Raw genomic sequence first — 72089 nt, 5'->3', positions numbered from 1 at the left:
CCTGCCCAAGGGGAAGGTATCTGATAACATTTATAAAGAATTTATTTTTAACTGGATTTTATATTACAAGTCTTCTTGATAAACCTCAAATATTTTATAGTTACAACTTTGAGTAGCAGTGAGAATGTTAATACGTTGGCAGCCCAGATTGTAATCCCGGTTGTAAGTCCTAACAAGGCAGTGAATCCGTTGGTTAACGAGGGTGGTCCCGTAGCTCGCAAAGTTTTAACCATAAAATGGCTAGTTATTGAGAACGATGAGTAGTTTAAATCTAGGAAAAAATAATTCTTTAGTGATAAAAACAGACAATGATGAAGCATCCACCTCTGGAACTAAAAACGAGTTAGAAATAGCTAAATTAGAAGAAAGTTTCATAATTGGAGTATACCTATAGTAGATAAAGATAAATATATAAAAGAGAAACTTCTGGGAAGGAAAAAATTATGAAATCCACATGTTAGAATATTGTAAACCCGGAACAAGTAGTAATAAAATTATCACCATTAGAAGAAGATAAATTGAGAACATAGCAGAAAAGGATATAACTTTATTCATATAGGATTAATACAAGTAGCCATAAAGCCTAATTTAGAATAGGAATCAATCTGCCTATATTATTAACCTTAAGAGATACCAGGTTAAAAAATTTTAGTGATTCATTAATAGGAATATTAGAAAGTAATTGTCATGATGGACCAGTGTTTTTAATTGTTATCCAAATTATGCTATGAATAAAAAATGAATACACCTGGCAAGCTTTAAAATTGCAAGTGACATCTGATGAGACTATTATAAATGGAAAATATGATCCATTGAAATAATCTATAGGATATATTATAAAATTACTAAAGTTGATTATGACTTTAGAGCATTAAGACAATCATCAAAGAAGAAACAATAATTATGCATGCAAACCTAAAAAGATCTAATATACAAACACCTAGAAGATTAAGACATGAAGAATTAAAAAGTCGTATGCCTGAAGAATGGATAATACCTGATGGTATTGAAGAACCACAAATACAAAATACTAGAATAAGAGAAATAATAAGAGAAGGGCCTGATATTAGGATCAGGATGAATAGATCTCAATCATTAAGAATTCCTGATAATGTTGAAACTATTAGCCATAGAAATTCTATAGATAATTCGTCCATAGGAAATATCGATGATATTGTAGGAATGACAACAGAAGGCCGCATATAGCCACTGCTGTATATAAATCACCTTCAGAATTTGATCCAAGAGAATCACAAATTATGTCCGTAATTATAAAGGAAGAACCATTTGAGATTGATAAAGAATGGATAAGAAAAGATTTTAATGCTGATTACAATAAATCACTAAGAGATTGGTATTTTACCAACCACTCAGAGAAAGAGGTTATTAGAATAAGAGAACTATTCTATGATTTTATGAAAGAAAATAGGATTAGCTTATTCTTCTTTGATTGGTACGTAAATTATTACTCCAAACCCGATAAGAAATTATGTCCTTTAACAAAACCAACTGTTGTTTGGAAAACAAGCTCAGGATCAGTAATAGAATCTGAATATCCTCCTAAAGAAACTATTAAAATACCAATTGGAAAGGACCTAGAAGTTGAAGCAACACCCTATAAAGATAGCAATACAGATGGAAATATAGAGAAAAGAGATATTAAAAAACTACATCAGCAATTAAACTTTACTAATACCATGTTAGATATAATGAAAAACAGTTAGGAAGAATGGAAAACATGGAAAAGGTTGTTAGGGTAGAAAAACCCATAGAAAAACCTATATATAATTACAAAGTTTAGATAATATTAGCTTAAAATCTAAAGTAGAAACAGAAGTTGAAGAACTAAAAGAAAAACTTAGAAATATTAGTCTAGGAAAATTAACGATTAATACATTACAAAAGGAAGAAGAATTAGAATTAAATAAATATCATATAAAAGAGATTATCCTAAAGCCAGAAATTATTATTCTAGACCATCACCAGTAGAGTAGGTCTAGAAGAGCGAACACAATTAGTACAAAATAGTTTTCAGGATCAGACTTAGTAGAATGGAATATAGACGGATTAAGTGAACAAGCCATTTTAGATCAAATGTGTAATATGACTATGGCTGCCACTGCCTATAAGATGAGAAAAGATGAGAAATAGCTTCTGATAATCCAAGAAAAAGAATTAATTATTAATAGTATTAAACAAGAAGATCAGTCATCAGATGCTACATCCACATTAATATATACTATTATTAAAAATTTTGTAGGAGATCCCAGTATTTTTAAAGATAGGATACATACTCAATTAATGAATTTAAGATGTCCAACTATGTCTGATTATAGATGGTACAAAGATGTTTTTATGTCAAAAGTTATGATAAGAGATGATGCGCATGCACCTTTCTGGAAAGAAAGGTTCGTAGCAGCTTTACCAAAATTATTCTCTGAAAAAGTATTACAAAAATTACAAACACAGTATGGGACCCAGATCCCCTATAACTCATTAACTTTTGGACAATTACATAATATAATAGTACAAACAGGTATAGAAATATGCACAGATACCAAGATACAACAGAAAGTAAAACAAGAAAGTATCACGGGAAAGAGAGAGCTTGGTACTTTTGTTATCAATATGGAATAACTCCTGAAAAAGCACCTAGTGGACAACATAAAGTTAAAAAGAAGAAATTTTATAAAAAACCTAATATAATATAGACAAACCCCTTTATTATGAACAGAAATATCATAAAAATTCCATAAAACCCCTAAAGGAAAACCTAAATTTCTAATAAGAAAAAACCAATAACATGTTGGAAATGTAAAAAACAAGGACATTATGCTAATAAATGTACAACAGAACAAAAAATAAATAAAATAGAAAATAAAGAAATTAAACATGCTTTAACAGCCATACTAATCAATTCAGAATCAGAAGAAGAATCAAGTTATGAGGATTCTTCTGAAACTGAGGACTATTTTATACAACAATTAGACTTTATGTCAGAAGAAGAAAGCTCAGGAAGAAATAGTGGAAAAGAGGAACAGGATAATAATAACTGTTTAGGAATAGGATTATGTAACTGTAGAAACTGTGAAAAAACTGTAAATGTTTAACTAAAGAACAAACTTCTACACTAGTCAAAATAATTGACAAATTAGAAGATACACCATTAAGGGATGAATTTATAAGACAATTAGCTGAATTAGTTAAAAAGAAGAAGAAAGTAAGCAAGAAATAAGACCAATCCTGCCCAAGGGGAAGGTATCTGATAACATTTATAAAGAATTTATTTTTAACTGGATTTTTATTGCAACTCTTCTTAATAAACCTCAAATATTTATAGTTACAACTTTGAAGTAGCAGTGAGAACTGTTAATACGTTGGTCAGCCCAGATTGTAATCCCGGTTGTAAGTCCTAACAAGGCAGTGAATCCGTTGGTTAACGAGGGTGGTCCCGTACTCGCAAAGTTTTAACCATAAAATGGCTAGTTATATGAGACGATGAGTAGTTTAAATCTAGGGAAAAATATTCTTTAGTGATAAAAACAGATAAATGATGAAGCATCCACTTCTGGAACTAAAATGAGCTAGAAATAGCTAAATTAGAAGAAAGTTTTCATAATTGGAGTATACCTATAGTAGATAAAGATAAAATATATAAAAAGAGAAACTTCTGGGAAGGAAAAATTATGAAATCCACATGTTAGAATATTGTAAACCAGGAACGAGTAGTAATAAATTATCACCATCTTAGAAGAAGATAAATTGAAAGAACATAGCAGAAAAGGATATAACTTTATCCATATAGGATTAATACAAGTAGCCATAAAGCCTAATTTTAGAATAGGAATTAATCTGCCTATATTATTAACCTTAAGAGATACCAGGTTAAAATTTTAATGATTCATTAATAGGAATATTAGAAAGTAACTGTCATGAGACCAGTGTTTTTTAATTGTTATCCAAATTATGCTATGAATCTAAAAAATGAATACACCTGGCAAGCTTTAAAATTGCAAGTGACATCTGATGAGACTATTATAATGGAAAATATGATCCATTTGAAATAATCTATATATATTATAAAATTACTAAAGTTGATTATGACTTTAGAGCATTAAGACAATCATCAAAAGAAGAACCATAATTATGCATGCAAACCTAAAAAGATCTAATATACAAACACCTAGAAGATTAAGACATGAAGAATTAAAGAGTCGTATGCCTGAAGAATGGATAATACCTGATGGTATTGAAGAACCACAAATACAAAATACTAGTATAAGAGAAATCATTAGAGAAGGACCTGATATTAGAATCAGGATGAATAGATCCCAATCATTAAGAGTTCCTGATAATATTGAAACTATTAGCCATAGAAATTCTATAGATAATTCGTCATAGGAAATATCGATGATTGTAGGAATTGACAACAGAAGGCCACATATAGCCACTGCTGTATAAAATCACCTTCAGAATTTGATCCAAGAGATCACAAATTATGTCCGTAATTATAAAGGAAGAACCATTTGAGATTGATAAAGAATGGATAAGACAAGATTTTAATGCCGATTACAATAAATCACTAAGAGATTGGTATTTTACCAACCATCAGAAAAAGAGGTTATTAGAATAAGAGAACTATTTTATGATTTTATGAAAGAAATAGGATTAGTTTATTCTTCTTTGATTGGTACGTAAATTATTACTCCCAACCCGATAAGAAATTATGTCCTTTAATAAAACCAACTGTTGTTTGGAAAACAAGCTCAGGATCAGTAATAGAATCTGAATATCCTCCTAAAGAAACTATTAAAATACCAATTGGGAAAGACCTAGAAGTTGAAGCAACACCCTATAAAGATAGCAATACAGATGGAAATAGAGAAAAGAGATATTAAAAAACTACATCAGCAATTAAACTTTACTAATACCATGTTAGATATAATGAAAAATCAATTAGGAGAATGGAAAATATGGGAAAAGGTTATTAAAGTAGAAAAACCCATAGAAAAACCTATATATAAATTACAAAGTTTAGATAATATTAGCTTAAAATCCAAAGTAAAACAGAGGTTGAAGAACTAAAAGAAAAACTTAGAAGTATTAGTCTAGGAAAATTAACAATTAATACATTACAAAAGGAAGAAGAATTAGAATTAAATAAAATATCCTATAAAAGAGATTATCCTAAAACCAGAAATTATTATTCTAGACCATCACCAGTAGATGTAGGCCTAGAAGAGCGAACACATTAGTACAAAATAGTTTTTCAGGATCAGACTTAGTAGAATGGAATATAGATGGATTAAGTGAACAAGCCATTTTAGATCAAATGTGTAATATGACTATGGCTGCCACTGCCTATAAGATGAGAAAAGCTTCTGATAAAGAGGCAGCAATTATGATAACCCAAGGTTTTACAGGACAATTAAAAGGTTGGTGGGATAATTTTCTCAGCATCCAAGAAAAAGAATTAATTATTAATAGTATTAAACAAGAAGATCAGTCATCAGATGCTACATCCACATTAATATATACTATATTAAAAATTTTGTAGGAGATCCAGTATTTTTAAAGATAGGATACATACTCAATTAATGAATTTAAGATGTCCAACTATGTCTGATTATAGATGGTACAAAGATGTTTTTTGTCAAAAGTTATGATAAGAGATGATGCGCATGCACCTTTCTGGAAAGAAAGGTTCGTAGCAGCTTTACCAAAATTATTCTCTGAAAAAGTATTACAAAAATTACAAACACAGTATGGGACCCAGATTCCCTATAACTCATTAACTTTTGGACAATTACATAATAATAGTACATACAGGTATAGAAATATGCACAGATACCAAAATACAACAGAAAGTAAAACAAGAAAGTACGGAAAGAGAGAGCTTGGTACTTTCTGCTATCAATATGGAATAACTCCTGAAAAAGCACCTAGTGGACAGCATAAAGTTAAAAAGAAAAATTTTATAAAAAAAACAAATATAATATAAACCCCTTTATTATGAACAGAAATATCATAAAAAATTCCATAAAACCCCTAAAGGAAAACCTAAATTTTCTAATAAGAAAAAAAACCAATAACATGTTGGAAATGTAAAAACAGGGACATTATGCTAATAAGTGTACAACAGAACAAAAAATAAATAAAATAGAAAATAAAGAAATTAAGCATGCCTTGACAGCTATATTAATCAATTCAGAATCAGAAGAAGAATCAAGTTATGAGGGTTCTTCTGAAACTGAAGACTATTTATACAACAATTAGACTTTATGTCAGAAGAAGAAAGCTCAGGAGGAAATAGTGGAAAAGAGGAACAGGATAATAATAACTGTTTAGGAATAGGATTATGTAACTGTAGAAACTGTGAAAAAACTGTAAATGTTTTAACTAAAGAACAAACTTCTACACTAGTCAAAATAATTGACAAATTAGAAGATACACCATTAAGGGATGAATTTATAAGACAATTAGCTGAATTAGTTAAAAAAGAAGAAAAAAGTAAGCAAGAAATAAGACCAATAGAAATAAAAGAAATTTATAATCGTTTTAAAAATCCACAAGAAGAAGTTTCCCTTAATTCTCTCAAAGAAGAGATAAAAAAGCTAAAAAGAGAAGTTTCAGAATTAAAACAACAAAACATCAATATGGACTACAGATTGCTAAAAATAGAAGGAGAAAACATAATAAAAATCCAAGAACAATCTTTGCAAAATAATGAAGGGACTAGTAATATAACAATCCCCGAGAATTATATTAACCTAGGTACAGAAAATTATATAAATATATTAACATTATTAGTAAGTCAAAAATGGTTCACTACGATAACTTTAATAGTAGGAGAAGAAAATTTGATTTAATAGCTATGGTAGATTCAGGAGCTGATGTTAATTGTATACAAGAAGGATTAATACCCACAAAATATTATGAGAAACTACAGAAAGAGTCTTAATGGCAGAAAATGACAAAATGACTATAGACTATAAGTTATCTAAAGCAAAATTTGTAAAAATAAGGTATGCTTTGCCACTACATTCTTTCTAGCAAGAAATATATCTCATCAAGTTATATTAGGAAATCCTTTTACTTTATTATTATATCCTTTTAATGTTGACATCGACGGAATAACTTGTACAAGAATTCCTAATCATCCTGTCCATTTTGAATTCCTCACAAGACCAAAACAACATGAACTCAATATGTTACAATACCTATCTACACAGGTTAGTGTAATGGAAACAGAAGTAAAACAAATTAATTGTTTAAGTCTAGAAAAAATTGTACATCACTTACCGCGTCAAGTTAATATCATAGAAAGAAAGACAAGACAAATTAATTACTTAAACCAAGAGGTTATACATAAAAGAATAGAAGAGCAATTACAGACTCCAGAAATACAAGATAAAATAAAACAATTGAAGAAAAATTAAAAAGAATTATGTAGTTTAAATCCCACAGCTTTTCAATATAGAAATTACATGAAATATCTTTACCATATGAAGATGGATTTAATGAAAAAGATATACCAACAAAGGCAAAACCAATACATATGAATAAAGAGTATCTAGAATATTGTAGAAAAGAAATACAAGAATATCTTGATAAGGGACTAATAAGGCCTTCAAATCCCCCTGGAGTTGTACAGGCTTCTATGTGATGAAAGCATCTGAAATAGAAAGAGGTGCTCCAAGGTTAGTTATCAATTATAAACCTCTAAATAAGGTATTAAAATGGATTAGGTATCCTTTACCAAATAAAAGTGATTTAATTAAAAGATTAAACAAAGCAAATATCTTTTCAAAATTTGATCTAAAATCAGGATATTATCAAATTGCAGTAAAAGAGGAAGATAGATATAAAACAGCCTTTATAGTACCTTTTGGACATTATGAATGGAATGTAATGCCTCAAGGGTTAAAAAACGCTCCAAGCGAATTTCAAGAAATAATGAATAATATCTTTTACCCACATATAGAATTTGCTATAGTATCTTGATGACGTATTAATATACTCAAAAGGAATAAAGCAGCACATATATCATCTAGAGAAATTTATGGATATTATAAAAGAACAGGGATTAGTTTTATCAGAAAAGAAAATGAAAATTTTTACAACTAAAGTAAGGTTCTTAGGATATGAAATTTATCAAGGAACCATAGTTCCTATTAAAAGAGCTATTGAATTTGCAGATAAGTTTCCAAATGAAATAACTGACAAAAAACAATTACAAAGATTTTTAGGATGTTTAAATTATGTAGCAGAATTCTTACCTGGTATAAGAGTTACTTGCGAACCTCTTTATAAGAGGTTAAGAAAAAAACCCACCTCCATGGACAAAAGAAATGACTTCTATAATAATAAAAATAAAAATGCAGTAAAAGAATACCTTGCATAAGTATATTAGACCCTTCGGCCAACTAATTGTAGAAACAGATGCATCAGAATTAGGATATGGAGGAATTCTTAAACAAATACCTCCTAACAGTTCAAAGAACAAATAGTAATATCATTCAGGAATCTGGAATCAAGCTCAAAAGATTATCCAACAGTTAAAAAAGAAATCCTGGCCATAGTATTATGTGTTTCTAAATTCCAAGAAGAATTATTCAATAAAACCTTCTTAATAAGAACTGATTGTAAAGTTGCACCAAATGTTTTAGAAAATGATGTCAAAAATTTGGTTTCAAAACAAATATTTGCAAGATGGCAAGCTATTTTATCATGTTTTGATTTTACTATTGAACATATAAAAGGAGAACTAAATTCACTCCCTGACTTTCTTACTAGAGAATTTTTGCAGGGAAAGAATGGAGCAAAAAGCAGCCTCCAGTGAAGATTATGGTCAACCTTTTGACCAAATAAAAACCAAAATTACCTATTACTGTTGTACCAGCAAAACAATTATCATTAAGACCTATGACAATGTCACAGGTTGTAAAAGCATCATCATCATCATTACCTTCTAAGAGCTCTTCAATTACTACTAATAATAAATTCACATTATTACAACCATCAGATCTCTACAATACTCAGCCCTCAAAAGAACAGTTCCCTTACTATGAAAAACCCAATCCTATTAAAATATTAACCATTGAAAAAGAATGGTTCAAAAAGACAGAAAAACCCTATACAAGACTATTTTTCCAAACACTTTCCATTACATTCCTATTAACCCACAAAAAACCCAGAAATTCTATGAATTCATATTAGTAGACACTGGGTCTATTGAATTAACACATTATAGAGACTCCAATACCAAACAACCTATTTATTCAAAAATAAAAATTATAAAAATTATCCCTACAAGATTGGGAAATACCCCCATATCAGTCTAAAAGCTTCTCATTAAAATTTGAACCACAAAACTATACCTACTATGACTACCAAGAAGCTTGGAATCATATTTTATTTCTATCACCAAATCCCCATTCCTGGTTCATTTGGTTCAGAAAGGGGATATCACTTCAATTTCCCAAATGGTTTCAAGCATGGTTCCAGAACTTTGGACCAATAGAAGCCTTCTTTCCAAAAGAAGCCAGCATGGCATATGAATATTTTAAAAGCAAGTCATCATTTCTACAAGAATATAAATTTATTTCATTCATAGCAGCCATGGGAATAAGCTGGATTATGACCTGGGAATATGATTCAGCAGCATATGAAGAATCTCCAAGCATACAATATCTAGTAAGAGTAATAAAAATTAAATGGTGGAATAAATACGATATAAATTTGCTAAGAAGAGCAGCTATTGATCAATGGTTAACAGCATCACAAAAGCGCCCAGCAACAACAGCCTCAAGCACCACCAAAGAACAGACAGAGTAAAAAAGAAACTCAATTTTTAGCACAAAGAGACAAATTATGGCAGCTTTAGCTGCAGCAACTTCAGAAGAAGATATTCAAAACTCTTTACAAGCAATACAGACCGTGCCTCTTGGAGAAGATGAAGAGGTCCAGTCCAGTCCAGCTCATTACTATCAAGACTCACAAGACCCATTTGAGATGTAACAAAGTACTGTACATGTAATCAATGTAAAAGCCCAATCATGAAAAAAAAAAAAAAAAAAAAAACAAAAGAGAGTAAAAAGTAAAAAGTAAAAAAGTAAAAAGTAAAAAAGCAAACAGTGAATGTCGGCAAATAGTAAATGTCGGCAAACAGTAAAAGCAAACAGTGAATGTCGGCAAACAGTAAAAGCAAACAGTACTGTCGGCAAACAGTACTCAAATAGTCATCATTTGGGGTCTATAAATACCAAAGGCCTCACTCATTCAAAATCATCAAATATTTGAAAGCTCAAGAAACCTCTCCACTCTCATATCTTCTTACTTCATATTTCCTCTAAACCTTTATAATTATCTTCAAGAATCTTCAAGAATTGTATCAACTTTGCAAGCAATAATAGTACAAGTCCATTTCTGTAAGCTTTATTCATTCTCTTAATCTCTTTATTATTCTATTCTGTTCTTTTAAACACAATGAATATATCCATGATAAAAAATTTCATCATAATTACAATAATTTATGAAATATATCATCATTATAATAGATATTATTCAGAAAAACTATATGAACACAACAAGTTATATAAAAACTACGAAGAAATTCCGCAAGAAGAAATCTCTGAAAATTTTGATATATAAACTCTAGTAGATAAGAATGCCCGGTATAGCAATTCAAACATTACAAGAATTAAAAAATGATTTAGAGCTTCAGAATAATCAAAGAAGATATTATGAAGTACGATTACAAAACAGTAACATGTACAAAAGAAATAAAGAAGAAGTAGAACGTTTCTGTAAAAATTGTATAAGAAGTATAACAAAAGAAATAGAAAAATTACTAGAAGAAATAGAAAATTTTAATAATACTAACCCAACCAAAGAAAGATATTTTAAAAATTTATCCGAGCAAACAATTATCTTACAAGTGGTATCAGAGCCTGCCCAAGGGGAAGGTATCTGATAACATTTATAAAGAATTTATTTTTAACTGGATTTTTATTGCAACTCTTCTTAATAAACCTCAAATATTTTATAGTTACAACTTTGAAGTAGCAGTGAGAACTGTTAATACGTTGGTCAGCCCAGATTGTAATCCCGGTTGTAAGTCCTAACAAGGCAGTGAATCCGTTGGTTAACGAGGGTGGTCCCGTAGCTCGCAAAGTTTTAACCATAAAATGGCTAGTTTATTGAGAACGATGAGTAGTTTAAATCTAGGGAAAAATAATTCTTTAGTGATAAAAACAGATAATGATGAAGCATCCACTTCTGGAACTAAAAATGAGTTAGAAATAGCTAAATTAGAAGAAAGTTTCATAATTGGAGTATACCTATAGTAGATAAAGATAAAATATATAAAGAGAAACTTCTGGGAAGGAAAAAATTATGAAATCCACATGTTAGAATATTGTAAACCAGGAACGAGTAGTAATAAAATTATCACCATCTTAGAAGAAGATAAATTGAAAGAACATAGCAGAAAAGGATATAACTTTATCCATATAGGATTAATACAAGTAGCCATAAAGCCTAATTTTAGAATAGGAATTAATCTGCCTATATTATTAACCTTAAGAGATACCAGGTTAAAAAATTTTAATGATTCATTAATAGGAATATTAGAAAGTAACTGTCATGATGGACCAGTGTTTTTTAATTGTTATCCAAATTATGCTATGAATCTAAAAAATGAATACACCTGGCAAGCTTTAAAATTGCAAGTGACATCTGATGAGACTATTATAAATGGAAAATATGATCCATTTGAAATAATCTATAGGATATATTATAAAATTACTAAAGTTGATTATGACTTTAGAGCATTAAGACAATCATCAAAAGAAGAAACCATAATTATGCATGCAACCTAAAAGATCTAATATACAAACACCTAGAAGATTAAGACATGAAGAATTAAAGAGTCGTATGCCGAAGAATGGATAATACCTGATGGTATTGAAGAACCACAAATACAAAATACTAGTATAAGAGAAATCATTAGAGAAGGACCTGATATTAGAATCAGGATGAATAGATCCCAATCATTAAGAGTTCCTGATAATATTGAAACTATTAGCCATAGAAATTCTATAGATAATTCGTCCATAGGAAATATCGATGATATTGTAGGAATTGACAACAGAAGGCCACATATAGCCACTGCTGTATATAAATCACCTTCAGAATTTGATCCAAGAGAATCACAAATTATGTCCGTAATTATAAAGGAAGAACCATTTGAGATTGATAAAGAATGGATAAGACAAGATTTTAATGCCGATTACAATAAATCACTAAGAGATTGGTATTTTACCAACCATTCAGAAAAAGAGGTTATTAGATAAGAGAACTATTTTATGATTTTATGAAAGAAATAGGATTAGTTTATTCTTCTTTGATTGGTACGTAAATTATTACTCCCAACCCGATAAGAAATTTATGTCCTTTAATAAAACCAACTGTTGTTTGGAAAACAAGCTCAGGATCAGTAATAAATCTGAATATCCCCTAAAGAAACTATTAAAATACCAATTGGGAAAGACCTAGAAGTTGAAGCAACACCTATAAAGATAGCATACAGATGGAAATATAGAAAAGAGATATTAAAAAACTACATCAGTATTAACTTTACTAATACCATGTTAGATATAATGAAAAATCAATTAGGAAGAATGGAAAATATGGAAAAGGTTATAAAGTAGAAAAACCCATAGAAAAACCTATATATAAATTACAAAGTTAGATAATATTAGCTTAAAATCCAAAGTAGAAACAGAGGTTGAAGAACTAAAAGAAAACTTAGAAGTATTAGTCTAGGAAAATTAACAATTAATACATTACAAAAGGAAGAAGAATTAGAATTAAATAAAATATCCTATAAAAGAGATTATCCTAAAACCAGAAATTATTATTCTAGACCATCACCAGTAGATGTAGGCCTAGAAGAGCGAACACAATTAGTACAAAATAGTTTTTCAGGATCAGACTTAGTAGAATGGAATATAGATGGGATTAAGTGAACAAGCCATTTTAGATCAAATGTGTAATATGACTATGGCTGCCACTGCCTATAAGATGAGAAAAGCTTCTGATAAAGAGGCAGCAATTATGATAACCCAAGGTTTTACAGGACAATTAAAGGTTGGTGGGATAATTTTCTCAGCATCCAAGAAAAAGAATTAATTATTAATAGTATTAAACAAGAAGATCAGTCATCAGATGCTACATCCACATTAATATATACTATTATTAAAAATTTTGTAGGAGATCCCAGTATTTTTAAAGATAGGATACATACTCAATTAATGAATTTAAGATGTCCAACTATGTCTGTTATAGATGGTACAAAGATGTTTTTATGTCAAAAGTTATGATAAGAGATGATGCGCATGCACCTTTCTGGAAAGAAAGGTTCGTAGCAGCTTTACCAAAATTATTCTCTGAAAAAGTATTACAAAATTACAAACAGTATGGGACCCAGATTCCCTATAACTCATTAACTTTTGGACAATTACATAATATAATAGTACAAACAGGTATAGAAATATGCACAGATACCAAAATACACAGAAAGTAAACAAGAAAGTATCACGGGAAAGAGAGAGCTTGGTACTTTCTGCTATCAATATGGAATAACTCCTGAAAAAGCACCTAGTGGACAGCATAAAGTTAAAAAGAGAAAATTTTATAAAAAAATAAATATAATATAGATAAACCCCTTTATTAGAACAGAAATATCATAAAAAATTCCATAAAACCCCTAAAGGAAAACCTAAATTTTCTAATAAGAAAAAACCAATAACATGTTGGAAATGTAAAAAACAGGGACATTATGCTAATAAGTGTACAACAGAACAAAAAATAAATAAAATAGAAAATAAAGAAATTAAGCATGCCTTGACAGCTATATTAATCAATTCAGAATCAGAAGAAGAATCAAGTTATGAGGGTTCTTCTGAAACTGAAGACTATTTTATACAACAATTAGACTTTATGTCAGAAGAAGAAAGCTCAGGAGGAAATAGTGGAAAAGAGGAACAGGATAATAATAACTGTTTAGGAATAGGATTATGTAACTGTAGAAACTGTGAAAAACTGTAAATGTTTTAACTAAAGAACAAACTTCTACACTAGTCAAAATAATTGACAAATTAGAAGATACACCATTAAGGGATGAATTTATAAGACAATTAGCTGAATTAGTTAAAAAGAAGAAGAAAGTAAGCAAGAAATAAGACCAATAGAAATAAAAGAAATTTATAATCGTTTTAAAAATCCACAAGAAGAAGTTTCCCTTAATTCTCTCAAAGAAGAGATAAAAAAGCTAAAAAGAGAAGTTTCAGAATTAAAACAACAAAACATCAATATGGACTACAGATTGCTAAAAATAGAAGGAGAAAACATAATAAAAATCCAAGAACAATCTTTGCAAAATAATGAAGGGACTAGTAATATAACAATCCCCGAGAATTATATTAACCTAGGTACAGAAAATTATATAATATATTAACATTATTAGTAAGTCAAAAATGGTTCACTACGATAACTTTAATAGTAGGAGAAGAAAATTTGATTTAATAGCTATGGTAGATTCAGGAGCTGATGTTAATTGTATACAAGAAGGATTAATACCCACAAATATTATGAGAAAACTACAGAAAGAGTCTTAATGGCAGAAAATGACAAAATGACTATAGACTATAAGTTATCTAAAGCAAAAATTTGTAAAAATAAGGTATGCTTTGCCACTACATTCTTTCTAGCAAGAAATATATCTCATCAAGTTATATTAGGAAATCCTTTACTTTATTATTATATCCTTTTAATGTTGACATCGACGGAATAACTTGTACAAGAATTCCTAATCATCCTGTCCATTTTGAATTCCTCACAAGACCAAAACAACATGAACTCAATATGTTACAATACCTATCTACACAGGTTAGTGTAATGGAAACAGAAGTAAAACAAATTAATTGTTTAAGTCTAGAAAAAATTGTACATCACTTACCGCGTCAAGTTAATATCATAGAAAGAAAGACAAGACAAATTAATTACTTAAACCAAGAGGTTATACATAAAAGAATAGAAGAGCAATTACAGACTCCAGAAATACAAGATAAAATAAAACAATTGAAGAAAAATTAAAAAGAATTATGTAGTTTAAATCCCACAGCTTTTCAATATAGAAAATTACATGAAATATCTTTACCATATGAAGATGGATTTAATGAAAAGATATACCAACAAAGGCAAAACCAATACATATGAATAAAGAGTATCTAGAATATTGTAGAAAAGAAATACAAGAATATCTTGATAAGGGACTAATAAGGCCTTCAAAATCCCCCTGGAGCTGTACAGGCTTCTATGTGATGAAAGCATCTGAAATAGAAAGAGGTGCTCCAAGGTTAGTTATCAATTATAAACCTCTAAATAAGGTATTAAAATGGATTAGGTATCCTTTACCAAATAAAAGTGATTTAATTAAAAGATTAAACAAAGCAAATATCTTTTCAAAATTTGATCTAAAATCAGGATATTATCAAATTGCAGTAAAAGAGGAAGATAGATATAAACAGCCTTTATAGTACCTTTTGGACATTATGAATGGAATGTAATGCCTCAAGGGTTAAAAACGCTCCAAGCGAATTTCAAGAAATAATGAATAATATCTTTTACCCACATATAGAATTTGCTATAGTATATCTTGATGACGTATTAATATACTCAAAAGGAATAAGCAGCACATATATCATCTAGAGAAATTTATGGATATTATAAAAGAACAGGGGTTAGTTTTATCAGAAAAGAAAATGAAAATTTTTACAACTAAAGTAAGGTTCTTAGGATATGAAATTTATCAAGGAACCATAGTTCCTATTAAAAGAGCTATTGAATTTGCAGATAAGTTTCCAAATGAAATAACTGAAAAAACAATTACAAAGATTTTTAGGATGTTTAAATTATGTAGCAGAATTCTTACCTGGTATAAGAGTTACTTGCGAACCTCTTTATAAGAGGTTAAGAAAAACCCACCTCCATGGACAAAAGAAATGACTTCTATAATAATAAAAATAAAAAATGCAGTAAAAGAAATACCTTGCATAAGTATATTAGACCCTTCGGCCAAACTAATTGTAGAAACAGATGCATCAGAATTAGGATATGGAGGAATTCTTAAACAAATACCTCCTAACAGTTCAAAAGAACAAATAGTAAAATATCATTCAGGAATCTGGAATCAAGCTCAAAAGAATTATCCAACAGTTAAAAAGAAATCCTGGCCATAGTATTATGTGTTTCTAAATTCCAAGAAGAATTATTCAATAAAACCTTCTTAATAAGAACTGATTGTAAAGTTGCACCAAATGTTTTAGAAAATGATGTCAAAAATTTGGTTTCAAAACAAATATTTGCAAGATGGCAAGCTATTTTATCATGTTTTGATTTTACTATTGAACATATAAAAGGAGAACTAAATTCACTCCCTGACTTTCTTACTAGAGAATTTTTGCAGGGAAAGAATGGAGCAAAAAGCAGCCTCCAGTGAAGATTATGGTCAACCTTTTGACCAAATAAAAGAACCAAAATTACCTATTACTGTTGTACCAGCAAAACAATTATCATTAAGACCTATGACAATGTCACAGGTTGTAAAAGCATCATCATCATCATTACCTTCTAAGAGCTCTTCAATTACTACTAATAATAAATTCACATTATTACAACCATCAGATCTCTACAATACTCAGCCCTCAAAGAACAGTTCCCTTACTATGAAAAACCCAATCCTATTAAAATATTAACCATTGAAAAAGAATGGTTCAAAAAGACAGAAAAACCCTATACAAGACTATTTTTCCAAACACTTTCCATTACATTCCTATTAACCCACAAAAACCCAGAAATTCTATGAATTCATATTAGTAGACACTGGGTCTATTGAATTAACACATTATAGAGACTCCAATACCAAACAACCTATTTATTCAAAAAAAAATTATAAAAATATTATCCCTACAAGATTGGGAAATACCCCCATATCAGTCTAAAAGCTTCTCATTAAAATTTGAACCACAAAACTATACCTACTATGACTACCAAGAAGCTTGGAATCATATTTTATTTCTATCACCAAATCCCCATTCCTGGTTCATTTGGTTCAGAAAGGGGATATCACTTCAATTTCCCAAATGGTTTCAAGCATGGTTCCAGAACTTTGGACCAATAGAAGCCTTCTTTCCAAAAGAAGCCAGCATGGCATATGAATATTTTAAAAGCAAGTCATCATTTCTACAAGAATATAAATTTATTTCATTCATAGCAGCCATGGGAATAAGCTGGATTATGACCTGGGAATATGATTCAGCAGCATATGAAGAATCTCCAAGCATACAATATCTAGTAAGAGTAATAAAAATTAAATGGTGGAATAAATACGATATAAATTTGCTAAGAAGAGCAGCTATTGATCAATGGTTAACAGCATCACAAAAGCGCCCAGCAACAACAGCCTCAAGCACCACCAAAGAACAGACAGAGTATAAAAAAGAAACTCAATTTTTAGCACAAAAGAGACAAATTATGGCAGCTTTAGCTGCAGCAACTTCAGAAGAAGATATTCAAAACTCTTTACAAGCAATACAGACCGTGCCTCTTGGAGAAGATGAAGAGGTCCAGTCCAGTCCAGCTCATTACTATCAAGACTCACAAGACCCATTTGAGATGTAACAAAGTACTGTACATGTAATCAATGTAAAAGCCCAATCATGAAAAAAAAAAAAAAAAAACAAAAACAAAAGAGAGTAAAAAGTAAAAAGTAAAAAAGTAAAAAGTAAAAAAGCAAACAGTGAATGTCGGCAAATAGTAAATGTCGGCAAACAGTAAAAGCAAACAGTGAATGTCGGCAAACAGTAAAAGCAAACAGTACTGTCGGCAAACAGTACTCAAATAGTCATCATTTGGGGTCTATAAATACCAAAGGCCTCACTCATTCAAAATCATCAAATATTTGAAAGCTCAAGAAACCTCTCCACTCTCATATCTTCTTACTTCATATTTCCTCTAAACCTTTATAATTATCTTCAAGAATCTTCAAGAATTGTATCAACTTTGCAAGCAATAATAGTACAAGTCCATTTCTGTAAGCTTTATTCATTCTCTTAATCTCTTTATTATTCTATTCTGTTCTTTTAAACACAATGAATATATCCATGATAAAAAATTTCATCATAATTACAATAATTTATGAAATATATCATCATTATAATAGATATTATTCAGAAAAACTATATGAACACAACAACAAGTTATATAAAAACTACGAAGAAATTCCGCAAGAAGAAATCTCTGAAAATTTTGATATATAAACTCTAGTAGATAAGAATGCCCGGTATAGCAATTCAAACATTACAAGAATTAAAAAATGATTTAGAGCTTCAGAATAATCAAAGAAGATATTATGAAGTACGATTACAAAACAGTAACATGTACACAAGAAATAAAGAAGAAGTAGAACGTTTCTGTAAAAATTGTATAAGAAGTATAACAAAAGAAATAGAAAAATTACTAGAAGAAATAGAAAATTTTAATAATACTAACCCAACCAAAGAAAGATATTTTAAAAATTTATCTAAACTTTGTAATTTATATATAGGTTTTTCTATGGGTTTTTCTACCCTAACAACCTTTTCCATGTTTTCCATTCTTCCTAACTGGTTTTTCATTATATCTAACATGGTATTAGTAAAGTTTAATTGCTGATGTAGTTTTTTAATATCTCTTTTCTCTATATTTCCATCTGTATTGCTATCTTTATAGGGTGTTGCTTCAACTTCTAGGTCCTTTCCAATTGGTATTTTAATAGTTTCTTTAGGAGGATATTCAGATTCTATTACTGATCCTGAGTTGTTTTTTCCAAACAACAGTTGGTTTTGTTAAAGGACATAATTTCTTATCGGGTTTGGAGTAATAATTTACGTACCAATCAAAGAAGAATAAGCTAATCCTATTTTCTTTCATAAAATCATAGAATAGTTCTCTTATTCTAATAACCTCTTTCTCTGAGTGGTTGGTAAAATACCAATCTCTTAGTAATTTATTGTAATCAGCATTAAAATCTTTTCTTATCCATTCTTTATCAATCTCAAATGGTTCTTCCTTTATAATTACGGACATAATTTGTGCAAAATAGTTTTTCAGGATCAGACTTAGTAGAATGGAATATAGACGGATTAAGTGAACAAGCCATTTTAGATCAAATGTGTAATATGACTATGGCTGCCACTGCCTATAAGATGAGAAAAGCTTCTGATAAAGAGGCAGCAATTATGATAACCCAAGGTTTTACAGGACAATTAAAAGGTTGGTGGGATAATTTTCTCAGCATCCAAGAAAAAGAATTAATTATTAATAGTATTAAACAAGAAGATCAGTCATCAGATGCTACATCCACATTAATATATACTATTATTAAAAATTTTGTAGGAGATCCCAGTATTTTTAAAGATAGGATACATACTCAATTAATGAATTTAAGATGTCCAACTATGTCTGATTATAGATGGTACAAAGATGTTTTTATGTCAAAAGTTATGATAAGAGATGATGCGCATGCACCTTTCTGGAAAGAAAGGTTCGTAGCAGCTTTACCAAAATTATTCTCTGAAAAAGTATTACAAAAATTACAAACACAGTATGGGACCCAGATTCCCTATAACTCATTAACTTTTGGACAATTACATAATATAATAGTACAAACAGGTATAGAAATATGCACAGATACCAAAATACAACAGAAAGTAAAACAAGAAAGTATCACGGGAAAGAGAGAGCTTGGTACTTTCTGCTATCAATATGGAATAACTCCTGAAAAAGCACCTAGTGGACAGCATAAAGTTAAAAAGAGAAAATTTTATAAAAACATAAATATAATATAGATAAACCCCTTTATTATGAACAGAAATATCATAAAAAATTCCATAAAACCCCTAAAGGAAAACCTAATTTTCTAATAAGAAAAAACCAATAACATGTTGGAAATGTAAAAAACAGGGACATTATGCTAATAAGTGTACAACAGAACAAAAAATAAATAAAATAGAAAATAAAGAAATTAAGCATGCCTTGACAGCTATATTAATCAATTCAGAATCAGAAGAAGAATCAAGTTATGAGGGTTCTTCTGAAACTGAAGACTATTTTATACAACAATTAGACTTTATGTCAGAAGAAGACAGCTCAGGAGGAAATAGTGGAAAAGAGGAACAGGATAATAATAACTGTTTAGGAATAGGATTATGTAACTGTAGAAACTGTGAAAAAACTGTAAATGTTTTAACTAAAGAACAAACTTCTACACTAGTCAAAATAATTGACAAATTAGAAGATACACCATTAAGGGATGAATTTATAAGACAATTAGCTGAATTAGTTAAAAAAGAAGAAGAAAGTAAGCAAGAAATAAGACCAATAGAAATAAAAGAAATTTATAATCGTTTTAAAAATCCACAAGAAGAAGTTTCCCTTAATTCTCTCAAAGAAGAGAAAAAAGCTAAAAAGAGAAGTTTCAGAATTAAAACAACAAAACATCAATATGGACTACAGATTGCTAAAAATAGAAGGAGAAAACATAATAAAAATCCAAGAACAATCTTTGCAAAATAATGAAGGGACTAGTAATATAACAATCCCCGAGAATTATATTAACCTAGGTACAGAAAATTATATAAATATATTAACATTATTAGTAAGTCAAAAATGGTTCACTACGATAACTTTAATAGTAGGAGAAGAAAAATTTGATTTAATAGCTATGGTAGATTCAGGAGCTGATGTTAATTGTATACAAGAAGGATTAATACCCACAAAATATTATGAGAAAACTACAGAAAGAGTCTTAATGGCAGAAAATGACAAAATGACTATAGACTATAAGTTATCTAAAGCAAAAATTTGTAAAAATAAGGTATGCTTTGCCACTACATTCTTTCTAGCAAGAAATATATCTCATCAAGTTATATTAGGAAATCCTTTTACTTTATTATTATATCCCTTTAATGTTGACATCGACGGAATAACTTGTACAAGAATTCCTAATCATCCTGTCCATTTTGAATTCCTCACAAGACCAAAACAACATGAACTCAATATGTTACAATACCTATCTACACAGGTTAGTGTAATGGAAACAGAAGTAAAACAAATTAATTGTTTAAGTCTAGAAAAAATTGTACATCACTTACCGCGTCAAGTTAATATCATAGAAAGAAAGACAAGACAAATTAATTACTTAAACCAAGAGGTTATACATAAAAGAATAGAAGAGCAATTACAGACTCCAGAAATACAAGATAAAATAAAAACAATTGAAGAAAAAATTAAAAAAGAATTATGTAGTTTAAATCCCACAGCTTTTCAATATAGAAAATTACATGAAATATCTTTACCATATGAAGATGGATTTAATGAAAAAGATATACCAACAAAGGCAAAACCAATACATATGAATAAAGAGTATCTAGAATATTGTAGAAAAGAAATACAAGAATATCTTGATAAGGGACTAATAAGGCCTTCAAAATCCCCCTGGAGCTGTACAGGCTTCTATGTGATGAAAGCATCTGAAATAGAAAGAGGTGCTCCAAGGTTAGTTATCAATTATAAACCTCTAAATAAGGTATTAAAATGGATTAGGTATCCTTTACCAAATAAAAGTGATTTAATTAAAAGATTAAACAAAGCAAATATCTTTTCAAAATTTGATCTAAAATCAGGATATTATCAAATTGCAGTAAAAGAGGAAGATAGATATAAAACAGCCTTTATAGTACCTTTTGGACATTATGAGTGGAATGTAATGCCTCAAGGATTAAAAAATGCTCCAAGCGAATTTCAAGAAATAATGAATAATATTTTTTACCCACATATAGAATTTGCTATAGTATATCTTGATGACGTATTAATATACTCAAAAGGAATAAAGCAGCACATATATCATCTAGAGAAATTTATAGATATTATAAAAGAACAGGGATTAGTTTTATCAGAAAAGAAAATGAAAATTTTTACAACTAAAGTAAGGTTTTTAGGATATGAAATTTATCAAGGAACCATAGTTCCTATTAAAAGGGCCATTGAATTTGCAGATAAGTTTCCAAATGAAATAACTGACAAAAAACAATTACAAAGATTTTTAGGATGTTTAAATTATGTAGCAGAATTCTTACCTGGTATAAGAGTTACCTGTGGACCTCTTTATAAGAGGTTAAGAAAAAACCCACCTCCATGGACAAAAGAAATGACTTCTATAATAATAAAATAAAAAATGCAGTAAAGAAATACCTTGCATAAGTATATTAGACCCCTCGGCCAAACTAATTGTAGAAACAGATGCATCAGAATTAGGATATGGAGGAATTCTTAAACAAATACCTCCTAACAGTTCTAAAGAACAAATAGTAAAATATCATTCAGGAATCTGGAATCAAGCTCAAAAGAATTATCCAACAGTTAAAAAAGAAATCCTGGCCATAGTATTATGTGTTTCTAAATTCCAAGAAGAATTATTCAATAAAACCTTCTTAATAAGGACTGATTGTAAAGTAGCACCAAATGTTTTAGAAAATGATGTCAAAAATTTGGTTTCAAAACAAATATTTGCAAGATGGCAAGCTATTTTATCATGTTTTGATTTTACTATTGAACATATAAAAGGAGAACTAAATTCACTCCCTGACTTTCTTACTAGAGAATTTTTGCAGGGAAAGAATGGAGCAAAAAGCAGCCTCCAGTGAAGATTATGGTCAACCTTTTGACCAAATAAAGAACCAAAATTACCTATTACTGTTGTACCAGCAAAACAATTATCATTAAGACCTATGACAATGTCACAGGTTGTAAAAGCTACACCATCATCATCATCACCCTCTAAAAGCCCTGTAATTACTACTAATAATAAATTCACATTATTACAACCATCTGATCTCTATAATACTCAACCCTTGAAAGAACAATTTCCTTATTATGAAAAACCCAATCCTATAAAGATATTAGCCATTGAAAAAGAGTGGTTCAAAGAGACAGAAAAACCCTATACAAGACCATTTTCCCAAATACTTTTCATTTTATTCCTATTAACCCACAAAAAACCCAAAAATTTATGAATTCATATTAGTAGACACTGGATCCGTTGAGTTAACACATTACAAAGATCCCAACACCAAGCAACCTATTTATTCAAAAATAAAAATTATAAAAATATTATCCCTACAAGATTGGGAAATACCCCCATATCAGTTTAAAAGCTTCTCATTAAAATTTGAACCACAAAACTATACCTACTATGACTACCAAGAAGCTTGGAATCATATTTATTTCTATCACCAAATCCCCATTCCTGGTTCATTTGGTTCAGAAAGGGGATATCACTTCAATTTCCCAAATGGTTTCAAGCATGGTTCCAGACCTTTGGACCAATAGAAGCCTTCTTTCCAAAAGAAGCCAGCATGGCATATGAATATTTTAAAAGCAAGTCATCATTTCTACAAGAATATAAATTTATTTCATTCATAGCAGCCATGGGAATAAGCTGGATTATGACCTGGGAATATGATTCAGCAGCATATGAAGAATCTCCAAGCATACAATATCTAGTAAGAGTAATAAAAATTAAATGGTGGAATAAATACGATATAAATTTGCTAAGAAGAGCAGCCATTGATCAATGGTTAACAGCATCACAAAAGCGCCCAGCAACAACAGCCTCAAGCACCACCAAAGAACAGATAGAGTATAAAAAAGAAACTCAATTTTAGCACAAAAGAGACAAATTATGGCAGCTTTAGCTGCAGCAACTTCAGAAGAAGAGATTCAAAACTCTTTACAAGCAATACAGACCGTGCCTCTTGGAGAAGATGAAGAGGTCCAGTCCAGTCCAGCCCATTACTATCAAGACTCACAAGACCCATTTGAAATGTAACAAAGTACTGTACATGTAATCAATGTAAAAGCCCAATCATGAAAAAAAAAAAAGTAAAAAGTAAAAAGTAAAAAAGAAAAAAGCAAACAGTGAATGTCGGCAAACAGTAAATGTCGGCAAACAGTAAAAGCAAACAGTGAATGTCGGCAAACAGTAAAAGCAAACAGTACTGTCGGCAAACAGTACTCAAATAGTCATCATTTGGGGTCTATAAATACCAAAGGCCTCACTCATTCAAAATCATCAAATACTTGAAAGCTCAAGAAACCTCTCTACTCTCATATCTTCTTACTTCATAACATTTGTAATTATCTTCAAGAGTCTTCAAGAATTGTATCAACTTTGCAAGCAATAATAGTACAAGTCCATTTCTGTAAGCTTTATTCATTCTCTTAATCTCTTTATTATTCTATTCTGTTCTTTTAAAAACAATGAATATATCCATGATAAAAAATTTCATCATAATTACAATAATTTATGAAATATATCATCATTATAATAGATATTATTCAGAAAAACTATATGAACACAACAACAAGTTATATAAAAACTACGAAGAAATTCCGCAAGAAGAAATCTCTGAAAATTTTGATATATAAACTCTAGTAGATAAGAATGCCCGGTATAGCAATTCAAACATTACAAGAATTAAAAAATGATTTAGAGCTTCAGAATAATCAAAGAAGATATTATGAAGTACGATTACAAAACAGTAACATGTACACAAGAAATAAAGAAGAAGTAGAACGTTTCTGTAAAAATTGTATAAGAAGTATAACAAAAGAAATAGAAAAATTACTAGAAGAAATAGAAAATTTTAATAATACTAACCCAACCAAAGAAAGATATTTTAAAAATTTATCCGAGCAAACAATTATCTTTACAAGTGGTATCAGAGCCTGCCCAAGGGGAAGGTATCTGATAACATTTATAAAGAATTTATTTTTAACTGGATTTTATATTACAAGTCTTCTTGATAAACCTCAAATATTTTATAGTTACAACTTTGAAGTAGCAGTGAGAACTGTTAATACGTTGGTCAGCCCAGATTGTAATCCCGGTTGTAAGTCCTAACAAGGCAGTGAATCCGTTGGTTAACGAGGGTGGTCCCGTAGCTCGCAAAGTTTTAACCATAAAATGGCTAGTTTATTGAGAACGATGAGTAGTTTAAATCTAGGAAAAAATAATTCTTTAGTGATAAAAACAGACAATGATGAAGCATCCACCTCTGGAACTAAAAACGAGTTAGAAATAGCTAAATTAGAAGAAAGTTTTCATAATTGGAGTATACCTATAGTAGATAAAGATAAAATATATAAAAAGAGAAACTTCTGGGAAGGAAAAAATTATGAAATCCACATGTTAGAATATTGTAAACCCGGAACAAGTAGTAATAAAATTATCACCATCTTAGAAGAAGATAAATTGAAAGAACATAGCAGAAAAGGATATAACTTTATTCATATAGGATTAATACAAGTAGCCATAAAGCCTAATTTTAGAATAGGAATCAATCTGCCTATATTATTAACCTTAAGAGATACCAGGTTAAAAAATTTTAGTGATTCATTAATAGGAATATTAGAAAGTAATTGTCATGATGGACCAGTGTTTTTTAATTGTTATCCAAATTATGCTATGAATCTAAAAAATGAATACACCTGGCAAGCTTTAAAATTGCAAGTGACATCTGATGAGACTATTATAAATGGAAAATATGATCCATTTGAAATAATCTATAGGATATATTATAAAATTACTAAAGTTGATTATGACTTTAGAGCATTAAGACAATCATCAAAAGAAGAAACAATAATTATGCATGCAAACCTAAAAAGATCTAATATACAAACACCTAGAAGATTAAGACATGAAGAATTAAAAAGTCGTATGCCTGAAGAATGGATAATACCTGATGGTATTGAAGAACCACAAATACAAAATACTAGAATAAGAGAAATAATAAGAGAAGGGCCTGATATTAGGATCAGGATGAATAGATCTCAATCATTAAGAATTCCTGATAATGTTGAAACTATTAGCCATAGAAATTCTATAGATAATTCGTCCATAGGAAATATCGATGATATTGTAGGAATTGACATAATATAGATAAACCCCTTTATTATGAACAGAAATATCATAAAAAATTCCATAAAACCCCTAAAGGAAAACCTAAATTTTCTAATAAGAAAAAACCAATAACATGTTGGAAATGTAAAAAACAGGGACATTATGCTAATAAGTGTACAACAGAACAAAAAATAAATAAAATAGAAAATAAAGAAATTAAGCATGCCTTGACAGCTATATTAATCAATTCAGAATCAGAAGAAGAATCAAGTTATGAGGGTTCTTCTGAAACTGAAGACTATTTTATACAACAATTAGACTTTATGTCAGAAGAAGAAAGCTCAGGAGGAAATAGTGGAAAAGAGGAACAGGATAATAATAACTGTTTAGGAATAGGATTATGTAACTGTAGAAACTGTGAAAAAACTGTAAATGTTTTAACTAAAGAACAAACTTCTACACTAGTCAAAATAATTGACAAATTAGAAGATACACCATTAAGGGATGAATTTATAAGACAATTAGCTGAATTAGTTAAAAAGAAGAAGAAAGTAAGCAAGAAATAAGACCAATAGAAATAAAAGAAATTTATAATCGTTTTAAAAATCCACAAGAAGAAGTTTCCCTTAATTCTCTCAAAGAAGAGATAAAAAAGCTAAAAAGAGAAGTTTCAGAATTAAAACAACAAAACATCAATATGGACTACAGATTGCTAAAAATAGAAGGAGAAAACATAATAAAAATCCAAGAACAATCTTTGCAAAATAATGAAGGGACTAGTAATATAACAATCCCCGAGAATTATATTAACCTAGGTACAGAAAATTATATAAATATATTAACATTATTAGTAAGTCAAAAATGGTTCACTACGATAACTTTAATAGTAGGAGAAGAAAAATTTGATTTAATAGCTATGGTAGATTCAGGAGCTGATGTTAATTGTATACAAGAAGGATTAATACCCACAAAATATTATGAGAAAACTACAGAAAGAGTCTTAATGGCAGAAAATGACAAAATGACTATAGACTATAAGTTATCTAAAGCAAAAATTTGTAAAAATAAGGTATGCTTTGCCACTACATTCTTTCTAGCAAGAAATATATCTCATCAAGTTATATTAGGAAATCCTTTTACTTTATTATTATATCCCTTTAATGTTGACATCGACGGAATAACTTGTACAAGAATTCCTAATCATCCTGTCCATTTTGAATTCCTCACAAGACCAAAACAACATGAACTCAATATGTTACAATACCTATCTACACAGGTTAGTGTAATGGAAACAGAAGTAAAACAAATTAATTGTTTAAGTCTAGAAAAAATTGTACATCACTTACCGCGTCAAGTTAATATCATAGAAAGAAAGACAAGACAAATTAATTACTTAAACCAAGAGGTTATACATAAAAGAATAGAAGAGCAATTACAGACTCCAGAAATACAAGATAAAATAAAAACAATTGAAGAAAAATTAAAAAAGAATTATGTAGTTTAAATCCCACAGCTTTTCAATATAGAAAATTACATGAAATATCTTTACCATATGAAGATGGATTTAATGAAAAAGATATACCAACAAAGGCAAAACCAATACATATGAATAAAGAGTATCTAGAATATTGTAGAAAAGAAATACAAGAATATCTTGATAAGGGACTAATAAGGCCTTCAAAATCCCCCTGGAGCTGTACAGGCTTCTATGTGATGAAAGCATCTGAAATAGAAAGAGGTGCTCCAAGGTTAGTTATCAATTATAAACCTCTAAATAAGGTATTAAAATGGATTAGGTATCCTTTACCAAATAAAAGTGATTTAATTAAAAGATTAAACAAAGCAAATATCTTTTCAAAATTTGATCTAAAATCAGGATATTATCAAATTGCAGTAAAAGAGGAAGATAGATATAAAACAGCCTTTATAGTACCTTTTGGACATTATGAATGGAATGTAATGCCTCAAGGGTTAAAAAACGCTCCAAGCGAATTTCAAGAAATAATGAATAATATCTTTTACCCACATATAGAATTTGCTATAGTATATCTTGATGACGTATTAATATACTCAAAAGGAATAAAGCAGCACATATATCATCTAGAGAAATTTATGGATATTATAAAAGAACAGGGATTAGTTTTATCAGAAAAGAAAATGAAAATTTTTACAACTAAAGTAAGGTTCTTAGGATATGAAATTTATCAAGGAACCATAGTTCCTATTAAAAGAGCTATTGAATTTGCAGATAAGTTTCCAAATGAAATAACTGACAAAAAACAATTACAAAGATTTTTAGGATGTTTAAATTATGTAGCAGAATTCTTACCTGGTATAAGAGTTACTTGCGAACCTCTTTATAAGAGGTTAAGAAAAAACCCACCTCCATGGACAAAAGAAATGACTTCTATAATAATAAAAATAAAAAATGCAGTAAAAGAAATACCTTGCATAAGTATATTAGACCCTTCGGCCAAACTAATTGTAGAAACAGATGCATCAGAATTAGGATATGGAGGAATTCTTAAACAAATACCTCCTAACAGTTCAAAAGAACAAATAGTAAAATATCATTCAGGAATCTGGAATCAAGCTCAAAAGAATTATCCAACAGTTAAAAAAGAAATCCTGGCCATAGTATTATGTGTTTCTAAATTCCAAGAAGAATTATTCAATAAAACCTTCTTAATAAGAACTGATTGTAAAGTTGCACCAAATGTTTTAGAAAATGATGTCAAAAATTTGGTTTCAAAACAAATATTTGCAAGATGGCAAGCTATTTTATCATGTTTTGATTTTACTATTGAACATATAAAAGGAGAACTAAATTCACTCCCTGACTTTCTTACTAGAGAATTTTTGCAGGGAAAGAATGGAGCAAAAAGCAGCCTCCAGTGAAGATTATGGTCAACCTTTTGACCAAATAAAAGAACCAAAATTACCTATTACTGTTGTACCAGCAAAACAATTATCATTAAGACCTATGACAATGTCACAGGTTGTAAAAGCATCATCATCATCATTACCTTCTAAGAGCTCTTCAATTACTACTAATAATAAATTCACATTATTACAACCATCAGATCTCTACAATACTCAGCCCTCAAAAGAACAGTTCCCTTACTATGAAAAACCCAATCCTATTAAAATATTAACCATTGAAAAAGAATGGTTCAAAAAAGACAGAAAAACCCTATACAAGACTATTTTTCCAAACACTTTCCATTACATTCCTATTAACCCACAAAAAACCCAGAAATTCTATGAATTCATATTAGTAGACACTGGGTCTATTGAATTAACACATTATAGAGACTCCAATACCAAACAACCTATTTATTCAAAAATAAAAATTATAAAAATATTATCCCTACAAGATTGGGAAATACCCCCATATCAGTCTAAAAGCTTCTCATTAAAATTTGAACCACAAAACTATACCTACTATGACTACCAAGAAGCTTGGAATCATATTTTATTTCTATCACCAAATCCCCATTCCTGGTTCATTTGGTTCAGAAAGGGGATATCACTTCAATTTCCCAAATGGTTTCAAGCATGGTTCCAGAACTTTGGACCAATAGAAGCCTTCTTTCCAAAAGAAGCCAGCATGGCATATGAATATTTTAAAAGCAAGTCATCATTTCTACAAGAATATAAATTTATTTCATTCATAGCAGCCATGGGAATAAGCTGGATTATGACCTGGGAATATGATTCAGCAGCATATGAAGAATCTCCAAGCACGGCGTTAGATAGTAGACATCCTGGGCTTTCCAGCAATATATGATAGTCCATACTTTGCCCAAGATTTGATGGCCCAAATTGGCGTTCAAAGTCACCTTCAGAATTCCCAGCGTTAAACGCCGGAACTGGCACCAAAGTGGGAGTTAAACGCCCAAACTGGCATAAAAGCTGGCGTTTAACTCCAAGAAGAGTCTCTACACGAAAATGCTTCAATGCTCAGCCCAAGCACACACCAAGTGGGCCCGGAAGTGGATTTTTATGTCATTTACTCATCTTTGTAATTTTTAAGCTACTAGTTCCCTATAAATAGGACCTTTTGCTATTGTATTTTCATCTTTTGATCATGTTTTTATGATTGAACCCTCTTTGGGAGGCTGGCCTCACGGCCATGCCTAGACCTTGTTCTTATGTATTTTCAACGGTGGAGTTTCTACACACCATAGATTAAGGTGTGGAGCTCTGCTGTACCTCGAGTATTAATGCAATTACTATTGTTCTTTTATTCAATTCAGCTTGTTCTTATTCCAAGATATCACTTGTTCTTCAACTTGATGAATGTGATGATCCGTGACACTCATCATCATTCTCACCTATGAACGTGTGACCGTCAATCACCTCCGTTCTACCTTAGATTGGGTGGATATCTCTTGGGTTCTTTAACCGGAATCTTCGTGGTATAAGCTAGAATTGATGAATGCATTCAAAAGAATCTGGAAGGTCTAAACCTTGTCTGTGGTATTCTGAGTAGGATTCAATGATTGAATGACTGTGACAAGCTTCAAACTTGTGATTGTGGGGCGTTAGTGACAGACGCAAAAGAATCACTGGATTCTATTCCGACATGATCGAGAACCGACAGCTGGACAGCCGTGCCGTGACAGGGTGCGTTGAACATTTCCACTGAGAGGACGGGACTGTAGCCATTGACAATGGTGATGCCCAACATACAGCTTGGCATGGAAAGGAGTAAGAAGGATTGGATGAAGACAGTAGGAAAGCAGAGAGACGGAAGGGACAAAGCATCTCCATTCGCTTATCTGAAGTTCTCACCGATGAAATACATAAGTATCTCTATCTTTATCTTTTATTCATATATCATCCATAACCATTTGAGTCTGCCTGACTAAGATTTACAAGGTGACCATAGCTTGCTTCATACCAACAATCTCCGTGGGATCGACCCTTACTCGCGTAAGGTTTATTACTTGGACGACCCAGTGCACTTGCTGGTTAGTTGTGCGAAGTTGTGTTTATGCCATGGTATTGAGCACCAATTCTTTGGGGCCATTACTAGGGATTATTTGAGTTGTGAAAAGTAGTGATCACAATTTCGTGCACCAGTTTACAACACTGAAATTATGTTCCTTTGAAGGTGAAGAGCTTAGGCTGGTGTGTGACATGCTACTGCTATTCTCATCTTGCCATTTTGGAGTTAATTGCAACCTCAAATCCAGTGTCTACTATAACATTTTATATATGGTTGTAAATCCTTTGAAGTCTACTTTGCAATGGTACTGAAATCATCTCATTTGGAGCTTTGTAGCTCAAGTTATCTTTGTTAGAGTGAAGAGAGGTCAATTTGTCCAGCAAAGTATGGCCCAACGTGCTATTTCATCGTGCACACCCAAGCACACACATGCCACATACACGCCATCCACACGCCACTCCACACGCCCTTGAAATGCTTTAGTGCCATGCTTTCAAAAGCGTGTCCTAAGGCTCCAAAGCATATCCTAAGCTTCAATGCCTGCCCAAAAATTCTTCTTTTCTTCTTTTAAGCTTGTTTTGTGCTTTTTGCTTCTTTTTCTCTTATTTTCTACAAAGATCATTAAATTAAGGAGATCAAAGAAATTTCCAACTTAAGTACCAAAAACAATCCATAATTAAGCATTATGAATTGATTTCTTATATGAAAAAGCATAGAAAACACAACATGACGCGCACGCATCACAACACCAAACCGAAACTTTGCTTGTCCTCAAGCAAATAAAGAATCATGCAATACAAATTGACAATCCAATGTGAGAAGAATAGCAAATTAAGGTTCATGTTTGGCTAGTTTACTATGCATGCAACAATTGCAAAAGAATATCAAATGATTGATGTTTCTATCTTGATCACTTTATGAAATCATTTCTTGTATTCCTTCCTTGAAGCAAGGTTTTTGTTTATTTCTTTTCTTTCTTAGCTTAGCTTCTTGGGTGCTTTGCACCATTTGTTTTTAGCTTTGACTCTAAATTCTTTGTTTTCAAGTATTACCACTTGATACATAAGAACCACAAGCATTTAATTAGAGGACCCTTTAAGCTTTGCTTTTGTTTCTTTTCTTTAATCTCTAGTCATTGATGCTCAGAGCCTTATACTTTGAGGGAGTGCTTTGTACTTGAGCCTAGCCTTGACTCTAAGTGTTTTGCTTTCAAGCCTTTTTCTTGATATAGAAACACCATAAGTACTTGACTAATGATTTATCATTGGTACTCAGAGCCTTCAGTTTTCTCATTCTTTCCTTTTTTCTTAATTGATCTTTAATTGGTTTGCTTCTTTAGGGTTTTCAAAGTTTCAAAAATTTTCATAAAATGTTCCAGATGAAAACTTCTATCAAATCAATTCAAATGCATTTGAGCACAAATAGTCATGTTAGCCTTCCAATACTCATATGCTCATGCTGGCTTCTTCTTTAATTATCTTGTTTGTTTATGATCATGATACTTAATTGCTTTGACTCACAAATTTAAATATGGTAATTTTGATGTAAAAGCAACATGTTACAATTCAAAATCAATCTATGCTTATCTTAAAAGAAGAACACACATGCATATAAAAGAAATAGAAGACAATCATGTTTGCAATTGAATATACAGGGAACAAATAAGAGGTGAAAGAACTTAACCACCTTGTAGATCTTCATCATTGTTGTTTTCATTTTTCTCATATTCTCCCCTCCAACACCAAGGATAAAGAAAGCGACCGTGTCAAGGAGAGGCTTGAGTCAATAGATCTTTGGGGTGCTTTATCACCCAGTAACTTAGACCAATTGGTCCAGGATTACTGATCTAACGCTCACTATCAAGAGTTGCCTTGAGACAGAGCATTTAGGGTTGTCACCAGAAAAGTTCTCTCTAAAGTTCAAAGAAAGGAATTCAAGGATCAACCCGGACATAATGGAAGCAAGGTTTCTTAACATCATCCAGGTTCTAGTTCCTTTGAGGTGTTGACATTTCCAAGTTCAAGGAACAATGAAGAGTAAGGATTCATTCATAGATACAAGGATTGTTAAACCCCACTCTTAGGACAAGCATGAGCTTGATTCTCCTGAAAACTGACTCTCAACAATTTTCGTTCCGGCAAGTGCACCGAATTGTCGTCAAGTAAAAACTCACAAAAGAGTGAGGTCGAATCCCACAGGGATTGGTAGATCGAGAAATTAAAATTGGTGAATTATACTAGTTGAGCGAAATTTGAATTAAAATTGGGATTGCTGAATGTAAAGTGGTGGCAAACTTAAATTGCAAGAAATTAAAGGAACAGAAAATTAAACTGCAGGAAATTAAAGTGACAGAATCTTAAATTGCAGGAAATTAAATGGGATCGGGGACTTAAGCATGAAATTAAAAATGCAGAAAGTAAAATAGAATGGATAGGTCAGAGATGGGGAATTCATTGGGTTTAGGAGATATTGAATTCTCCGGATCAAATTATTTTCACCTCTTCCTCAATCAATGCATTCATTGACATTGCTTGGCAATCTTAGGTGATTGGATCCCAATGTCTTGGCTCACCAATCTCTCTAAGCCTGAACAATTGCCCAATGTCTTGATTTAATTGCTCATGGGAAGAGTTGAGGTTCGGTCACTGACTATACCACACAAATTCATAGATCAAAGTATTGGTAGGATTACATGTCACTATATCCATCCAACCCTCAATCTAATCCAACGTGAGAAAGTAATTCTAGTATAAATTCTTCATCCCCCTCTCAAGGACCCGAAGAATTCCAATTATGGATAGCTTCTCTCTGAAGACAACTATCCAATTGAATTAAACCGAAAGCTTTCTAACAAAAGTCAAGAGAAAAGAGAGAAGAAGAATATGAAAATTACTATTGATCCATTGAATTACAATAGAGCTCCCTAACCCAATGAAAGGGGTTTAGTTGTTTATAGCTCTCAAAATGGAAATTGGAATTGAAAAATACATTCTGAATGAAAAGTGCAGTAAATGTAAAAGCAAAATTAGAAGCAAGTGCCGAAGACCCCTCTAACTTGAATTCTAAGCTATTTATACACTTCCTTCCATTGATCTTCAAGCCTTGAATTGGGCTTTTAGCCTTGATAGAATTGGGTTGAAGATGGCTCCAATTGGTTGTTCTTTTGTGTTGTGAAGAGATTTGTGTGAAATTTTGAATCTTGATGCTTCACGTTTGAGTCAATGTTTGAGGCCCAACGTTGACTTAAACGCTATTTCCAACAAACCAGCAAAAACCAGAAAGCTTGCTGTCATTGGCATTTGACTCAACGTTGGAGGGCCAACGTCAGCTAACCGACGCATACACGTACGGTGCGCTTATGCGCAAAAAGCCAAAAATGCTCATCCACGCGTATGCGCACTGTGCGCGAGCGCGTGGATGCAAGAATTTTATTTTACAGTTTAAAAACCAAGCATGGGACGTTGGCTTTAGCGTTGGACCTCCAACGATTCCTCCAACGTTGGCGTTTTCACGCGTACGCGTACTGTGCACTTACGTGTACATCGCTTTTTTTCATCCGCGCGTACGCATCACTGACGCATACGCGTTGTTTCAAAATTCTCAACTCCAATTTCTGGGCTTGGCATCGTGGACGTTGGTGGCAGCATTTGATGCAACGTTGGTCCTCCAACGTTCGGTTTTGGTGCGTACGCGTACCGTGCGCTTCCCCACAAAATGGTCAAAAATACTTATTTACGCGTACGCGTACTGCATGCTTCCGCGCAGATATCAAAATCTGCTTTTTTACGCATACGCGTTATAGACGCGTACTGATGAGCGGACATTTTATACGCTTTTTGGGGGTAATTTCATGTAGATTTTAGTTTGTTTTAATTAGTTTTTAGTAAAATATTATTATTTTTTAGGCAAAAATCATATTTCTGGACTTTACTATGAGTTTGTGTGTTTTTCTGTGATTTCAAATATTTTCTGGCTGAAATTGAGGGAGCTGAGCAAAAATCTGAGTTAGGCTGAAAAAGGACTGCTGATGCTGTTGGATTCTGACCTTCCTGCACTCGAAATGGATTTTCTGGAGCTACAGAAATCCAATTGGCGCGCTCTCAACGGCGTTGGAAACTAGACGTCCAGGGCTTTCCAGCAATATATAATAGTCTATACTTTGCACGAAGATAGACGACGTAAACTGGCGTTCAACACCAGTATCATGCTGCTGTCTGGCGTCCAGCGCTAGAAACAGGTTACAAGTTGGAGTTCAACGCCAGAAACAGGTTACAACCTGGCGTTGAACGCCCAAAACAGCCCCAGGCACGTGAGAAGCTTAAGTCTCAGCCCCAAAACACACCAAGTGGGCCCCATAAGTGGATTTCTGCACTATCTATCATAGTTTACTCATTTTTTGTAAACCTAGGTTACTAGTTTACTATTTAAACAACTTTTAGAGACTTATTTTGTACCTCATGACATTTTAGATCTGAAATTTGTACCTTTTGGCAGCATGAGTCTCTAAACCCCATTGTTGGGGGTGAGGAGCTCTGCAGCGTCTCGATGAATTAATACAATTACCTTTGTTTTCCATTCAAACACGCTTGTTCCTATCTAAGATGTTCATTCGCGCTTAAACATGAAGAAGGTGATAATCCATGACACTCATCACCTTCCTCAGATCCATGAACGTGTGCCTGACAACCACCTCCGTTCTACATCAGACTGAATGAGCTTCTCTTAGATTCCTTAATCAGAATCTTCGTGGTATAAGCTAGAATTGATGGCGGCCACTCTTGAGGATTCGGAAGGTCTAAACCTTGTCTGTGGTATTCCGAGTAGGATTCAAGGATTGAATGGCTGTGACGAGCTTCAAACTCGCGATTGCTGGGCGTGATGACAAACGCAAAAGGATCAATGGATCCTATTCCAACATGATCGAGAACCAACAGCTGATTAGCCGTGCTGTGACAGAGTGGTGGACGAAATTGTGATCAACAATAATGGCTCTTTGGGATGTGCAAAAAAAAACTAACTTAGCACTTTCTTTCCACAACTCCGTTCAACTTAACCAGCAAGTGTACTGGGTCATCCAAGTAATACCTTACGTGAGTAAGGGTCGATCCCACAGAGATTGTTGGTGTGAAGCAAGCTATAGTCACCTTGTAAATCTCAGTTAGGCAGATTAAATGGTTATGGGTTTCGAAAATTAATAATAATTAGAAAATAAAAAGGGATAGAAATACTTATGTAAATCAATAGTGGGAATTTCAGATAGGCGTGTGGAGATGCTAGAATCCTTTCGAATCTCTACTTTCTTATTGCTTTCATCCAATCCTTCTTACTCCTTTCCATGGCAAGCTGTATGTAGGACATCACTATCATCAATGGCTACTTTTAATCCTCTCGGGAAAATGGTCCTATGCGCTGTCACTGCACGGCTAATCGTCTGGAGGCATCACCCTTGTTGATAGCTACATCCCATCCTCTCAGTGAAAATAGTCCAAATGCTCTGTCACAGCACGGCTAATCATCTGTCGGTTCTCAATCAGGTTGGAGTAGAATCCATTGATTCTTTTGCGTTTGTCATCACGCCCAGCCTTCAGGAGTTTGAAGCTCGTCACAGTCATTCAATACCGGAATCCTACTCAGAATACCACAGACAAGGTTAGACTTTCCGGATTCCCAGGATCCTACTCGGAATACCACAGACAAGGTTAGACTTTCCGGATCCCCATGAATGCCGCCATCTATCTAGCTTATACCACGAAGATTCTGTTGGGGAATCTAAGAGATATGCGCCCGGCCTAAGGTAGAACGGAAGTGGTTGTCAATCACGCGCGTTCATAAGTGAGAATGATGATGAGTGTCACGGATCATCACATTCATCAAAGTGTTGTGCAATGTATATCTTGGAATAAGAATAAAGAGAATTGAATAGAAAGTAATAGTAATTGTATTGAAACTTGAGGTACAGCGGAGCTCCACACCCTTAATCTATGGTGTGCAGAAACTCCACCGTTGAAAATACATAAGTGAAAGGTTCAGGCATGGCCGAATGGCCAGCCCCCAAAACGTGCTCAATGGCCTGCTAAAATGAAGAATAAAACAAAACTGAGACCAGAGATGAAACGTGGTCAAAAGACGACTAATACATTAGTAAAAAGTCTTATTTATACTAAACTAGCTACTAGGGTTTACATGAGTAAGTAATTGATGCATAAATCCACTTCTGGGGCCCATTTGGTGTATGCTTGGGCTGAGCTTGATCTATCCACGAGCTGAGGCTTTTCTTGGATTTGAACTCCAAGTTATAACGTGTTTTGGGCGTTCAACTCCGGATCATGACGTGTTTTTGGCGTTTAACTCCAGACAGCAGCATGTACTTGGCGTTCAACGCCAATTTACGTCGTCAATTTCCGAATAAAGTATAGACTATTACATATTTCTGGAAAGCTCTGGATGTCTACTTTCCAACGCCGTTGAGAGCGCGCCATTTGGAGTTCTGTAGCTCCAGAAAATCCATTTCGAGTGTAGGGAGATCAGATTCCAACAGCATCAGCAGTCCTTTTGTCAGCCTTTTTCAGAGTTTTGCTCAAGTCCCTCAATTTCAGCCAGAAATTACCTGAAATTACAGAAAAACACACAAACTCATAGTAAAGTTCAGAAATGTGAATTTAACATAAAAACTAATGAAAACATCCCTAAAAGTAGCTTGAACTTACTAAAAACTACCTAAAAACAATGCCAAAAAGCGTATAAATTATCCGCTCATCACAGAGCATCTGGACCATTGTCATTGAGAGGATGGGAGGTAGCCACTGATAATGGTAACACCCTACATACAGCTTGCCATGGAAGGAGCCTTGCGTGTGGAAAAGGATTTCAAGGAAGAGTTGAAGTTCAGAGGACAAAGCATCTCCAAAACCCCAACATGTTCTTCATTAATAAAGTAACTATTATTTATTCCAAACACTTTTACTTCTTACAATTAAATCCAAATAACCTTATTGGCATCCTGACTAAGATTAATAAAATAAACATAGATTGCTTTAAACCAATAATCTCCGTGGGATCGACCCTTACTCACGTAAGGTATTACTTGGACGACCCAGTGCACTTGCTGGTTAGTTGTACGGATTGCAAATTCGTGCACCAAGTTTTTGGCGCCGTTGCCGGGGATTATTCGAGTTTGAACAACTAAAGGTTTATTCTATTTCTTAGATTAGAAATAATTTATTTTTGTTACTATAGAGTCATTAAATTCTGATAGGATAATTTCTTTTCAAAAAAATTTTTCAAAAATATTATTTTTCTTTATCAATTTTTAATTTCATTTCATGAGTTTAGTGTCTTGTTCAAAGTTTGGTGTTAATTGCATATTTTATATTTTTCTTTAAATTTTCGAATTTGTGTTCTTTGTTCTTCATTGATCTTCAAGTTGTTCTTGTTTATTTTTCTTGTTTGATCCTGAGTTTTTCTTGTTTTGTGTCTTTTCTTGTTTTTCTTGTGCTTTTTCAAAACATTAACTTTCAAAAATTATACTTTTATCCATAAAAATAATACATCTTTAAAATACATTACATTTTTAGCTCAGTTGGTTATAGCGTTAGCTTATGTTCTTGGCAATTGGGCATCTTCTTTTTAAAATCTTTTTTAAAAATAATTTTTCTTAATTTAATCTTGTGCCAAACTTTAAGTTTGGTGTTTTCTTGTTGATCTTTCTTTAATTTTCGAAAATTTATCTTGGTTTTCTAAAAATTTTAAGTTTGGTGTTCTTTCTTTTGTTCTTGGTGTTCTTGTGAATCTTCAAGGTGTTCTTGAGTCTTTCTTGTGTTTTGATCTTAAAATTTTTAAGTTTGGTGTTCCTTGGTGTTTTCCCTCCAAAATTTTCGAAAATAAGGAGCATTACATCTAAAAATTTTAAGTCTTGTGTCTTTTGTGTGTTTTTTCTCTTTCATCATAAAATTCAAAATTCAAAAAAAAAAAAAATATCTTTTCTAACTAATTTTAAATTATATTTTCGAAATTTTTTTATATAAAAATTCAGATTTCAATTTCAAAATTTTTCAATTCTTATTTTTTAATATATATTTTATTATCTTTTTCAAAAATTTTATCCTAACCACTTTCTCCTTTTCCTCAAATTTTTCGAAAATCTTCAAAAAAATATTTTTATTTTTTATTTTATCTCATTTTTACTTGTTCTATTTTTCCTCACATTACATTTTTATAAAATAAATTTTTATAAAATAAATAATATCAACATACATACCATCTCCCTTGCTCCATCATGGAACTAAGTGGAAATGCACAGTCCAAGAGGACTCTGGGGTCATATGCTAGCCCCACTACTGCTTCATATGGGAGTAGTATCTGTATACCCTCAATTGGAGTTAGTAGCTTTGAGTTGAATCCTCAGCTCATTATCATGGTGCAGCAAAGCTGCCAGTATTCCGGTCTTCCACATGAAGAACCTACAGAGTTTCTGGCACAATTTTTGCAAATTGCTGACACAGTACATGATAAGGAAGTAGATCAGGATGTCTATAGATTATTACTGTTTCCATTTGCTGTAAAAGATCAAGCTAAGAGGTGGTTAAATAACCAACCTAAGAACAGCATAAAGACATGGAAATAGCTGTCAGAAAAATTTCTGAATCACTATTTCCCTCCAAAACGGATGACACAGCTAAGGCTAAGCATCCAAGGCTTCAAACAAGGAGATAATAAATCCCTTTATGATGCCTGGGAGAGATACAGAGAGATGCTAAGAAAATGCCCCTCTGAGATGTTTTCAGAGTGGGTGCAATTAGACATCTTCTACTATGGGCTTACAGAAAAAGCTCAGATTTCTTTAGATCACTCAGCTGGTGGATCTATACATATGAGAAAAACAATTGAAGAAGCTCAAGAGCTTATTGATACAGTTGCCAGAAATCAGCATCTGTACCTAAGCAGTGAATCTTCCATGAAAGAAGAAGCTAAAACAGTAACTGCTGAACTCAATCCTGTGGATCAGGCTAATAAATTCAATCAACAATTAGACTTTCTAACCCAGCAGCTAGCCGAATTCAAGGAAATACTACAAGAAACAAGAATGGCTAACAGGAATATGGAAGTACAGTTAAAGTAAACAGAAAAGCAACTGTCAAAATAAATAGCAGAAGAATGCCAAGCAGTGCAATTAAGAAGTGGGAAAACATTAAATACCTCACTTCAAAGTAGTAGGAAGCCAAGAAATGAACAAATGACTACTCAAAATCCCTCTGAGGACAATCAGAGCCCAGAGAGGAATAATGCTAGCGCTGAACGCCCAGATCATGCTCATTCCTGGCGTTCAACGCCAGAAACAAGCATGAATCCGGCGTTGAACGCCCAAAGGGAGCTCAGTTCTGGCGTTCAGACGCCAGTAACAGATAAGGAGTTGGCGTCTAACGCCACCCCAGCTTCCACCCCTGGCATTCAAATGCCAGTGGGGGATCAGTCACATACAAGTGCTGATAACAACCCTTCTAAAAAGGCTTCCCAACCCACTTCTGTAAGTAATAAATCTGCAGCAACTAAGGTTGAGGAATATAAAGCCAAAATGCCTTATCCTCAAAAACTCCGCCAAGCGGAACAGGATAAGCAATTTGCTCGCTTTGCAGACTATCTCAGGACTCTTGAAATAAAGATTCCGTTTGCAGAAGCACTTGAGCAAATACCCTCTTATGCTAAGTTCATGAAAGAGATCTTAAGTCATAAGAAGGATTGGAGAGAAACTGAAAAAGTTTACCTAACTGAAGAATGCAGTTCAGTCATTCTGAAAAGCTTACCTGAGAAGCTTAAAGACCCCGGGAGCTTTATGATACCATGCACATTAGAGGGTAATTGTACCAAGCAAGCTCTATGTGATCTTGGGGCAAGTATCAACCTAATACCTGCATCTATTATCACAAAGCTTGGTTTGACTGAAGAAGTCAAACCAACCTGGATATGTCTTCAACTTGCCGATGGCTCCATTAAATACCCATCAGGCATGATTGAAGACATGATTGTCAAGGTTGGGCCATTTGCCTTTTCCACTGACTTTGTGGTGCTGGAAATGGAGGAGCACAAGAGTGCAACTCTCATTCTAGGAAGACCTTTCCTAGCAACTGGCCGAACCCTCATTGACGTCCAAAAAGGGGAAGTAACCCTGAGAGTCAATGATGAGGAGTTCAAGTTGAATGTTGTCAAAGCCATGCAACATCCAGACACCCCAAATGACTGCATAAGTGTTGATATTATTAACTCTCTGGTAAGAGAGATCAATATAACTGAGAGTCTCGAATCAGAGCTAGAGGACATCTTTAAAGATGTTCAGCCTGATCTGGAGGTGATGACAAGTCATCTAAGCCTAGTTTCACTAGTCTTTTTCTTTGTTTTCATTAGGTTTTATGCACTTTCTTGCATTTTAAGTAAGTGATTTGGAATGGAAATGCATGGTTTCTTTGAATCAAACAACCACCATTTAATTGATGCTAAATCATGAGGTTTAGGCTAAATTTAATTGCATTTTAATGATTTATAAAACCTTGTGAATTTGGTGATACTTTGATTGGTTGTTTTGATTAATTGTAGGTGAAGAAAAGAAGAAAAGAAGAAAACGTGGCCTAAAAAGTGTGGCTCAAGGAAGAAAAAGTGTGGCAAAGAAAGGAGGAAGTGTGGCGCATGAAACCTTGAAGCTCACTCCAAGAGTACAATGCTCACTAAGTGAGCACTACACTCACTCCCATGGGACCAAGGCACAATGCTCTGCTCACTTTGTGAGCTGAGCACAATAGGAAGCCAAGAAACAAGGAAAAGAAAAACAATGCTCAGCTCACCAAGTGAGCATTGTCGAAAGCATTGAGGAATAATTCAAAGAAAACAAGTTGCAAGTGCATGCCCCAAGACTTGAACCCATGACCAAGGGGGATGAGGGAGGCGCTACTCATAAGGAAAATAAGCCAAAAATGGCCAAAATGCATTCCCCAAGGTTCGAACCCCACACCTTGAGGAAGCAAGGAAGCAAGGCACCACAAGAAAACCAAGGAAAAGCTTCAGCGCATGCTTCCCATGAGTTTCGAACCAAGGACCTTCCCTTGGAAGAGCCAATGCTCAGCTCACTTAGTGAGCAGAGCGCTACTTCATGGGCATCACGCAAGCATCTCGGCACGGCCAGAGGAGTGGTGCGCGCACCAAGACACGGGCCAGCAGCATAAGACGCGCACCAAATTGGCACCAAGGCACCAATGCTCAGCTCAACTTGTGAGCTGAGCATTCCCCTGATGCTTGGCATGGTACAAGGCAAATACACACAAGGCCTCAATGCTCAGCTCAACTTGTGAGCTGAGCATCCTCCTGGGAGCACATCTCAACTTGGGCTGAAATTCAATTAAAAATCCAACTTAATTCATTTCTTCACCAAATCAAAAGCCCATCCAAATCCCAAAATCCAAGAATATAAAGTGTATAAATAGGAGCTAGTTTGATGTAATTAGGACCTTTTTTTTACTTTGGAACCTCTAGACTTTACTTTGAATTTTGCATTTTAATTTGGAGCTTTTACTTTGGAATTTAGATCTTAGAGAATTGGGGAGGAGAATTGATCTCTCTTCTTCCTTGTTCTTGCTTGAGCACTCTCTACTTTCATTGCCTTGGATCTTGGGTGAAGAATTGAAGAACTTCTGTTTCAATCTCACCTTGAGATCTCTTCTTTAATTTTCTGCAAAATTGAATTATACTTTCGGTTCATTGCTTCTTCTTCTACTCTTTCTGCAACTTGCTTACCTTTATTTTCTTTTGCAACTGTTCTTGTTGGATCAAGGAAGGATTTGAGAACTAGACTTGTTATCTAGTCTCTCCCACTCCTGAGATCTTCAACCACTTTCAATTTGCTGCAAATTAAGCACTGCTTCTCTGTTTTAAATTCTCCAAGGCATTTCACTCTTCTGTTTGAGACCCACTTCAATTCAATTCATCTTCTACTTTTCCGTTTGTTGCAATTTACCTTTGCTTGTTTAAATTCTGCAATCCCAATTCTCAATCACTTTTATGATTCAAGCAATTTACATTTCTTGCACTTTAAGTTTCAGCCATTTACATTTCTTGCAATCTAAGTTTTTGCACTTTATATTACTTGCATTTTAAGCTTCAGCTTCTTTTACTTTCCTGTTATTTAATTTACTGCAATTCTCCCCTCTCCCTTTACATTTCAAGCAATTTAAATTTCTGTCAATTGCAAACAACTCAACCAACACTTGATTCGCTTGACTAAATCACTCATTAAGCTAAAATTGCTCAATCCTTCAGTCCCTGTGGGATCAACCTCACTCATGTGAGTTATATTACTTGATGCGACCCGGTACACTTGCCGGTGAGTTTTGTGTTGGATCGCTTTCCATACATCAAGTTTTTGGCGCCGTTGCCGGGGATTGAATTAGATTGACAATTATAAAGTGAAGTGTAGGTCTAGATCAAGCACTTTCTCTTTTCCGTTTCTTTAATTTTTGACTAACCCACTAACTGTTTGAATTTTTGCTTAAGCTAACTCAAATTTCATTCTAGAAATAGATTGAAATATCACTGGTTTTTGTGTGTTTCTTGTGGTTTGCTTGTATGTCCGATACAAGAAGAACCATACCCACCTTTCAAGAGCAAGACAAATGAACTCTCAGGTGAATAAGGAGAGCTGAAAGAGGAAAAAACATTGTTGGGGAGGAGGAGTCAGAAGAAAAATTTCAAGACATGGAGGAACATTTAACCAATCCACCAGAAGGAGCAGCCAATAACAACAACAATCCACCACAGAGGAGAGTTTTGGCTTCCTATACTTTTGCAAATCCTAGACATTGTGGAAGCAGCATCTTAACTCCAAATGTCAATGCAAATAATTTTGAACTAAAGCCACAACTTATCACTCTAGTTCAAAATAATTGCTCTTATGGAGGAGGACCACTTGAAGACCCCAACCAACACTTGTCAACCTTCTTGAGAATCTGTAATACGGTCAAGACCAATGGTGTGCCTCCTAACAGCTACAAGCTACTGCTCTTTCCATTTTCTCTCAGAGACAAAGCCACTCAATGGTTGGAATCCTTCCCAAGAGACAGCATCAACAATTGGGATGATTTAGTAACCAAGTTCCTTGCCAAATTTTACCCACCTCAAAGGGTCATTAGGTTGAAGACTGAGGTACAAACATTCACACAAATGGAGGCTGAACCCATCTATGAGGCACGGGAGAGATACAAGGCTCTGATCAAGAAGTGTCCCCCTGAAATGTTCTCTGAATGGGATAAGTTGCAGAATTTTTATGAAGGCTTAACATTGAAATCCCAGGAAGCATTGGATCACTCAGCTGGAGGCTCTTTGCAACTCATGAAAACTACAGAGGAAGCCCAGAATCTTATTGATATGGTGGCCAACAACCAGTACTTCTTTGCTCACTAAAGGCAACGTCAACCATCACAAAGGAAAGGAGTGATGGAGTTGGAAGGAGTGGATTCAATCCTAGCTCAAAACAAAATGATGCAACAGCAAATTCAACAACAATTTGAGCAAATGGCCAAGAGGATTGACAATATCCAAGTTACAGCAGTCAACACAAGCCAACCATCAACCGTTTGGGGACAAAATGAAGAAATTCAAGAGGAGCAACAGCAAGAACAAGTCCAGTATATGCACAATCAGAATTCTGGATCAAATGAAGTCTATGGTGATACTTACAATCCCTCTTGGAAAAACCATCCCAACCTTAGATGGGGAGACAACCACAATCAAACTCAACAGCCATGGCAAAGGAACTCAACTCAAAACAATTGGAAAAACACAAACCACAACAACCAGCCGAATACTAACCAGAACACAAACAGAAAACCACAAAACACTTACCCCAACTCTAACCTTCATCCATCCAACAACCAAGCCTCCAATCAGAATACTTACCATCAATCATCAACACCCCATAATCAACCAATCTCACAAGACTCTCAGAGAATCACTAATCTGGAAATGCTCATGGAAAAGATGATGAAGAACCAAGAGTTGACCATAAAGAACCAAAAAGCCTCCATGAAGAACCTAGAGAGGCAGATTGGGCAAATCTCAAAGCAAATTTCAATTGAGAGACCATCAAGCTCACTACCAAGTGACACCATCCCTAATCTAAAAGAGGAGTGCAAGGCAATACAGCTAAGGAGTGGAAAAATCCTAGTGAAAAATGAAGAAGCTACTAAGAAGCCAAAGGAAAGTGACGAGAAACAAGCTGAAGAAGAGACAGCCAACGAGGAAGATATAACAGCAAGCAAGCAGCCTCAGAATTAGCCTCAAGAAAAGGGAGACCCGGCACCAAAATTAAGAAAAGAGAAGGAAGCAATGGGAGAGTCAATGAAGGAACAAAGGCAGGGAGTGAACTTCACACCACCTTTGCCATATCCTCAAAGGTTCAACAAGGAGACTAAGGACCAACACTTTCCAAAATTTCTTGAAGTCTTCAAGAAGTTAGAGATCAATATTCCATTGGCTGAAGCACTTGAGCAAATGCCCCTCTATGCAAAATTCTTGAAAGAAATTATCAACATGAAGAGGAGTTGGCAAGTTAATGAAACTATGCTGCTTACTGAGGAATGTAGGGCACTAATCCAGAAGGGACTTCCTCCTAAACTCGAAGACCCTGGAAGTTTCTTTCTACCCTGCGCCATTGGTAGTATGACCATCAACAAGGCGATGTGTGACTTAGGAGCTAGTGTCAATCTAATGTCTTCCTCTCAAGTGAAAAAGCTGTGCATAAAAGAGGTGAAACCAGTACAAATGTCCCTAGAGTTGGTGGACAAGTCAGTGATATGTCCCAGAGGTGCGATTGAGAACCTTCTAGCCAAGGTAGACAGATTCATCTTCCCTGCAGATTTTGTGATCCTAGATTCAGATCAGGATGAAGGTGACTCCATTATACTGGGAAGGCCATTCTTGGCCACTGCTAGAGCCATTATAGACGTAGAACAAGGAAAATTAACCCTCAGAATGCATGATGAAAGTGTCACCCTGAGTGTATTGCCTGAAATGCAGTTCAATAAGGAAAAGAAGGATGGTACAGAAACTGACAAATAAAATCTGCAATGGAAGGGTGGAACCAACAAGATAAACAACAACGGCCTTCCCAAGCAAGAGACAAATGATACAGCAGGTCAAAAAGAGAAAGGGACTGTTGTCAAAGAAGAAGTTCAAGAGGATATTGGAGTGTTGGCAACTAAGAAAAGAAATCTCAAAAGGAAACATGTTGTCAAAGAAGAAGGGTCAACAAAAATAGGGAAGAAAAACAAAAACAGAATCAAAAAGGGATGGAAGAAAAAAAAAATTCCAACAGAAGGGCTTTCCAAAGGTGACAAAGTACAATTGGCATATCAACAACTGGGAGCAAGTCAACAGACTGATGACTACTATACTGTGAGCAAAATACTGTCACTAGAGCATGCTGAAATAGAGCACCAAGGGACAAAGAAGAAGCTCACAATCAGAGGGGATAAGTTGAGGCATTACAGTCATCAACCACCTTAAAAGAGAGAGTTAATGTCAAGCTAATGATGATAAAAGAGCGCTTCATGGGAGGCAACCCATGCTTTATGATTCCTGATTGTTTTTTTTTTCGAATTCAATAAAGTATGATCACTCAAGCATGATTTTGAACTTTTCTGGACATCCTTAACAAATGCATACACTGTTTTGAAATACATGCCAGGCTTTTAAGTTTGGTGTTCTTGGCAGCACACCAAAACTTCTAGTTCAAGCATCATATGCTCAGTCATCTCGGTTAAGTATATGACCAAACATTAAGTTTGGTGTCTGCATGTGTACAAATTTTTAGAAAGATCATCTCTTATCCAGAAAGTCAAAATTACGCAGAGATAAATCATGCATTGTTTCATTTTAAGAGTTTATGCTAAGAAATAAATGGATACTTATGATGAAAGGATCAATTGTGACAAAGGTTTCTTTCAATTAATAAGCAAGAAACAAGTTTGGTGTTCACCAAATTTTGGCTCACCAAGTAAGGGACACAATTGATCTTTCATGACTAAGGACCATAATATAGAATGAAAGCATTCGACACTTTACCACTGTGCTTTAAATGAGTTCTGAAACATTTCATTTGGGTTTAATTAGAAAAGAAGGTTTGAGGAAAAGACAAGAAAAAGGAACGGCTAAGACAAGTCAAGACAAGTATCACGTGCACCTAGAGAGATGTGCCAATCTTGGAAAGTAAAAAAATTCTGCATGCTACTCATCTTGAAGGACGAACTACATGCAACCATTGGGAAGAGAATCCTTGTCAATCCTCAAGAGAACACGAAAGCCGTTCATCTCATGAAGTGCCATGATATTCAATCCAATCTCCACCCTTCAAAAGCCATGACCGAATCATTCTTCAAATATGGTCTTCGCCCAACATCTCGATAGTCGGCCTATAAATAGGACAAGGCACCTCCTGCATCATTCGTACCTATAAGCCTTCCTACAAACAGAAGCCTCTGTTCCCACATTGTGCCATCCTACATACACACACCATCCCTCTCATAACAATAATTCTCATTTCTTCACTTTCTGTATACCTCAAAAGCACACCTCAACCGATCTCAAATCCACCCTTGTCTATTCTTTCTGATCGCACTCATGGCTTCATCAAGCACAAGAAGAAGGCCAGGAAAGGAACCCATGGTAGCCGAACCCCCAGCCTATGATGCAAGAAAGTTTAGATCTCTATTTCATGAAAGAAAATATCATAAATTCATGAAAACAAAGCTCATCATTCATGAAAGGGGCTTTGAACTTAAGGACGGAGAATACCCCATCATGAAGCAAATCACCAGTGAAAGAAGGTGGGATCTTCTATGTGACCCCCTCCCCAAGATCAGTGCAGTCATGATCAGAGTGTTCTACGCAAATGCTGTGAAGGAAAGCAAAGACAGCATCCCTTACAAAAGCTATGTTAGAGGAAATGAAGTAGATTTCAGTCCGGCATCCATCACAAGGGCCTTGAAGTTGAGAACTATAACTTATAATGAGCCCAGCTATGAGGACAGATTGCAGAGAGAAAATGACCCGGATGAAATCTTACAAGGGATATGCTTGGAAGGCATAGATTGGAAGAGGGATTCGAAAGGAGTCCCAAGCAGTCTGAAAAGAATAAATCTCATCCCCGAAGCAAAGGGGTGGTATGAGATAGTAAGGAGATCCATACTCCCTACTGGAAACACCTCAGGGGTTACAATCAAGCGAGCACTCTTGACATACTGTATCCTACATGGAGGAGAAATCAACCTTGCAAAACTCATAGCCAACAGTATCCAAGAGATAGCTGAGAGCTCAACCAAATCCACTATGCTCGGACATGCAAGCACAATTCTAAGGCTGTGCGATAAAGCTAGAGTGATCTTTGAATATGAGGACACAGAAAAAGTAAGAAGGGGATCTGGAATCTCAAAGAAAAGCATGGAAGGAACTGTTGAGGATGATGATCAAGAAGAAAGGCCCCAAAGAAGAAGAAGACCAGAGGAAAGAGGAGAACAAGCTCACAGGGCCATAGACATGAGTCAATTGCAAAGAGCTCTTGAGGAAATATCACAGCAAAATGTGATAGCACAAGCGCAATATTTAAAGTACAGGGAGCAAAATGAAGCTTGGCAGCACAGAATGGAGGAAAGAATGGAGAGCTGGCTGCAACAATCAATGGCCCAACAACAAGAATTTCAAGCCAAGATTCTTGAGGGACAAAGGGAACTAGCAACAGGACTTCAAGGGTCATATAGTAAGATGTTCCTGACCCAAGCCAAATATGGAGAGTATATTCACAACCTGTATCAATGGAAAATATTCATCACACTATTGGAGAAGTTAGATTCGTGCAACAATCAGAGTGTAATAAAGATATGCAAGCTAGGTTGGAGTACTTAACCCAGAGCATGCCAACACTGAATCCACAGATCAAATCATTCGACCAATGCCAAGAGCTGAGAGACCGGCAGGTAGCAAAGCAGCATCATTATACCCATAAGACAATTCAAAGATTACAGGAAGTTGGGCTTTCAGGTCTCACAGATTCTGTTTGGGACAGAAGATGCCCTCGTGAAGAAGCCCAAGATTATACACAAAAAAGGAAGAAGAAGAAAGGGGAATCCAGCAAATCCAAACGAATGGAGATGCCTGACAAATAGAGGTGGTAAAGCTTCTTCTTACTATTATTTAAATAAGGGAGATGCATGCCTGAAACATGACATGCCTCCAAATGCTTTATGATCAATTACTTCTTTTGTTTACATTAATAATTACTCAAGAATAAGCAACTTGCATAGTAATTGTCATCACTCATTAGCTTGAATGCTGTGTTTTGTTTTCCCTTGCTATTTGAATAAAAGAAAGATGTTTGGATTGGAAAAGTAATTGATCAATGTTGCAAAAGTTAGAATGAGAGTTAGTTGTGGTATGTGTTTGATTGAATTGTTAGCTCATAGAATAAATGCTGCAGGATGACTTGTTTCTTGAAGCTTAAACTAGTTTGCTGCTATGATCTTTCATTATTGAAAATCCCTTGAAAATAAACCAAAACAGAAAGAAAAAGAAGAAGAAAAGCCAAAAGCTGGCAAGAAAATAAATAATAAGGCTAGACACCAATAGCTTGGACCCTAGGACACATGCCTGTTGTGTTCTTGTACTAGGATATGCTTGGATAAGTAAATTCTAAGGGGTATTTCAAAACCTGGCCACTTAGATCAACTGATTTGGGATGGCCAATTGAAAGTCCACAATAAAGAGTAACCTAGCTACAAAACATTTAGTTATCCAAAAAGATGATGGGCATCAATGATCCTAGGAAGAAAAAGGTGAGCTATGTGTCTGTGGTGAAGAAACGTTGAGTGAAATTAAGCCAAAGGCCACTGCAACATTTGCCACCAAGTCTTTAATAAATAATAAGCCCTTTATGCAAAAGAAAAAAAAAAGAGAAAAAAATATACAAGGGAAATAAGCAAGAAGTAAGGCATTGTAGCAGCAACCTTAGTGAACCCTTTAGGAGACATTGTTTGTTTTGACAGCAAGTAATAAATGAGCTACTTTTAATCTGTATAAAACCCCATAGACCAAATTCAACTATCTGCTTAATAAGAACATATATACTTATCTATTTCATTCTATCTTCTCTTATGTTTGATTCTTGCTTGGGGACAAGCAAGTTTTAAGTTTGGTGTTGTGATGACAAGTCATCTAATCCTAGTTTCACTAGTCTTTTTCTTTGTTTTCATTAGGTTTTATGCACTTTCTTGCATTTTAAGTAAGTGATTTGGAATGGAAATGCATGGTTTCTTTGAATCAAACAACCACCATATAATTGATGCTAAATCATGAGGTTTAGGCTAAATTTAATTGCATTTTAATGATTTATAAAACCTTGTGAATTTGGTGATACTTTGATTGGTTGTTTTGATTAATTGTATGTGAAGAAAAGAAGAAAAGAAGAAAACTTGGCCTAAAAAGTGTGTGATGAGCGGATAATTTGTATGCTTTTTGGCATTGTTTTTAGTATGTTTTTAGTAGATTTAGTTAGTTTTTAGTATATTTTTTTATTAGTTTTTAGTTAAAAATCACTTTTCTGGACTTTACTATGAGTTTGTGTGTTTTTCTGTGATTTCAGGTATTTTCTGGCTGAAATTGAGGGATCTGAGCAAAAATCTGATTCAGAGACTAAAAGGACTGCAGATGCTGTTGGATTCTGACCTCCCTGCACTCGAAGTAGATTTTCTAGAGCTATAGAAGCCCAATTGGCTTGATCTCAACGGCATTGAAAAGTAGACATTCTGGGCTTTCCAGCAATGTATAATAGTCCATACTTTGCCCGAGATTTGATGGCCCAAACCGGTGTTCCAAATCAGCTCAAAACTGCCCGGCGTTTAACGCCGGAACTGGCACAAGAATGGGAGTTAAACGCCCAAACTGGCACAAAAGCTGGCGATTAACTCCAAGAAGAGTCTCTACACGAAAATGCTTCAATTCTCAGCCCAAGCACACACCAAGTGGGCCCGGAAGTGGATTTTTATGTCTTTTACTCATCTTTGTAATTCTTAAGCTACTAGTTCCCTATAAGTAGGACCTTTTACTATTGTATTTTCATCGGGGTAGCTATCTTTAGTCTTATGCTATCTTAGATCATTTGGGAGCTGGCCTCACGGCCATGCCTAGACCTTGTTCTTATGTATTTTCAACGGTGGAGTTTCTACACACCATAGATTAAGGTGTGGAGCTCTGTTGTACCTCGAGTATTAATGCAGTTACTATTATTCTTCTATTCAATTCAGCTTGTTCTTATTCCAAGATATTCATTCGTACCCAAGAACATGATGAATGTGATGATTATGTGACGCTCATCATCATTCTCACTTATGAACGCGTGCCTGACAACCACTCCCGTTCTACAAGCAAACAAGGCTTGAATGTTTATCTCTTGGATTCTTTAATCGGAATCTTCGTGGGATGGCGGCATTCAAGAGAATCCGGAAGGTCTAAACCTTGTCTGTGGTATTCTGAGTAGGATTCAATGATTGAATGACTGTGACGAGCTTCAAACTCGCGATTGTGGGGCGTTATTGACAGACGCAAAAGAATCACTGGATTCTATTCCGACATGATCGAGAACCGACAGCTGAATAGTCGTGCCGTGACAAGGTGCGTTGAACATTTTCACTGAGAGGACGGGACTGTAGCCATTGACAACGGTGATGCCCAACATATAGCTTGCCATGGAAAAGAGTAAGAAGGATTGGATGAAGACAGTAGGAAAGCAGAGAGACGGAAGGGACAAAGCATCTCCATTCGCTTATCTGAAATTCTCACCAATGAAATACATAAGTATCTCTATCATTATCTTTTATTCATATATCATCCATAACCATTTGAGTCTGCCTGACTGAGATTTACAAGGTGACCATAGCTTGCTTCATACCAACAATCTCCGTGGGATCGACCCTTACTCGCATAAGGTTTATTACTTGGAAGACCCAGTGCACTTGCTGGTTAGTTGTGCGAAGTTGTGTTTATACCATGGTATTGAGCACCAAGTCTTTGGGGCCATTACTAGGGATTATTTGAGTTGTGAAAAGTAGTGATCACAATTTCGTGCACCAAGTTTTTAGCGTCGTTGCCAGGGATTGTTTCGAGTTTGGACAACTGACGGTTCATCTTGTTGCTTAGATTAGGTATTTCTCTTCAGAGTTCTTAAAAATGAATTCTAGTGTTTCAATGTGATGTTCTTATCATCACCAAAGCTGATTGATTCTCATCAATTTAGCTCTTGAATGCAATGTCCTGGTGAAGCTTGGCTAGCCATGTCTAATTTCTTTAGACTTAAGCTTTAGACTAACATTGCATGATTCCTGGAATTCTCATTAAGAATTTTGATATCTTTAATTTCTTTTTCCACTTAATTTTCAAAAAAAAACCAAAAAAAATTACAAAATCATAAAAACAAAAAATATTGCATGTTTCTTGTTAAGTCTAGTGTCTCATGTTAAGTTTGGTGTCAATTGCATGTTTTTGTTTTTCTTGCATTCATTCATGTGTCTTAAGTGATCTTCAAGATGTTCTTGATGATTTCATTGCTCTGATCTTTAAATTCTCTTGACTTGAGTGTTTTGTTGTTTCTCATATGCATTCTCATTTTGTTAGTGTCAGCAGTATACAAACTGCTAAGTTTGGTGACTTGCATGCATTGTTATTTGATTTTAGTTGCATTCTGTCTATTCCTCATTATTAAAAATCCAAAAATATTTTTAATTTGTGTCTTTTCAAGTCAATAATACAGAGAATTGAAGATACAAAACATACAGCAGAGGAATTATACAGAAAAAGCTGGGTGTTCAAAACGCCCAGTGAGGAAGGCAAACTGGCGTTTAAACGCCAGCCAGGGTGCCTGGCTGGGCGTTTAACGCCCAAAAGGGTTGTGCTTTGGGCGTTAAACGCCAGAATGTGCACCATTCTGGGCGTTTAATGCCAGGATGGCACAAGAGGAAAGATTTTGTTCTTAATGCAATTTTTTTCAAGTTTTCAAAGTTTTTCAAAATCAAATCTTTTTCAAATCATATCTTTTCAATCAAATCTTTTTCAAAATCAATTTCTTGCCATTTTCAAAAATACTTGCTAACAATTAATGATTTGATTCAACATTTCAAGTATGTTACCTTTTCTATTGAGAAAGGTTTAATGTTTGAATCATATCTTTCCTTGTTAGCCAAGTCATTAATTTTTAAAATCAAATCTTTTTAAACTGTTTTTCAAATCATATCTTTTCAATCATATCTTTTTAAAACCATAACTTTTCAAACATATCTTTTTAATCACATCTTTTTCAAAATAGTTTTCAATCATATCTTTTTAATTTCTAATTTCAAATCTTTTTCAAAAATCACATTGATTTCTTTTCCACTCTTGGTTTTCGAAAATCAATTAGTGTTTTTCAAAATGTTTTTAAAATCTTTTACTTAATTTTCGAAAATTTCTTCCCCTCTTCTCACATCCTTCTATTTATGGACTAACATTATTCCTTAATGCACAATTCAAACTCCATCTTTCTTGATAAGTTCGAATTCTCTACTTCTTCCTTCTATTTTTCTTTTCCTCTAACACCTCAAGGAATCTCTATACTGTGACATAGAGGATTCCATATTTTCTTGTTCTCTTCTCTTTCATATGAGCAGGAGCAAAGACAAAAGCATTCTTGTTGAGGCTGACCCTGAACCTGAAAGGACCTTGAAGCGAAAGCTAAGTGAAGCTAAAGCACAACTTTCTATAGAGGACCTAACAGAAATCTTCAAAGAAGAAGAACCCATGGCAGCCGGAAACAACAACAATGCCAACAATGCAAGGAAGGTGCTGGGTGACTTTACTACACCTACTCCTGACTTCTATGGGAGAAGCATCTCTATCCCTGCCATTGGAGCAAACAACTTTGAGCTTAAGCCTCAATTAGTTTCTCTAATGCAACAGAATTGAAAGTTCCATGGACTTCCATTGGAAGATCCTCATCAGTTTTTAGCTGAATTCTTGCAAATCTATGACACTGTCAAGACTAATGGGGTTGACCCTGAGGTCTACAGACTTATGCTATTCCCTTTTGCTGTAAGAAACAGAGCTAGGATATGGTTGGACTCACAACCTAAAGAAAGCCTGAACTCTTGGGAAAAGCTAGTCAATGCCTTATTGGCAAAGTTCTTCTCACCTCAAAAATTGAGTAAGCTTAGAGTGGAAGTCCAAACCTTCAGACAGAAGGAAGGAGAATCCCTCTATGAAGCTTGGGAAAGATAAAAACAATTGATCAGAAAATGTCCTTCTGACATGCTTTCTGAATGGAGCATCATAGGTATTTTCTATGATGGTCTCTCTGAACTATCCAAGATGTCTTTGGATAGCTCTGCTGGAGGATCTCTTCATCTGAAGAAGACGCCTACAGAAGCTCAAGAACTAATTGAAATGGTTACAAATAACCAATTCATGTACACTTATGAAAGGAATCCTATGAACAATGGGACAAATCAGAAGAAAGGAGTTCTTGAGATTGATACTCTGAATGCCATATTGGCTCAGAACAAAATACTGACTCAGCAAGTCAATTTGATTTCTCAAAGTCTGTCTGGAATGCAAGCTGCACCAGGCAGTACTAAGGATGCTTCATCTGAAGAAGAAGCTTATGATCTTGAGAACCCTTCAATGGAAGAGGTGAATTACATGGGAGAACCCTATGGAAACACCTATAATTCTTCATGGAGAAATCATCCAAATCTCTCATGGAAGGATCAACAGAGACCTCAACAAGGTTTCAATAATGGTGGAAGAAATAGGTTCAGCAATGGCAAGCCTTTTCCATCATCTTCTCAGCAACAGACAGAGAATTCTAAGCAGAACCACTCTGACTTAGCAACCATGGTCTCTGATCTAATCAAAACCACTCAAAGTTTCATGACTGAAACAAGGTCCTCCATTAGGAATTTGGAGGCACAAGTGGGACAGCTGAGCAAGGAAATTACTGAACTCCCTCCTAGTACTCTTCCAAGCAATACAGAAGAAAATCCAAAAGGAGAGTGCAAGGCCATCAACATGGCCGAACTTGGAAAAGATGAAGAGGCCGTGAACGCCACTGAGGAAGACCTCAATGGACGTCCATTGGCCTCCACTGAGTTCCCTAATGAGGAACCATGGGAATCTGAGGCTCACACCGAGACCATAGAGATTCCATTTGATTTACTTCTGCCATTCATGAGCTCTGATGAGTATTCTTCCTCTGAAGAGGATGAGTATGTCATTGAAGAGCAAGTTGCTAAATATCTTGGAGCAATCATGAAGCTAAATGACAAGTTATTTGGTAATGAGACTTGGGAGGATGAACCACCTTTGCTCACCAAAGAACTGGATGACTTGACTCGGCAGAAATTACCTCAAAAGAGACAAGATCCTGGAATGTTTTCAATACCTTGTACCATAGGCACCATGACCTTCAAGAAGGCTCTGTGTGACTTAGGGTCAAGTGTAAACCTCATGCCTCTCTCTGTAATGAAGAAGCTAGGGATCTTTGAGGTACAAGCTGCAAGAATCTCACTAGAGATGGCAGACAATTCAAGAAAACAAGCTTATGGACTTGTAGAGGATGTTCTGGTAAAGATTGAAGACCATTACATCCCTGCTGATTTCATAGTCCTAGAGACTGGGAAATGCATGGATGAATCCATCATCCTTGGTAGACCCATCCTAGCCACAACAAAGGCTGTGATTGATGTGGACAGAGGTGAATTGATCATTCAAGTGAATGAAGAATTCTTTGTGTTTGAGGCTCAAGGATACCCCTCTGTCACCATGGAGAGAAAGCATGAAGAGCTTCTCTCAAAACAGAGCCAAACAGAGCCCCCACAGTCAAACTCTAAGTTTGGTGTTGGGAGGCCACAACCAAATTCCAAGTTTGGTGTTGAACCCCCACATTCAAACTCTAAGTTTGGTGTTGGAAGGTTCCAACATTGCTCTGAGCATTTGTGAGGCTCCATGAGAGCCCACTGTCAAGCTACTGACATTAAAGAAGCGCTTGTTGGGAGGCAACCCAATGTTATATTTTATCTATTTTCTTTTGCTATTTTATGTTTTCTGTAGGTTGATGATCATAAGAAGTCACAAAATCAATTGAAAAAGCAAAAACAGAATGAAAAACAGAAAGAAAAATAGCACACCCTGGAGGAAGATCCTGCTGGCGTTTAAACGCCAGTATGGGTAGCAAATGGGCGTTTAACGCCCATTCTGGCACCATTCTGGGTGTTTAACGCCAGAAAGGGGCACCAGACTGGCGTTAAACGCCAGGAAAGGGCAAGAAGCTGGCGTTAAACGCCAGAAATGGGCACCAGCCCGGCGTTTAACGCTAGAATTGGCAAAGGGTACATTTTTGCACGCCATTTGGTGCAGGGGTGACTTTTCCTTGACACCTCAGGATCTGTGACCCCACAGGATCCCCACCTACCCCACCACTCTCCACCCATTCACCAATCACCTCAACACCTCTTCCCGAAAAACCCTTCACCTATCAAATCCCATCTTTCTCTTCACCACTCACATCCATCCTTCATAAAACCTCACCTACCTCACCATTCAAATTCAAACCACTTTCCCTCCCAAACCCACCCATTCATAACCGAACCCTACCCCTCTCTCCACCCCTATATAAACCTATCTTCACTCCTTCATTTTCACACAACCTAAACACTACTTCTCCCCCTTTGGCCGAACCATAAGCCATCTCCATCTCCTCTATTTCTTCTTCTTCTACTCCCTTCTTTCTTCTTTTGCTCGAGGACGAGCAAACCTTTTAAGTTTGGTGTGGTAAAAGCATTGCTTTTTGTTTTTCCATAACCATTTATAGCATCCAAGGCCAGAGAAACCTCTAGAAAGAGGAAAGGGAAGGCAAAAGCTTCCACCTCCGAGTCATGGGAGATGGAGAGATTCATCTCAAGGGTGCATCAAGACCACTTCTATGAAGTTGTGGCCTTGAAGAAAGTGATCCCCGAGGTCCCTTTCAAACTCAAAAAGAGTGAATATCCGGAGATCCGACATGAGATTAGAAGAAGAGGTTGGGAAGTTCTTACCAACCCCATTCAACAAGTCGGAATCTTAATGGTTCAAGAGTTCTATGCCAATGCATGGATCACCAAGAACCATGATCAAAGTGTAAACCCGGACCCAAAGAATTGGCTTACAATGGTTCGGGGGAAATACTTAGATTTTAGTCCGAAAAATGTAAGGTTGGCATTCAACTTGCCCATGATGGAAGGAGATGAACACCCTTACACTAGAAGGGTCAACTTTGATCAAAGGTTGGACCAAGTCCTCACAGACATTTGTGAAGAGGGCGCCCAATGGAAGAGAGATTCAAGAGGGAAGCCAGTTCAACTGAGAAGGCACGACCTCAAGCCAGTAGCTAGAGGATGGTTGGAGTTTATCCAACGCTCAATCATTCCCACTAGCAACCGGTCCGAAGTTACTATAGACCGGGCCATCATGATTCATAGTATCATGATTGGAGAGGAAGTGGAAGTTCATGAGGTTATAGCCCAAGAACTCTATAAGGTGGCGGACAAGCCCTCTACCTTGGCAAGGTTAGCCTTTCCTCATCTCATTTGTCACCTCTGTTATTCAGTTGGAGTTGACATAGAAGGAGACATCCCCATTGATGAGAACAAACCCATCACTAAGAAAAGGATGGAGCAAACAAGAGATCCCGCTCATCATGAAATCCCTGAGATACATCAAAGGATGCACTTTCCTCCACAAAACTATTGGGAGCAAATTAACACATCCCTAGGAGAATTGAGTTCCAACAGGGGACAACTAAGGGTGGAGCACCAAGAACATTCCATCCTCCTCTATGAAATTAGAGAAGATCAAAGAATCATGAGAGAGGAGCAACAAAGACAAGGAAGAGACATTGAGGAGCTCAAGCATTCCATAAGATCTTCAAGAGGAAGAACAAGCCGCCATCACTAAGGTGGACCCGTTCTTTAATTTCCTTGTTCTTTATTTTCCTGTTTTTTGAATTTTCATGCTTATGCTTATCCATGTTTGTGTCTTATGATCATTAGTGTCTTAGTGTCTATGCCTTAAAGTTATGAATGTCCTATGAATCCATCACCTTTCTTAAATAAAGAAAAATGTTCTTAATTGAAAAAAGAGAAGAATTGCATGAATTTCAGATTTTATAACAGATTAATTATTTTGATGTGGTGGCAATACTTTTGTTTTCTGAATGTATGCTTGAACAGTGCATATGTCTTTTGAATTTGTTGTTCATGAATGTTAAAATTGTTGGCTCTTGAAAGAATGATGAAAAAGGAGACATGTTACTGAGGATCTGAAAAATCATAAAAATGATTCTTCAAGCAAGAAAAAGCAGTGAATACAAAAAAAAACGAAAAAAAAGAGAAAAGGGAGAAAAAGAAAAAGAAAGAAATAAAGTTGTGATCCAAGGCAAAAAGAGTGTGCTTAAGAACCCTGGACACTTCTAATTGGGGACTCTAGCAAAGCTGAGTCACAATCTGAAAAGGTTCACCCAATTATGTGTTTGTGGCATGTATGTATCCGGTGGTAATACTGGAAGACAGAGTGCTTTGGGCCACGGCCAAGACTCATAAAGTAGCTGTGTTAAAGAATCATCATACTTAACTAGGAGAATCAACAATACTATCTGGATTCTGAGTTCCTAAAGAAGCCAATCATTCTGAATTTCAAAGGATAAAGTGAGATGCCAAAACTGTTCAGAGGCAAAAAGCTAAAGCCCCGCTCATCTAATTAATACTGATCTTCATAGATATTTTTGGAGTTCATTGTATATTCTCTTCTTTTTATCTTATTTGATTTCCAGTTGCTTGGGGACAAGCAACAATTTAAGTTTGGTGTTGTGATGAGCGGATAATTTGTACACTTTTTGGCATTGTTTTTAGTATGTTTTTAGTAGATTTAGTTAGTTTTTAGTATATTTTTTTATTAGTTTTTAGTTAAAAATCACTTTTCTGGACTTTACTATGATTCAGAGACTAAAAGGACTGCAGATGCTGTTGGATTCTGACCTCCCTGCACTCGAAGTGGATTTTCTGGAGCTACAGAAGCCCAATTGGCGCGCTCTCAACGGCATTAGAAAGTAGACATCCTGGGCTTTCCAGCAATGTATAATAGTCCATACTTTGCCAGCGATTTGATGGCCCAAACCGGTGTTCCAAATCAGCTCAAAACTGCCCGGCGTTTAACGCCGGAACTGGCACAAGAATGGGAGTTAAACGCCCAAACTGGCACAAAAGCTGGCGTTTAACTCCAAGAAGAGTCTCTACACGAAAATGCTTCAATGCTCAGCCCAAGCACACACCAAGTGGGCCCGGAAGTGGATTTTTATGTCTTTTACTCATCTTTGTAATTCTTAAGCTACTAGTTCCCTATAAGTAGGACCTTTTACTATTGTATTTTCATTGGGGTAGCTATCTTTAGTCTTATGCTATCTTAGATCATTTGGGGGCTGGCCTCACGGACATGCCTAGACCTTGTTCTTATGTATTTTTAACGGTGGAGTTTCTACACACCATAGATTAAGGTGTGGAGCTCTGCTGTACCTCGAGTATTAATGCAATTACTATTGTTCTTCTATTCAATTCAGCTTGTTCTTATTCCAAGATATTCATTCGTACCCAAGAACATGATGAATGTGATGATTATGTGATGCTCATCATCATTCTCACTTATGAACACGTACCTGACAACCACTCCCGTTCTACAAGCAAACAAGGCTTGAATGTTTATCTCTTGGATTCTTTAATCGGAATCTTCGTGGTATAAGCTAGAATTGATGGCGGCATTCAAGAGAATCCGGAAGGTCTAAACCTTGTCTGTGGTATTCTGAGTAGGATTCAATGATTGAATGACTGTGACGAGCTTCAAATTCGCGATTGTGGGGCGTTAGTGACAGACGCAAAAGAATCACTGGATTCTATTCCGACATGATCGAGAACCGACAGCTGAATAGCCGTGCCGTGACAGGGTGCGTTGAACATTTTCAAAAAGAGGAAGGGACTGTAGCCATTGACAACGGTGATGCCCAACATACAGCTTGCCATGGAAAGGAGTAAGAAAGATTGGATGAAGACAGTAGGAAAGCAGAGAGACGGAAGGGACAAAGCATCTCCATTCGCTTATCTGAAATTCTCACCAATGAAATACATAAGTATCTCTATCTTTATCTTTTATTCATATATCATCCATAACCATTTGAGTCTGCCTGACTGAGATTTACAAGGTGACCATAGCTTGCTTCATACCAACAATCTCCGTGGGATCGACCCTTACTCGCGTAAGGTTTATTACTTGGACGACCCAGTGCACTTGCCGGTTAGTTGTGCGAAGTTGTGTTTATACCATGGTATTGAGCACCAAGTCTTTGGGGCCATTACTAGGGATTATTTGAGTTGTGAAAAGTAGTGATCACAATTTCGTGCACCAGTGTGGCTCAAGGAAGAAAAAGTGTGGCAAAGAAAGGAGGAAGTGTGGCGCATGAAACCTTGAAGCTCACTCCAAGAGTACAATGCTCACTAAGTGAGCGCTACACTCACTCCCATGGGACCAAGGCACAATGCTCTGCTCACTTTGTGAGCTGAGCACAATAGGAAGCCAAGAAACAAGGAAAAGAAAAACAATGCTCAACTCACCAAGTGAGCATTGTCGAAAGCATTGAGGAATAATTCAAAGAAAACAAGTTGCAAGTGCATGCCCTAAGACTTGAACCCATGACCAAGGGGGATGACGGAGGCGCTACTCACAAGGAAAATAAGCCAAAAATGGCCAAATTGCATTCCCCAAGGTTCGAACCCCACACCTTGAGGAAGCAAGGAAGCAAGGCACCACAAGAAAACCAAGGAAAAGCTTCAGCGCATGCTTCCCATGAGTTTCAAACCAAGGACCTTCCCTTGGAAGAGCCAATGCTCAGCTCACTTAGTGAGCAGAGCGCTACTTCATGGGCATCACGCAAGCATCTCGGCACGGCCAGGGGAGTGGAGCGCGCACCAAGACACGGGCCAGCAGCACAAGACGCGCACCAAATTGGCACCAAGGCACCAATTTGAGCATTCCCCTGATGCTTGGCACGGTACAAGGCAAATACACACAAGGCCTCAATGCTCAGCTCAACTTGTGTGCTGAGCATCCTCCTGGGAGCACATCTCAACTTGGGCTGAAATTCAATTAAAAATCCAACTTAATTCATTTCTTCACCAGATCAAAAGCCCATCCAAATCCCAAAATCCAAGAATAGAAGTGTATAAATAGGAGCTAGTTTGATGTAATTAGGACCTTTTTTTTACTTTGGAACCTCTAGACTTTACTTTGAATTTTGCATTTTAATTTGGAGCTTTTACTTTGGAATTTAGATCTTAGAGAATTGGGGAGGAGAATTGATCTCTCTTCTTCCTTGTTCTTGCTTGAGCACTCTCTACTTTTATTGCGTTGGATCTTGGGTGAAGAATTGAAGAACTTCTGTTTCAATCTCACCTTGAGATCTCTTCTTTAATTTTCTGCAAAATTGAATTATACTTTCGGTTCATTGCTTCTTCTTCTACACTTTCTGTAACTTACTTACCTTTATTTTCTTTTGCAACTGTTCTTGTTGGATCAAGGAAGGATTTGAGAACTAGACTTGTTATCTAGTCTCTCCCACTCCTGAGATCTTCAACCACTTTCAATTTGCTGCAAATTAAGCACTGCTTCTCTGTTTTAAATTCTCCAAGGCATTTCACTCTTCTGTTTGAGACCCACTTTAATTCAATTCATCTTCTGCTTTTCCGTTTGTTGCAATTTACCTTTGATTGTTTAAATTCTGCAATCCCAATTCTCAATCACTTTTATGATTCAAGCAATTTACATTTCTTGCACTTTAAGTTTCAGCCATTTACATTTCTTACAATCTAAGTTTCTGCACTTTATATTACTTGCATTTTAAGCTTCAGCTTCTTTTACTTTCCTGCTATTTAATTTACTGCAATTCTCCCCTCTCCCTTTACATTTCAAGCAATTTAAATTTCTGTCAATTGCAAACAACTCAACCAACACTTGATTCGCTTGACTAAATCACTCACTAAACTAAAATTGCTCAATCCTTCAATCCCTGTGGGATCGACCTCACTCATGTGAGTTATATTACTTGATGCGACCCGGTACACTTGCCAGTGAGTTTTGTGTTGGATCGTTTTCCACACATCAGGAGGAATCAGAGAGAATAATAGAACCTCTGAAAATCCCTCAGGAAGAAGAGAAACCTCCAAAACCCGAGCTCAAACCATTACCACCATCCCTGAAATATGCATTTTTGGGGGAAGGTGATACCTTTCCTGTAATCATAAGCTCTACCTTAGAGCCACAGGAAGAGGAAGCACTAATTCAAGTGCTAAGGACACACAAGACAGCTCTTGGGTGGTCCATCAGTGATCTTAAGGGAATTAGCCCATGCATGCACAAGATCCTATTGGAGGGTAACACCAAGCCAGTGGTCCAACCACAAAGGCGGCTGAATCCAGCCATGAAGGAAGTGGTGCAGAAGAAGGTCACTAAATTACTAGAGGCTGGGATTATTTATCCTATTTCTGACAGCCCCTGGGTAAGCCCTGTCCAAGTCGTCCCTAAGAAGGAGGCATGACAGTGGTTCATAATGAAAAAAATGAACTGGTTCCTACAAGAACAGTTACAGGCTGGCGTATGTGCATTGATTATAGAAGGCTCAATACAGCCACCAAAAAGGATCATTTTCCTTAACCATTCATAGACCAGATGCTAGAAAGACTAGCAGGTCATGAATACTACTACTTCCTGGATGGATATTCAGGTTATAATCAAATTGCAGTAGATCCCCAGGATCAGGAGAAAACAGCATTCACATGCCCATCTGGAGTATTTGCATACAGAAGGATGCCATTTGGCCTGTGCAATGCACCTGCAACCTTTCAGAGGTGCATGCTCTCAATTTTCTCTGATATGGTGGAAAAATTTCTGGAAGTCTTCATGGATGACTTTTCAGTATTTGGAGACTCATTTAGCTCCTGTCTTAACCATCTAGCATTTGTTCTAAAGAGATGCCAAGAGACTAACATGGTTTTAAACTGGGAGAAATGTCACTTTATGGTGACTGAAGGAATTGTCCTTGGGCATAAAATTTCGAACAAGGGAATAGAGGTGGATCAAGCTAAGGTAGAGGTAATTGAAAAATTACCACCACCTACCAATGTTAAGGCAATCAAAAGCTTTCTGGGGCATGCAGGATTCTATAGGAGGTTTATAAAGGATTTTTAAAAAATTGCCAAACCTTTGAGCAACCTGCTAGCTGCTGACACGCCATTTGTCTTTGATAAGGAGTGTCTGCAGGCATTTGAGACTCTGAAAGCTAAATTGGTCACAGCACCAATCATCTCTGCACCAAACTGGACATTGCTATTTGAACTAATGTGTGATGCCAGTGACCATGCCATTTGTGAAGTGTTGGGACAAAGGCATGACAAGCTTCTGCACGTCATTTACTATGCCAGCCGTGTTCTAAATGACGCACAGAAGAACTATACAACCACAGAAAAAGAGGTACTTGCAGTGGTTTACGCCATTGACAAATTCAGATCCTATTTAGTAGGATCAAAAGTGATTGTGTACACTGATCATGCTGCTCTTAAATATCTAGTCACAAAGCAGGATTCAAAACCAAGACTTATAAGATGGGTGTTGCTTCTGCAAGAGTTTGATATAGAAATAAGAGACAAAAAAGGGACAGAGAATCAGGTAGCAGATCACTTGTCCCGAATAGAACCAGTAGAAGGGGCGTCTGGTGCACGAAATTGTGATCATCAATGGCGCCATCAACATGGTACGCTCATTGCAATCTCAACTCTCTATCACAACTCCGCACAACTAACCAGCAAGTGCACTGGGTCGTCCAAGTAATAAACCTTACGCGAGTAAGGGTCGATCCCACGGAGATTGTTGGTTGGTGCTCGAAATTGTGATCAATACTTTTTAATACACAAAACATTCCCCGGTAATGGCTCCAAAGACTTGGTGCTCAATACCATGGCATAAACACAACTTCGCACAACTAACCAGCAAGTGCACTGGGTCGTCCAAGTAATACCTTACGTGAATAAGGGTCGATCCCACGGAGATTGTTGGTATGAAGCAAGCTATGGTCACCTTATAAATCTCAGTCAGGCAGACTCAAATGGGTATAGTGATAAACGAATAAAGCATAAAGATAAAGATAGAGATACTTATGTATATCATTGGTGAGAGCTTCAGATAAGCGAATGAAGATGCCTTCCCTTCCGTCTCTCTGCTTTCGTACTGTCTTCATCCAATCCTTCTTACTCCTTTCCATGGCAAGCTTATGCAAGGGTTTCACCGTTGTCAGTGACTACCTCCCATCGTCTCAGTGAAAACGTCGCCTATGCTCTGTCACAGCATGGGTAATCAGCTGTCGGTTCTCGGTCAGGCCGGAATAAAATCCATCGATCCTTTTGCGTCTGTCACTAACGCCCCGCCTGCTAGGAGTTTGAAGCACGTCACAGTCATTCAATCATTGAATCCTACTCAGAATACCACAGACAAGGTTAGACCTTCCGGATTCTCTTGAATGCCGCCATCAGTTCTCGCCTATACCATGAAGACTCTGATCTCACGGAATGGCTGGCTCGTTTGTCAGACGAGCACTCGGTTGTCAGGCGATCAACCATGCATCGTGTATCAGGAATCCAAGAGATAAACACTATAGCCTTTGATGCTTGTAGAACAAGAGTGGTTGTCAGTCACTTTGTTCATGAGTGAGAATGATGATGAGTGTCACGGATCATCACATTCATCAAGTTGAAGAACAAGTGATATCTTGGACAAAGAACAAGCGGAATTGAATAGAAGAACAATAGTAATTGCATTAATACTCGAGGTACAGCAGAGCTCCACACCTTAATCTATGGTGTGTAGAAACTCCACCGTTGAAAATACATAAGAACAAGGTCTAGGCATGACCGAATGGCCAGCCCCCAAATGATCTAAGAACTAGATGTCCAAAGATGAAAATACAATAGTAAAAGGTCCTATATATAGAGAACTAGTAGCCTAAGGTGTACATAGATGAGTAAATGACATAAAAATCCACTTCCGGGCCCACTTGCTGTGTGCTTGGGCTGAGCAATGAAGCATTTTCGTGTAGAGACTCTTCTTGGAGTTAAACGCCAGCTTTTATGCCAGTTTGGGCGTTTAACTCCCATTTTGGTGCCAGTTCCGGCGTTTAACGCTGGAATTTCTATAGGTGACTTTGAACGCCGGTTTGGGCCATCAAATCTTGGGCAAAGTATGAACTATCATATATTGCTGGAAAGCCCAGGATGTCTACTTTCCAACGCCGTTGAGAACGCGCGAATTGGGCTTCTGTAGCTCTAGAAAATCCACTTCGAGTGCAGGGAGGTCAGAATCCAACAGCATCTGCAGTCCTTTTGAGTCTCTGAATCAGATTTTTGCTCAGATCCCTCAATTTCAGCCAGAAAATACCTGAAATCACAGAAAAACACACAAACTCATAGTAAAGTCCAGAAAAGTGAATTTTAACTAAAAACTAATAAAAATATAATAAAAACTCAACTAAAACTACCAAAAACATACTAAAAACAATGCCAAAAAGCGTATAAATTATCCTCTCATCACAACACCAAACTTAAATTGTTGCTTGTCCCCAAGCAACTGAAGGTCAAATAAGATAAAAAGAAGAGAATATGCAATGAACTCCCAAAACATCTATGAAGATCAGTATTAATTAGATGAGCGGGGCTTTTAGCTTTTTGCCTCTGAATAGTTTTGGCATCTCACTTTATCCTTTGGAATCCAGAATGATTGGCTTCTTTAGGAACTCAGAATCCAGATAGTGTTATTGATTCTCCTAGTTAAGTATGATGATTCTTGAACACAGCTACTTTATGAGTCTTGGCCGTGGCCCAAAGCACTCTGTCTTCCAGTATTACCACCGGATACATACATGCCACAGACACATAATTGGGTGAACCTTTTCAGATTGTGACTCAGCTTTGCTAGAGTCCCCAACTAGAGGTGTCCAGGGTTCTTAAGCACACTCTTATTGCCTTGGATCACAACTTTATTTCTTTCTTTTTCTCCCTTTTCTTTTTTTTTTCTTTTTTTTTTATTTTCGGTTTCTTCTTTTTTTTTTCGCTTGCTTCCTTCTTTTTTTGTATTCACTGCTTTTTCTTGCTTCAAGAATCATTTTTATGATTTTTCAGATCCTCAGTAACATGTCTCCTTTTTTCATCATTCTTTCAAGAGCCAATATTCATGAATCACAAATTCAAAAGACATATGCACTGTTCATGCATACATTCAGAGAACAAAAGTGTTGCCACCACATCAAAGTAATTAAACTGTTATAAAATTCAAAATTCATGCAATTCTTTTCTTTTTCAATTAAGAACAATTCTTAAGAAAGGTGATGGATTCATAGGACATTCATAACTTTAAGGCATAGACACTAAGACAATAATGATCATAAGACACAAACATGGATAAATATAAAGCATAATTTTCGAAAAACAGGGAAATGAAGAACAAGGAGATTAAAGAACGGGTCCACCTTAGTGATGGCGGCTTGTTCTTCCTCTTGAAGGTCTTATGGAGTGCTTGAGCTCCTCAATGTCTCTTCCTTGTCTTTGTTGCTCCTCTCTCATGATCCTTTGGTCTTCTCTAATTTCATGGAGGAGAATGGAGTGCTCTTGGTGCTCCACCCTTAGTTGTCCCACGTTGGAACTCAATTCTCCTAGGGAGGTGTTTACTTGCTCCCAATAGTCTTGTGGAGGAAAGTGCATCCCTTGAGGCATCTCAGGGATCTCATGATGAGAGGGGTCTCTTGTTTGCTCCATTCTTTTCTTAGTGATGGGCTTGTCCTCATCAATGGGGATGTCTCCCTCTATGTCAACTCCAACTGAATAACAGAGGTGACAAATGAGATGAGGAAAGGCTAGCCTTGCCAAGGTGGAAGACTTGTCCGCCACTTTATAGAGTTCTTGGGCTATAACCTCATGAACTTCCCCTTCTTCTCCACTCATGATGCTATGGATCATGATGGCCCGGTCTAAAGTAACTTCGGACCGGTTGCTAGTGGGGATGATTGAGCGTTGGATGAACTCCAACCATCCTCTAGCCACGGGTTTGAGGTCATGCCTTCTCAATTGAACCGGCTTGCCTCTTGAATCTCTCTTCCATTGTGCGCCCTCTTCACATATGACTGTGAGGACTTGGTCCAACTTTTGATCAAAGTTGACCCTTCTAGTGTAAGGATGTTCATCTCCTTGCATCATGGGCAAGTTGAATGCTAATCTTACATTTTCCGGACTAAAATCCAAGTATTTCCCCCGAACCATAGTAAGATAATTCTTTGGATCCGGGTTCATGCTTTGATCATGGTTCTTGGTGATCCATGCATTGGCATAGAACTCTTGAACCATCAAGATTCTGACTTGTTGAATGGGGTTGGTAAGCACTTCCCAACCTCTTCTTCGGATCTCATGGCGGATCTCCGGATATTCACCCTTTTTGAGTGAAAAGGGGACCTCGGGGATCACCTTCTTCAAGGCCACAACTTCATAGAAGTGGTCTTGATGCACCCTTGAGATGAATCTATCCATCTCCCATGACTCGGAGGTGGAAGCTTTTGCCTTCCCTTTCCTCTTTCTAGAGGTTTCTCCGGCCTTGGATGCCATAAATGGTTATCGAAAAACGAAAAAGCAACGCTTTTACCACACCAAACTTAAAAGGTTTGCTCGTCCTCGAGCAAAAGAAGAAAGAAGAGAGTAGAAGAAGAAGAAATGAGGAGAAAAGGGAGTGGCTTTGTGTTCGGCCAAGGAGGGGGAGAAGTGGCGTTTAGGTTGTGTGAAAATGAAGGGATGAAGAAGGGTATTTATAGGAGAGAGGGGGTGATATGGTTCGGCCATTATGGGTGGGTTTGGGAGGGAAAGTGGTTTGAATTTGAAGGGTGAGGTTGGTGGGGTTTTATGAAGGATGGATGTGAGTGGTGAAGAGAAAGATGAGATTTGATAGGTGGGGGTTTTTGGGGAAGAGGTATTGAGGTGATTGGTGAATGGGTGAAGAAGAGAGAGAGAGTGGTGGGGTTGGTGGGGATCCTGTGGGGTCCACAGATCCTGTGGTGTCAAGGAAAAGTCATCCCTGCACCAAATGTTGCTCAAAATCACGTTTTGAGGCATTTCTGGCGTTAAACGCCGGGCTGGTGCCCATTCCTGGCGTTTAACGCCAGGTTCTTGCCCTTTTCTGGCGTTTAACGCCAGTCTGGTGCCCCTTTCTGGCGTTAAACGCCCAGAATGGTGCCAGACTGGGCGTTAAACGCCCAACTGCTAGTCTTACTGGCGTTTAAACGCCAGTGATTTCTTCCTCCAGGGTGTGCTGTTTTTCTTCCTGATTTTCATTCTGTTTTTGCTTTTTCAATGGATTTTGTGACTTCTTATGATCATCACCCTACAAAAACATAAAATTAACAAAGAGAAAAATATAAAATATAATTATTGGGTTGCCTCCCAACAAGCGCTTTTTTATTGTCAGTAGCTTGACAGAGGGCTCTCATGGAGCCTCACAGATACTCAGAGCAATGATGGAACCTCCCAACACCAAACTTAGAGTTTGAATGTGGGGGTTCAACACCAAACTTAGAGTTTGGTTGTGGCCTCCCAACACCAAACTTAGAGTTTGACTGTGGGGGCTCTGTTTGTCTCTGATTTGAGAGAAGTTCTTCATGCTTCTTCTCCATGATGACAGAGGGATATCCTTGAGCCTTAAACACATAGGATTTTTCATTCACTTGAATGATCAGTTCACCTCTATCAACATCAATCACAGCCTTTGCTGTGGCTAGGATGGGTCTGCCAAGGATGATGGATTCATCCATGCACTTCCCAGTCTCTAGGACTACGAAATCAGTAGGGATGTAATGGTCTTCAACCTTTACCAAAACATTCTCTACCAGTCCATGAGCTTGTTTTCTTGAGTTGTCTGCCATCTCTAGTGAGATTCTTGCAGCTTGTACCTCAAAGATCCCTAGTTTCTCCATTACAGAGAGAGGCATGAGGTTCACACTTGACCCCAAGTCACACAGAGCCTTTTTGTTGGTCATGGTGCCTATGGTACAAGGTATGGAAAACTTCCCAGGATCTTGTCTCTTTTGAGGTAATTTCTGCCTAGACAAGTCATCCAGTTCTTTGGTGAGCAAAGGAGGTTCATCTTTCCAAGTCTCATTTCCAAATAACTTGTCATTTAGCTTCATGATTGCTCCAAGGTATTTAGCAACTTGCTCTTCAGTGACATACTCATCCTCTTCAGAGGAAAATCATCAGAGCTCATGAAAGGCAGAAGTAAGTCCAATGGAATCTTCATGGTCTCATTTTGAGCCTCAGATTCCCATGGTTCCTCATTTGGGAACTCAGTGGAGGTCAGTGCACGCCTATTGAGGTCTTCCTCAGTGGCGTTCACTTCCTCTCTTTCCTCTCCAGATTCGGCCATGTTTATGGCTTTTCACTCTCCTTTTGGATTTTCTTCTGTATTGCTTGGAAGAGTACTTGGAGGGAGTTCAGTAATTTTCTTGCTCAGCTGTCCCACTTGTGCTTCCAGATTCCTAATGGAAGACCTTGTTTCAGTCATGAAACTTTGAGTGGTTTTGATTAGATCAGAGACCATGGTTGCTAAGTCAGAGGGGTTCTTCTTAGAATTCTCTGTCTGTTGCTGAGAAGATGATGGAAAAGGCTTGCCATTGCTAAACCTGTTTCTTCCACCATTATTATTATTGAAACCTTGTTGAGGTTTCTCTTGATTCTTCCATGAGAAATTTGGGTGATTTCTCCATGAAGAATTATAGGTGTTTCCATAGGGTTCCCCTAGGTAATTCACCTCTTCCATTGAAGGGTTCTCAGGATCATAAGCTTCTTCTTCAGATGAAGCATCCTTAGTACTGCTTGGTGCATTTTGCATTCCAGACAGACTTTGAGAAATCAAATTGACTTGTTGAGTCAATATCTTGTTCTGAGCCAGTATGGCATTCAGAGCATCAATCTCAAGAACTCTTTTCTTCTGACTTGTCCCATTGTTCACAGGATTCCTTTCAGAAGTGTACATGAATTGGTTATTTGCAACCATTTCAATGAGCTCTTGAGCTTCTGTAGGCGTCTTCTTCAGATGAAGAGATCCTCCAGCAGAGCTATCCAAAGACATCTTGGATAGTTCAGAGAGACCATCATAGAAAATACCTATGATGCTCCATTCAGAAAACATGTCAGATGGACATTTTTTGATCAATTGTTTGTATCTTTCCCAAGCTTCATAGAGGGATTCTCCATCCTTCTGTCTGAAGGTTTGGACTTTCACTCTAAGCTTACTCCATTTTTGAGGTGGAAAGAACTTTGCCAAGAAGGCATTGACTAGCTTTTCCCAAGAGTCCAGGCTATCTTTAGGTTGTGAGTCCAACCATATTCTAGCTCTGTCTCTTACAGCAAAAGGGAATAGCATCAGTCTGTAGACCTCAGGGTCAACCCCATTAGTCTTGAGTGTGTCACAGATTTGCAAGAACTCAGCTAAAAACTGATGAAGATCTTCCATTGGAAGTCCATGGAACTTGCAATTCTGTTGCATTAGAGAAACTAATTGAGGCTTAAGCTCAAAGTTGTTTGCTCCAATGGCAGGGATAGAGATGCTTCTCCATAGAAATTGGGAGTGGTGCAGTAAAGTCACCCAGCACCTTCCTTGCATTGTTGGCATTGTTGTTGTTTTCGGCTGCCATGTCTTCTTCTTCTTTGAAGAATTCGGTTAGGTCCTCTTCAGAGAGTTGTGCCTTAGCTTCTCTTAGCTTTCGCTTCAAGGTCCTTTCAGGTTCAGGGTCAGCTTCAACAAGAATGCCTTTGTCTTTGTTCCTGCTCAATGAGAGAGAAGAGAACAAGAAAATATGGAATCCTCTATGTCACAGTATAGAGATTCCTTGAGGTGTCAGAGGAAAAGAAAAATAGAAGAAAGAAGAAGGAGAATTCGAACTTGATTAGATAGAGTTCGAATTGTGCATTAGAAGAGTAGTACTCCATAAATAGAAGGATGTGGGAGGAAGGAAGAGAATTTTCGAAAATTAATTAAAAAATGTCAAAACATTTTGAAAAAAGATGATAATTTTCGAAAATTCAAAGTGAAAAGAAATCAAGTGATTTTTGAAAAAGATTTTGAAATTAGAAGTTAAAAGATCTGATTGAAAACTTATTTGAAAAAGATGGTTAAGAAGATATGATTGAAAAGATTTGATTTGAAACAATTTTAAAAGATATGTTTTGAAAACAATTTTAAAAAGATTTGATTTTAAAAGTTAATGACTTGCCTAACAAGAAAAGATATGATTCAAACATTAAACCTTTCTCAGCAGAAAAGGTAACAAACTTGAGATGTTTAATCAAATCATTAATTGTTAGTAAGTATCTTTGAAAAAGGAAAGAAATTAATTTTGAAAACATTTGATTGAAAAGATATGATTTGAAAAAGATTTGATTTTGAAAAACTAAAAAAAATTGATTTGAAAACAAAATCTTCCCCCTAGCACCATCCTGGCGTTAAACGCCCAGAATGGTATCCATTCTGGCGTTTAACGCCCAAATGCACCCTTTTTGGGCGTTAAACGCCCAACCAGGTACCCTGGCTGGCGTTTAAACGCCAGTCTGTCTTCTTCACTGGGCATTTTTGAATGCTCAGCTTTTTCTGTGTAATTCCTCTGCAGTATGTTCTGAATCTTCAATTCTTTGTATTATTGACTTGAAAAGACACAAATTAAAATATTTTGGATTTTTAATAATCAAAATGCAACAAGAATCAAATAACAATACATGCAAGACCCAAACTTAGTAGTTTGTATACTACTGACACTATATGAGACGCATAAACACTCAAGTCAAAAGAATTCAAAGATCAGAGTAA

At 35.6% G+C, this 72089-nt stretch overlaps 1 protein-coding gene and 2 non-coding genes across 3 annotated transcripts; 2 read left to right on the top strand and 1 right to left on the bottom strand.

The window, feature by feature from the left end:
• Positions 1-45383: 45383 nt before the first annotated feature.
• LOC130949598 (uncharacterized) lies at positions 45384-46115 on the top strand. Its single transcript, XM_057878272.1, has one exon. The coding sequence runs from the start codon at positions 45384-45386 to the stop codon at positions 46113-46115; it is 732 nt and encodes a 243-aa protein (XP_057734255.1).
• An 8163-nt stretch (positions 46116-54278) lies between these two features.
• Positions 54279-54386, bottom strand: LOC130953411 (small nucleolar RNA R71). The gene has a single exon (XR_009075581.1). It is a non-coding gene; the product is annotated as a small nucleolar RNA R71 (small nucleolar RNA).
• Positions 54387-70413: 16027 nt separating this feature from the next.
• On the top strand, positions 70414-70517 carry LOC130952137 (small nucleolar RNA R71). The gene has a single exon (XR_009074317.1). It is a non-coding gene; the product is annotated as a small nucleolar RNA R71 (small nucleolar RNA).
• Positions 70518-72089: the final 1572 nt, after the last annotated feature.

This window comes from Arachis stenosperma, chromosome 9, assembly GCF_014773155.1.
Source record: "Arachis stenosperma cultivar V10309 chromosome 9, arast.V10309.gnm1.PFL2, whole genome shotgun sequence".
Classification (NCBI taxonomy): domain Eukaryota; kingdom Viridiplantae; phylum Streptophyta; class Magnoliopsida; order Fabales; family Fabaceae; genus Arachis; species Arachis stenosperma.
The sequence above is the reverse complement of the archived record's forward strand: the minus strand, read 5'-3'. Positions and strand labels throughout refer to the sequence as shown.

Excerpts from the sequence above, each read along its gene's own strand:
- LOC130949598 (XM_057878272.1), top strand. The coding sequence starts at position 45,384 with ATGGGAGAGTCAATGAAGGAACAAAGGCAGGGAGTGAACTTCACACCA.